Source organism: Coenobita brevimanus, chromosome 45 (assembly GCF_032717465.1).
Source record: "Coenobita brevimanus isolate Jiangsu-jjx chromosome 45, ASM3271746v2, whole genome shotgun sequence".
Classification (NCBI taxonomy): domain Eukaryota; kingdom Metazoa; phylum Arthropoda; class Malacostraca; order Decapoda; family Coenobitidae; genus Coenobita; species Coenobita brevimanus.
The window spans coordinates 34,491,642-34,563,730 of record NC_136998.1 but is presented as its reverse complement, the minus strand read 5'-3'; positions in this window follow the sequence as shown (position 1 = coordinate 34,563,730).

Sequence of the window (72,089 nt, the reverse complement as noted above, 5' to 3'; positions counted from 1 at the left end):
AAAAATCCAGCAAGAGTCTGTCTTATTTTTTCCAGGTGCTTTAATTACACAGATGGAGGAATGTTACCACTTAATAAAATTGCCCGTTTTTTCGAGCTTTAACAATTTCATTCCGACATGGGACCTCCTCAGTAAAAGCTCCAATATCCTCACAAGAAGAACAGTATGTATATGTCTGTGGGGGAGAAGTTTTAAGAATATATGAGGAAGATGTATAATTTTCAAATGGATGATGACCGAGACACCCTGTGAAATGAGGCGGAAGAGTCTTGTGTGTGTGTGTGTGTGTGTGTGTGTGAGAGAGAGAGAGAGAGAGAGAGAGAGAGAGAGAGAGAGTATGAAAATGAAAGAAAGCAGAATGAGAGAGAGTATGAAAATGAAAGAAAGCAGCGTGAGAGAAAGTAAGAGTAATGAAAGAAAGAAAAAGCAGAGTGAGAGAAAGTAAGCGGGTACCGTATGAAAATAAGAGAAATGCGAGAAAGCAGAATGAGAGAAAGTAAAACAGGAAAGAAAACTAGAAGGTAAAGCTCTTAATTTTAACGTGGAAAATAGCCAGAATGCCATGTGAAAAGGGAGGTATGTATGTGTAAGTGGGCATAGGATTGAACATGAATAAAAAGTAGGGACAGAAACAGATGACAGAAGGTATATTTTGTGCACACGCTTACCCCGTTCGTACGATGGCGCGTGTTTATATTGTTTTTACTACTGCAAGACGATTTTTCTCAGCTGATGGGGGGACCTTTCGTTATAGATATGACCGAAATTACGTTCTGTGTGTACACCGAATCATGTAGATGACGAAAGGACAGGTAGATCTGAGTGGTGTCAAAATCGTATGGCCATACTAAATAAAATCGCCTAACCGTATCAGATCAGAAAAATAGTCTGTCGGTAGTGCGAATAGAGGGGCCACGTCGTCATAATGCTGAAGGGGTTAATGGAATAATATAGTTTAATGAAATAGTAGATGAAATTGAATCCGTACCAAGTGACACTCTAAAAATTGATAGTCACTCGCTGTTGTGTTAGACGTCATCGTGCTGAAGGGAGTGGGAGTGTGGAGGGGAAGGGGAAGGGGAAGGGGAAGGGGAAGGGGTAGGTTGTGTGGGGGAGGGGGAGAGTTGGGGATGAGTTTGTGGAGGGGTGGAGGGTTTTGACAATATTATGGAGAAAGGAGGGATGGTGAGAGGGGGCTAGGGTGTGGAGTGAGAGTGGGGAGCAGGGGAAGGATGAGGGTGTGGAGGGGGAAGGGGAAGTGGGTGGGGGTGTGGAGGGGCATGGACAGAGGACGGTAGGAGAGGGGGTGGGGAAAGGATATGGAGGGTGAGGTGGTGAAGGTGGAGGGTGAGGTAGTAAAGATGTAGAGGGGGTGTGGAGGGGTCGGGGGAGGGGGAGAGTGAGGGGAAGAGAGAGGGAAGGGGTGTGGGGTGTTGGGAAAGCGGAAAGCCTGGTCATAAACAGAGATAAGGTAAGCCATATTATGTCATGCAGGCTTTGTCAGGGGACGAGGGGGTGGGGGTGGGGGAGGAGTGGGAGAGAGAGTGAAGGGGAAGTAGGAAGAAGGGAGATAGGGAGAAGGTGGAGGGGGAAGGGGAGAGGGGAAGAGGTAGAGGAAGGGAGAATGAGGAAGGGGAAGATGAGAGGAAGAATGGGGTGGAGAGGAAAGAGAGAGAGAGAGACAAGGGGAATGGGAAGGAGAAATGGAAGGAGAGAAAGAGAAATGGATGCGGGAGAGAGGTAGGGGAGGAGGAGAGGGGGAAAGGGGAAGGGAAAGGGAGAGGAGAAGAGGGAAGTTACAGGAAGGCTGGTGGGGAAAAGAAGCGAAGGGGGATTGGGGAGGGTGAAGAAAGGGATTAGAAGGCTTGGTGATTCACAGATGTTATTGTATCCCCTTAAGTCATTTGGGATTAGATTGTATAAACGGGTCTCACTTGATATGACTGGAATGTGTTGTGTGGCTGTAGTTTTTCATGATTTTAAGATAAATTTGGTGGCTTACTTCCATGTTGCAGAGGCGTTAACGTTTTAGCATACACCCCATAAACTCATTCATAATCAGAGTTTTCCCCGAGTGTGAAGTAATTTATATTTAATCACCCACAGATATTAATAAAGCATCTCTCTCCTCATACACTGTCTCTCGCATATACTTCACCCTTATGTATCTCTCCCTCCTTCCTCTCTCTAGTCATTATTTTTTCCCTGTATCCTTTCCCTTTCCCTCCGCCATTTCAGGATCTTCAGTGCCTCTAAGTTTTGTTCTTGAATATTGATAAAGCAGCTCTGTCCATTGATAATCCTCTTGCCATCTCCCGCTACCCTTCCACCTTCTCGCCCTTCTTTTCCTTCCTCTTTTCTCCCTTTCCCTTCGTTCCTCATCCCTCCCCATCCTTTCCCTGTCCGTCCTTCCACCCATCGTGTCTCCCTTCAGCGTGGGGGTGGGTGTTTCTGGCTCTGATGGCACAAAGGTACGTCATTCACAGGAGGGCCGCTTAAGATTATTCTGTCTGCTGGGCTGTATGATCTCTGCCTCTGTCTGCTTAGTCGAGTTATGTGATATATATTGCAATGTGTGTTTCTGGCAGGCTGTTGCTCTCTCTCTCTATCTGCTGTGCTGTGTAAGGTCATTTTCTGTCTGTTTAATACGGCTAATGTGGAGTTTACTCATATTTTTATTGTAGTTTGTCCAGTAGTGCTCTGTAAGGTGATCCGATCTGTTTGGTGTGTGCAGGGGTGACAGGTTTCATCCTTTTTTTCTAGAGAATATGTGATGTATATTGGGCTATCCTTTGCTGCATATTTTTATATAATTTTTCTCCCATTTGTACGACTAATGTCTTTGGTATTGTCCATTGTCTGTGTGCAGGGTTTTGTTTGTAAAAGTGTGTGTGTGTGTGTGTGTGTGTGTGTGTGTGTGTGTGTGTGTGTGTGTGTGTGTGTGTGTGTGTGTCCGTCCGCTTGGTTCTGGAAGGAAGGAAAGAAGGAAGGAAGAAAGTATTAAAGAAGCAGTATAATGAGTAGGTTGGTTCATCTGACCCTTATCTTGCATCCAAGCTTCTGAAGCCAAAGAGGTGTGTTAGTCTTAAGGTGAGGTAGCCCCGCCCTGCTACTGCTGTCTGCTGGGGGCTACTGTGTGTGTGTGTGTGTGTGTGTGTGTGTGTTTCCCGAATTACACACACACACACACACACACACACACACACACACACACACACACACACACACACACACACACACACACACACACACACACACACACACACACACCATCAACCCGTTCCTCGGTGAGTTAAATTGTACTCCACAGTTTCTCAATTTCCCATGTTATTTTTTCCTAGTTCTGGCCCCAATTTCCCCCTTAAATTTTTCCCCATTTTCTTCAGTGTATTATCAGTGTCAAAACATCCAGTAATTTCTTGTGTTTCCTCCATTTCTTTATCCTCTCTACAATATCTCTTTTTTTATATATTTTCTTGCTGTCACCAGACGATCTGATTCAGCTTCGAGGATGTGTTACGAACTGGAGGAATTATATAGATTTCCTTCAGTAGTTCCTTATGGCGTTTGAAGGCTAAAGGAAGAGACTGGTAGTAGCAGGAATAAGCTGCGTTAATTATATAGGGGTCATTGTACTGAAGAGGCCAACCACTTAATAAGGCAGTTGAGCCATCCTAACCCACCAATCAGACTAGTTCATTGTCATCCATCCCATCGAACTTGACCAGGCCATTATGTAAGCCAAGAACTGCCTGCTTCGTAGTCAGGCAATGATTTATACTGGTACTCCCTGCACTTCAGTTTGGCCTCGAAGTGTCCTCTCTCCCGTCTTAAATGCCAGGCTGTAGAAATAGATAGCTGTCGATTATGATGCCAGAATAGATTTGTGTTACGAAGTCCCTGTGTTATAGAATGGGTTTATGGAAGCTCTGTCTAACCTCTCCAGTATGAAAAGTATCTCAGAGCTGATTAATATCGTCGCGTGGTAGTAGGAATTAAGCAGAATAGATGCCTTTGACCCAAAAGTGTTCATAAACATGTAATTGCTGCAGCCAAGTGTTGTAATATTCACTTGCATCAGCCAAGTGTCCAGCATCACTCAGTCAAATCCCCTAAAATCAGCCAGTTTTCGTCACCTATTTACTTAGCTTGTTATTTTATCAGTCAGTCCCCACAACCGGCAGCTTCCGTGCTCATCTCCAGAAATAGTGATGATGCCAACCAAAAATGTAAGCCAGATATTATGACAACCACGTACCCGAAACGTAGCTAGTTTTATATATATATATATATATATATATATATATATAGAATCATTCGGATAGCCATTAGTTTCCCAGATATTTTGATAACTATACACACCAACCAAATATTACAATATCACTCCCCCTTCCTGCAAAAATGAAAACGAATACTTGAATAAACTTTTACTCATGGAAGTCAACCAAAAATTTCTAGCCTCATTCGCCCAGCCTAATAGCTCCCAATTATTTCAACGACTTTGAATATCGTTGATGTATTTTATTAGCCCTTATCCATTCAGACCAGAAGGGCAGCCAACTATTATATAAACCACGTATTTGTACCGAAATTCCAATCTTATCTAACTAGTCCAGAAAACAAGAAGACAGTTTATTATTTTAAAATTTTGGCCAGGGAATTTCTTAACCCTCATCCAGCCATGTAATTGAGCCACTGTTCAGTTTTATCTTACTAGCCAATAATTTCAGTCTCATGTTGCTCGTGGGAAAAAAATCCTTTATTGTCAAACCAACTAAAGAATAAAATGGTTCGGCAACTGTTTAATGGAATATTTCAGTATCTAAATCCATTAAAAAAAATACAGTCTGACTATTTTATATACCACGTAGTTCAGCAAAAATTCTGGTGTCCTGTTACAAACCAAAAAAAAAAAAAAAAAGCATCATCAAATCTGGCCAAAAAATCAAGTCCACTGTTTTACCTGCCTTGGAACTCAGCCCATTCCTCCTGAGGCGATAGGTTCCTTAAGCATCTCCGGGAAGAGAGAGAGAGAGAGAGAGAGAGAGAGAAACTTGTATTAATCTAACTCTGCCTAAAATCTGTCCTCATGTAGTCACTTATAATTCCCCCCAAAATTTCTAAAAGATGTTAATATTAATCATATATTTTAACAGACCTCATGCGCCCAGCCAGAAAGGTCAGCCATCTCAAATACTCACCTGGTAATTCTGTTAAAAAAAAAAAAAAAAAAACTACTTGAGGGAATAAAAAATAAAAATAAACAAAAATGAAATTAATGAGTGAATGAGTGAATGAATAAGTGAATAAATGAATAAATAAAAAAGTAAAATAAACGAAGCCATTTCCTCGTCACTAAATTTTAACCAAGTACTAAGATAACACTGATCAAACAAAAAAAAAAAGTCAACCCATTCCCTTTATCCGCATTATTACGTTCAACCTGGTAATTCTCTTATCCGTCTTTCTGCCAAACGTTTCATCAGTTTTTAATTTCATCTAATATCTAAGCAACTCTCATCCATTAGCCACAGAAATCAATCCAACATTTAATAAACTCCATATTTACTCAGACGTATTAACATCCCTTATTCAGTCTGACAAAAAAATAGACCAACAAGTATTCAATTTTCCTTGTAGTGGAACCAAAAAGTTTAGCTTACTTGAGGAGGGAAAAAAGGAGGAAAAATATCTGGCTCAGTATTTTACCAGATCCTGAGACCCCCTTCACACGGTTGATTCTTCAGGCGATTCCAGAAAAATTGGTGATGCCAGATACGAGGTAAACAGTCAGTCAGTCGTTTCATTAGCTTTTTAACTAAATCTTTCAATAACCCTCATCGTGATACCCCCAAACTCATCGAATTATATTGTCCATGTCACTTAACCAATAATAATAATAATAATAATGATAATGGTAAGAGTATTAATAATAGTAATAATAATAATAATCTTGTAGTTTAGCCAAAAATTTAATCTAGTTTCGTGTGGGTAGTTGAAAATTCCGGAGCATTACTTTACCGTCTCCCCAAACCCCCACACAGCCGGTAGCTTCCACAAGGCATCCCCAGAAAAAGTGGTGATGCATCTGGGTGTGGCCGTTCCCCTTAAGTGGTCAAGCCTGGCAGCCCCCTTGGCAATGACGCCCCACCACGGCTCCATGGCTTCCGTAAGTGTCCTGCTGCCGTTAAGTAGAGGCGAAGTTAGGAATGTGTGGAATGTTGCTCAAGTGACGACTGAAATTTAGGTAAACGCGACCTAAACATGTTAACTAGAAAAAATTTTAATCTAGCCCCTTCTCTTTGATTCTGATTTTTTTTTTTTTTTACCTGAACAGACCCCCCCCCCCCCGCCTTCATAAGATGTTAGAAAATATCCCTTAATTCCATCACAATGATAATTTGTGTATAATCTTGCCACCAACAGACTATTGTATCCAGCTTAAGACAGACTCCCGCGTTGTTAAGATGTTAAATATGATGTTAATTCAAAAAAAATTTCTTTTCAGGTTACACTATGATAGTCTCTATTCTCCTTTCACACTTTCCTGTAAAATGTCCACGCCAGTTTTTCTATACGGCGTGGTGTTCTTTCTGATTTTTTCCTGCCGGCCTCGGCTGGAGGGTTTGGAGGGCGGGGGAGAGCCTTCTTCTTTGCTATCCTTATCTCATTCTAGTAGTTCAGTTACTCTTCTAGGAGCTGCCTAGCATGGGCCAACCGGCCTACTGCAGTTATCCTCTCTTCTTATGTTCTTATGTTCTTATGTTAAAAGTGTTAGACTAAAACACCTTTATTAATTGATAGGTAAAGTGGATTTAGAGTTATTGTCGGGGTCCCATAATATACAAGATAGGGCGATGGGGTGACTCAGAAAATGTGTAAGTAGAGAACAGGTGTACGGAGAGCCAGGTGAGGACAAGGAGGGATACAGGGCAAGGGATGGGTACACGGGAACAGGTATGGGCAAGGGGACAAGGGAGGAAGCAAGGTATACGCGTTGGCAGATGTGAACAAGGAGTAGGTGTAGTGAAGGGATCAACTGTTTGGTGGGTTTGCTTTGAAGACTGCATAAAACTAACAAAATAACCAAAACTTTAATTGGACTAATGCATGTCTCAGATTATTCGATTTTTCCACCTGACATTTACCAAACTCTAGGGAAATGATAGTAAAGTGTCCCAGCTGTGCACGTAAATAGGTTTTTGTTAGGAATAAGTAACTGATAACAGATTTGGAGACGATGTTTTATGTGAGTGTGAAATGATGTACGAGAATGAACATAGTGTGCATAGACGGGAATAAAGCAGGGAGAGAATTACAGAATTACAGAGCGGCAGGTGTGCGTAAAGGATTGGCATAGACACCCAAAGAAAAAAAAAAAAGTATCAATAACCTTACTTTCGAGGTTACTGGACTTGGGCGATACTTTTTTTTATACGTGTGTGTGTGTGTGTGTGTGTGTGTGTGTGTGTGTGTGTGTGTGTGTGTGTGTGTGTGTGTGTGTGTGAATTCTTTTGATTTTAGAATTCAAGCTGATGATATATTAATTTACCGTAATGGCTGATACACTAGAAAACACGACACAGTTATGGAAATAGGACATATAGTCTAGTATTTGAAATACTTTCGTCCGGCGCTTCAGAATGGAAGGCACAGCTGTAGTCTCGACATATTTTTTTTTTTTTGGCTGCACCCTAGGGCAAACGTAGAGGAGACTAGTGTGGCAGGTGTGTGGAAGAGGACAAGACTAGAAGCGAGCAAGAGGTAGATGCACAAAGACAGGTGTGGGCAAGAGGTATAATGGAGTACAAAGGATGACAAAGGAAAGCAAATAGCAACAGACCTGTTTAGTCCTTTCGTGACTATTTGGTATAGGGAGGTTGTAACAAAACTATTCGACCAGTTAAGGACAATGATAAAAAAAGCAAGTAGATGCACAAAAGCAGGTGTGGGTAAGAGGGAGATGCACAAAGGCATTTGTGGGCAAGAGTTAGATGCAGAAAGGCAGGTGTGGGCAAGAGGTAGGTGCACAAAGGCAGGTGTGGACAAGCGACAGGGACACAAAAGGAGATGGGCAAGAAACAGATAAACAGAAAGTGTGGTTTAAGATGTAGGTGCACAGAAGTAGATGTGGGCAGGAGGAAACTGAAGCATAGAAAGTTTGGGTGAGAGGATGGTCACAAAAGTAGCTTAAAAATGCAACAAGTGCACAAAAGAAGATACGGGGAAGAGGTACGTGAATAAATGAAAGATTCGATTAAGAGGTAATTGTGGGTAAAAGATAAATGAACAAATAGTAGATGCGGGCAAGGAGGGAGGCCGACAGGTGTGTTGGGTAAGAAGGAAGTGAACAGGAGCAAGTGTAGGCAAGGAGGGTGGCCAGTGGTATAGTGGGTAAGGAGGAGGTAGGTGAGGCCAGCAGGTGTGGTGGATAAGTTGCAGCACATTCACAGAAGCAGGTCTGGGGAAAGTGGAAAGTACGTGATCATTTATGTATCTCAAAAGAACCTCCACTGTAAATTAACTCATCATGGGCATGCAGGAAATACCCGGATGAGTGCTGGATAGAAAATAAAAAAATAATGAGCGAAATTTCCCAGCTCATTCCTCGTCCTCCCTCGCCCAGACGACCTCTTAAAGGATGCGAAGGTTGAACTTGAACCACACCAGCAACACCACCTAGTTCCTTATTTACAAACTTTCTGGAGCTAAAATTGCACTTATATTGCCTGTTTATAATTTTTCCTCCCATTTATATATTTTCTGTAGCCAATTTTTTTGTATATATTGCTTGTATATATATTTATCTCTAAGTATGCAAGATTTTGGAGTAATTATTGTATCCATATTATGTGTTTTAATTTTTGTGTATCATATACGAATTTCAAAAGCTAGAATAGTTTAAATATTTCTAGTTTGTATTTTCTTCCGTGTTGCAAATTGTCTGGAGCTATAAATGTGTATATGCTGCTTGCTTATAATATTTTCTTCATTTAGTCTGCCACAAACCCAATTAAGTAAGGTGCAAAATCAAATAAAAATTGCGAAAAAAAATCCGATTACACTTAACTACTGTGGAGATTTTTCCTTGTAATCAATGCAAAATGGGCTAAGAAGCTTTATAAATGCAACACCTGTCCTCTGGCAAGCTCCTGTTCTCTCATCTCCCTCAGTCTCCTCCTTGCATCCTGTAGCATTTGTTCTTCGCCTCCTGTTTTGTTCTTGTTCTCTCTCTCTCTCAGTCCGTCTCCTGCTGTGTATCCTGAAGCACTTGTTCTTCACCTCCTGTTCTTTTCTGCTTCATCCTTTAATGTTAGTCCTTCAGGTGGTCAGTTTTTAGGGGCTTAAATATCCTATATCTCCTGGTTTGACCTCTCTCTCTCTCTCTCTCTCTCTCTCTCTCTCTCTCTCTCTCTCTCTCTTTGTTATGTTCATTTTTCCTGCGTTTGTACTTTGACACCGTTGCTGAAAAATTCTTAACACCTGTCTTTCAGCTGTTGTCGTGGCGTTATGCTTTCATTTTCGTGTATGACATTTGGCCTTCAGGGATTCACTTTAGCTAGTTCTTGCAATGTCTGACTCTCAACATCTGTCTTCTAGCTGACCTTTTGTAGTGCTCTCTCTCTCTCTCTCTCTCTCTCTCTCTCTCTCCTTTAATATCTGTTCTTCAGCTGATGTCTCTGTGGTGTTTTTTATATCAATCTTGTTAACCCTTTCACTGATGTTGCTTTACTAGACGATTTTATTCAGGAGAGAGAAACCCTAGCAGTCAGAGGATTAATTTACCATCTCGATTAACCGTCTCAGTGCCATATACTCAGGCATCTATTAAACCTCATAGCAGACGATTTAATTTGGCTTAGAGAAATCCCGATAACACGGAAGGTAGAACAGGCAGCCCTTCAGCCACCACTTTTTAATTTCTTCAGTCCTTTCAATTCTTTCATTTTCCATACCTTCAGTCGATTTTATTCAGCTTTGGAGACTTCTGGGGGGATTAGATCTAGCATTCCCTGATCCCTTCACTACAAAAGGTCTCCCCGAAGCTGAAAGAAATCGTCTGGAGGGAGAATACACGAAGACTTGCTCATCCTTTAACTTGGCAACATAGGGGACATTCCAGCCAAGGGTGTCTGTCCGTTCGTCTGTCGGGCCGGTGGAGAGGGAGTAGGGAAGATCCACACGCAGCTGTAGCCACAAAAAAAAAAAAAAAAAAAAAAAAAAAGTAGGAGAAGCTGCCACTGTCCTCATCTCTGGTTTTGGTTCAGGTAAAAAGTAGTCCAGGAGCCACCATCATCTTCTAACCCCCTCCCCTCCTCCCTCCCGCTGCTTCCCTCCCTCCCTCTTCCCCCCCTCCCTTTCATCTCTACCCCTATCCTCCTCTTCTCTACCCCTATGCCTCTCTTCTCTCCCTTCCATACCTTGTCCTCTCTCTCTCTCTCTCTCTCTCTCTCTCTCTTTCTTCCTGCTTCATACTCCTTACTTTTCCACCTCGTCTCTCTCTCTCTCTCTCTCTCTCTCTCTCTCTCTCTCTCTCTTTCTTCCTGCTTCATACTCCTTACTTTTTCACCTTCCCGAGGCCCTTCTTTCTCCCCCTTCTTCTCCCTCCACCCTTCCCTTATCCCTGTTCTGTGTCCCCCATCCTCCCCTTCTCTTGTCCCTCTTCCTGTTTACCCCGTATCTGTATCTCCTCTTCACCCCCGTCTCCTCCCCTTCCCTTTGTCCCTCTCCCCACTTTCTTTTCCTCTCCCCTGTCTCTTCCTCTCTCCCAGTCTCTCTTCCCCCATTTCTTTTTATTCCCCAAGTCTCTCTTACTCATTCATTTACCTCTTCCTCTCCCCCGTGTCTTATATCTCGCTCTCACCTTTCCCCCTCTCCCCACCCCCTTTTCCCCTTGTCTTTAGGTGTATATAGAGTGGTTGGTGTGTGTAGAGCGGTGCAGTGGGTCCATTCTGCCTCTCCTATCCTTCTTCCTTTTTTTCTCCTCTTCCTCTCTTCTCTCCTCATTCCCGTCCTTCTCCCTGTCTCTTCTTCCATCTCCCTATCTTCTCCTTTCTGTCTTACTTCCTCCTCCTTTCTCCCTACCTCCCATCTCTGTTTCCTCCTGTTTCTACTCCCTTCTCCCCGACTGCCTTGCCTCCCTATCCTCAAGGTGTGTGGACCGATGGGTTTGTGTTTAGCGTATGAGTGGCCTATTCTTATCTATTTCTCGTCCATTTTTCTCTTTTCTGTCCCTTCCTCCTCTCCATCTTTCCGAATTTCCCATCCTTCTTTCTATCCCTCCATCTGCCCCCAAACCTCTTCTGCTTCCATACCCCCCCCCCTCCTTTCCCACTCCCTCATCCTAATGTCTCAGAGTGTGTGGACCGGTCGGTGTGTGAGAGTATAGCGTGGTCCAGTTGTCCCAGTCCTTCTTTCTCTCCCTCATTCCCCTCCCATCTCTTCTCCCATCCCTCCCTCTCCTTCCTTCCTCCATCACCCCCTCTCCTTCCTTCCTCCATCACCCCCTCTTCCCCTCCCCCTCCCCACCCCTGTCTCCCTTATGTCCCAGTGTCCCGAGGTGTGGACCGGTCGGTGTGTGTAGCGTGGCTCAGGTGGCCACGCCCTCAGTAACTATCCTTCCCCTCGGGCGCCTAGCGAGCGACGGTGAGAGGGGGCGAGGGTAAAGGGGGTGTGTGGGGAGGGAGGGGATGGTGTGTGTGTGTGTGTGTGTGTGTGTGTGTGTGTGTGTGTGTGAGAGAGAGAGAGAGAGAGAGAGAGAGAGAGAGAGTAAATTAGAGTCAGTGAGCAGGGGAACATCTTGAGGTAGGAGACAGCGGATGTTTACGACTGGGAGTTAATGTTTATCTGTACCAAATGAGAAAGAGGAAAAAATTCATTTAAACCTTACATTCTGTCCTTTAAATAATGATCTCTCCAACTCCCATTTTCTGTGTTCGTCTTGTTCCATTTCCTAACGTTTCAAGTCCCCAAGTGTACATTAGAGAAAGTGAGAAAATTGAGCGAAAATTAATGATTGTGGAGAAGGAGTCGTATAATTTTTGTTTTTCTCGAAGGCATCCCCAGTTCCCGTCTTCTTTCGTCTCGTTTCGTTTTGTGTCATGTGAAGCCTGTTCCTTAGTCCCTTAAGTGTCGGACCTTAAAGAAAGTGAGTAAATTAGAGAAAATCTGCGATCTGTGTTATTCTCCATAGCATCCCTTGTTCCATTTTACCACGTCGAGCTTTTTCTGTAGTCTTGTGTACGTTGAGGCCAATGAAGAAAGTCAGAAAAGTGGCGAATAGAAAGTAAGAAAATAAAGAAAATCCATACTCCAAGAAGTCCAGTGAGAAAAATATTAGGGAAGATTAAGATGAATTTAGCAACATTATTTACGAAGGCAGTCTCAGCTGTCTCTCATTCCAGTTTCTGTCAAATGAAGAAAGTGAGAAAATAGAGGAAAGTGAGAGAATGGACAAAAATTCGTGCTTAGAGAGCAGTTAGGTAGAGAAAGTGAGAAAATTGACAAAAATTCTTACTTAGAGGACAATAAGATAGTAAAGATAGAGAAAATTGACAAAGATTCTTACTTAGAGGGCAATAAGATAGTAAAGAAAGTGAGAAAATTGACAAAGATTCTTACTTAGAGGGCAATAAGATAGTAAAGAAAGTGAGAAAATTGACAAAAATTCTTACTTAGAGGACAGTAAGATAGTAAAGAAAGTGAGAATATAGAAAGAAAATCCATAGCTTAGGGGGGAGTAAGATAAATTTAGCCACGTTGTTTCTTAAGGCGATCCCAGCAGTCACTCATTCCATTTTCTATCATGTGAAGCCTATTCCTCAATCCCCCAATAAAGGGTACGTCTGTTCTCATTTTTTTTTTTTTTTTTTTACCCAGGAAAGGAGGATGGTGGAGGGAGGGTCTAGGAGTGAATGCTTATAAGGAATGGGGAGAAAGGGAGCCTGGTATTCGATTACCTTTTTATACGGGAAGGACGAGAGAGGGGTGAAGCTAATTGTTGGGAAGTGGAGAGAGAGAGAGAGAGAGAGAGAGAGAGAGAGAGAGAGAGATTGATTGTGTTGGTGTGGTGGTGATTGCCGATGATAATAATGGTGATGAAAACAATAACGAGGAGGAGGAAAGAAATAAGGGCACAGATGAAGGAAAGTTTAGGAAGCAGGTGTAGGGGAGTGTAAGGAAGGGTGTGGTGATAAGTGGCCCATTGAGGACGGGTTAGGGGACCACTTTTTATACAGAGGGAAGGAAGAAGGGCTAGGGAAAAAAAAAAAAGGAAAAAAATAAAAGATCTGAAAGAGGAGGAAAGTCAGGAGTTGTGGTTGGGTGGGGCAAGTGAGCAGTTCTTCCCAGTAACCCTAATCGTTCCTTGGTAACCCTATGGCCATAACACCTTTTCCAAAACGATTTATTTTGTTTATTACACTATACTGCCATACTCTGCATAAATAACGTACAAAAGGTTATTAACTACCCATATCCAAATATAAATCGCCAAGGAAAAGGTTTTCGAGATCTTTTTACACTTTACTTTCCTCTTTTGTGTTACATAAATCCTTCCAGTATCGCCATACTCTGCACAAATAACGTACATAAAGAAATTAGCTACCTATATGCAAAAATAAATCACTAAAGAAGAGGTTTATGGAGCTTCCGTGACCGACAAGAATACGAGCCTATGACTGCTTAAGAAAATCGTCTTGTTACGGTACCTACGTGAGCAGTTGTTCCTCTTCTTGCCTACTGAACAAAATCGCCTAGTGATACCCAGAATACAAGTACAGTAATGAAGTTTGCTAGTAACCCTATGACAGTTGAGCAAAATTGTCTTGTGAGTCCCCCCCAAAAAAAAATAAATAAATAAATAAGTACCCAAGTGAAATGAAAAATTCTTCCTAGTTCTTCTCAAATCTGTCGTCATCTTAAAAAAAGTAAAAAAAAAAATCGTGTGATGTTATAAGGAATTCAAGTAGGGGTACCAAATGAACAGTTCTTCTCAGTAACTTGAATAGTGTCATGGTAACCTTATTGAACAAAACCGTTTAGTGCTAATTCAAGCCAACGGTAAAAAAATGAGCTTGTTGCTGATGATTTTTTTTTTCTAACCATTTTACTGCTAGGTTTTCCGTTAGCTTTACAAAATAATCATGATGTGTTGGGTTCCCTTTATGACTTATTTATTTATTTATTATTTTATATCTTAATATATGTTCTTGCGTGCGTGCGTGCGTACATGCCCGAGACGACAGAACACGGCACAGAAATGAAGAGACGACACTTGCGAACACAGAGCAAGGAGAAATGGACAAAGCAGAACAATGGTAAACACTGAAATCCACACCTAAGCATACAGCCACAGCCATTGAGGAATCTGAAGCCATGTTTTTGTTCAGCATTTTCTCTTTTCCTTTTATATTCACATGATCATTATGAAGGAATGTAGACCTTTTTATTTTTTTTTCTCCTGATCACCGTTGAAGAGTTTTGACTGAGTTTCTTTTTTCTTTTTACATTGTCAGTTATTGAGGAACCTATGTATTTACACCAATTTATTTTCCCTTTATTTTCCATGTATATTGCGTTTGACCTTCGTAGAGAAAACAAGATTCTTTTATTTTTATTTTTCTCGTTTATTCTGACCATCATATATATATTTTTTTTTTGACATTCGAAGTTTATTTTTCATTCCACTAAGAAACCTTTTTTCTCTTTTTCCCTTCTTATATTTTCCTGACCATCACTGAAGAACCTTGGCTTTTTTTCCCTTTTTTTTTTTTCTCCGCGAGGACAATTTTAAGGAATAATAAGCAATTTTTGTCATCACCATCCTTTTTTTTTTTCTCCCACCTATTGTAGAGGAATCTAGAGTCTTTAATTTTTTCTCTTATTATTTTTCTTTTATACTCGTTTGGCCTTCACCGAGGGTTGAAGAGGAGGGGAGGGGAGGGGAGTTGAGGGGAGGGGAGGGGTAGGGGTAGGGGAGGAAGATGGCTACCACGCCCTTGAGAGACTGTGATAAAAACTTAGGGTAATGGTGAGGATGAGTCTGGCCATTTAAGGGACGGAGGAGCTTTGGGGTTGAGGTGAGAGCGAGCGAGCGAGCGAGAGAGAGAGAGAGAGAGAGAGTTACATAATACACTAATGGAAAATACTATACCGTTGTCAGAAAAAGTGTGTGTGTGTGTGTGTGTGTGTGTGTGTGTGTGTGTGTGAGAGAGAGAGAGAGAGAGAGAGAGAGAGAGAGAGAGAGAGAGAGAGAGAGCAAGTTCGGTTATCTGAGGGAAGATGAATATCCAGACCAGACAGGGAGGGCTGAATAAAGGCAGAAGAAAAAAAATTAATATAAAAAATAGTTAGGCTGGATTATTATCTCTCTCACAACCACCACCACGCCCTTCCTACCTTGACTCCGCATTTTCTTTTTTTATTTTCCATGCCTAATGCCCCACCCTCTTCTCACACGTAACATCTTTGCATGATCTGTTTGTGCCGAGAATCAATGTTCTTTCCAGCACGTCTTTCATATTTCGTGTCGCATCTCTCTCTCTCTCTCTCTCTCTCTCTCTCTCTCTCTCTCTCTCTCTCTCTCTCACACACACACACACACACACACACACACACACACACACACACACACACACACACACATTTCTCACATTTTCCTCGCCTCAACATTTTCGATCATATATTTCTCACACATCGTCTTTTCAGTGTATGTCGTCCAGATTTCGTCTCGCATTGTCACTTCTTTTTCACTCAATCTCATTTTTTTTCTCTTAACTCCATATCAGGCACATAATCCCTTTTCTTATTCCAGTATACATCGCCCACGCCCTTTTCCGTTCAGATAGATCGTCCTGATTTTTTCCCTCACATTCATTCTTTTCACTCGATCTCTTGTTGACTGTGTGCCCCTCCACAAACTTTTCGATCACATGTCCTTTCGTACACATCGTTCACGCCCAATTTAATCTGTGCCCTCTTTATTTCGTTTCGCAGTGCCACCTCAGTTTCATTTGATCTCGTCCCACCTGTCAGATTCACCCATTTTCCTGCGTAACTCATTTCAGTCACAAGCCTTCTCAGACATCCAGCATCCTTTTCTGTGCCACTTTTTTTTTTTTTTTCAGATGTCAGAGAAGGGTCACGAGTATATAATCTTTTTCTTTTTTTTAATCATTTATCACTTGTCTCATATTCAGACAAGGTACAAACTTTCTTACACAGTTTCTCACATTTTTCAAAGTACAGTGCAGAATTACCTGTCTTCCTTCAAGTATTCTCTCTTAAACACCCCTTCATCCACAAACTCTTTAGTATATCTAGCATCACTCTTTTCATTCACATACCCTCTATATATCCTCTTTTCACTCACGTTGTCTCATATTCCCATCATCACACACTTTCCATGCGCATACCCTCTCGTGCACCCCCTTATCAATCACAAACCTTCTCATATACCCAGCATTAAACTCATTTTCATTCACATACCCTCTCACGCTCTTTCCGGCCCTTGTCTTCCTGATTCCTTCGCACATCCCACGTCTACTTCATCCTCTCAGACACCCATGCCCATTCTCGCCGTCTTGGTTTCGCCCCTCACCCTGCACACCCCCCGCTTTCTTTTCTCACCAGCACCTCCTTTTCACCTGTGTCTCCTCTTTCTCGTGCACTCCCCTTCCCTTTTCCCGGTCGTGGGTTCATAGGCTTTATTATTCTATGGTGCCCACGATCTTGCCCCCCTCATAGGCCTCTGTCCGTCTCCCTGTTCATCAACGAGCCCTTCTTAGCTGTCTCCTTCATCACGTATAGGTTACACCCACACTCACTCCTAGATTCATTGGTTCAGCTGTTCTGTGGTACCATCTCTCTCGCCTCTCACTCCCTACCCCTGCCTTTCCACCCCCTTTTAGCCTCCCTCCTCAGTAACGACCCTTTCTCACCCGTCTCCTCAGTCTTGCATACGTCCACACTCATGTCTTTGGGTTCAGAGGTTCGTCTGTTCTATGTCATCCTTGGTCTCGCCCCTCATCTGCCAAATTTGAGACAGCTGCCTTATTGCAGTCGTTTATGTGTGTGTGTGTGTGTGTGTGTGTGTGTGTGTGTGTGTGTGTGTGTGTGTGTGTGTGTGTGTGTGTGTGTGTGTGTGTGTGTGCGCGCGCGCGCGCTTATATAATGCACACACTGCTTAACAAATCACCTTTCCTCATAATTAATTTATACGTGTTTCTCTGTGACTACTGTACAGTACATAACCTTAATTTGGAGTTAGAGGTCCATTACTTACTATTGCGCGCTGAAAGAAAACGTAGTAAGACGTCTGTTTAAATGATGTTTTCGTAATAATTAGCTGCTACTTCAGTCACAGTCGTTACCCAACCAGCTGCCTACCTTGCTGACCATCCACTTCCTTACAGTGCGCCCTAACAGCTTCATAACTCATCCATGACCTCACCACCCACAAGTGCATCACAACTCACCACATTCACCTTATCCACAATGTCATAACCCACCCATAGCAATCTATCCCATCCACCTTCTCATAAACACTCCATTCTTTATCCCACTCAAAATCCAACTAACTCACAACCCACACCATCCACCTCCTCACAACCCACCACCTACCTCACAAACCACCCCATCCACTACCTCACAACCCCCAGTCCAGCTTCACTTGGAACCCACCACGTAACTCGTAATCCATCCCGGCCACCTTATTACAACCCACCTCCTACCTCACAACCCACAGTTACCGTACCTCACAACCCCGTTAACCCCTAGTCCACTTCCTGACAGCCCTCCCACGCCCACACAACCACCACCTACCCCACAACTCACAAATACCGTACCTCACAACCCCCAGTCCACTTCCTAACAACCCGCCCACACCCACACAGCCCCCACCTCCACCCCACACCTGTCTCCTTCAGTTGAGGTCCCCGCCCACAAGCACCTCCTCCCTGCATACCACCACTCGTCAAGGTGAAGGACAGAAACGCTTGCTGGAGTTCTTTTTATTTTCTTTCTTTTTTCTCTTCTGGTGCCGCGGCCTTGTGAGTGACATTAGGAAGACTCTGCTAGTTCGAACCCCGCAACAAATGGCCCATAATTAAAAGTTCACCATATGTGTAGATGTAAGATAGTGAGTGAGTGGGACGTGGTTGACTGGAGCATAAGAACACGACCCAGAAATGTGAGATCAAATGTTACTTGTTTCTCAGGTGTCTGTACGTCCAGCTTTCTGTCTCAGTGTTTTTATTTATTTATCTATATTTCATTTATTTATCTTTCTATGTCTAATCATTGTGTGTATTTATCTGTCTGTACAATCTACCAGTATATCTATCTGTGCCTTTGTCGATCAACCTACATCAGATAAAAGATCTGAACACAGTACCCTCAAAACAATCCATACTTCGCAGCAGTCCTCCCACGATACACATCCCTCCTTTAAACAGAAGACTAGCATAAAAAATAACCTTACAGTGTCAGAATCCAATTACACACTATATGCAAGTGTTTCAGAAGGCTAGTTGAGTATACTAATAATTCTCTTGTGGCCGATCCAGCGTGACAAGGGACAAATATGGGTGGCAGGGAGACAGGATAGTGTTTGAAATCGTTAGTTTCTCAAAGTTGTCGTTTTTTTTTTTTTTTTTTTTGACTTTAAGGAAAATAATGAATTCAAGCTCTATCCTCTTCCCCCCACCCCCCACCCAACTTAAACGCAGGACTCTTCATCAGGAATATACTCTCGATTGAACCCAAATGAACCCAGGCATCCTAAAGGTCATTACTGAAAGGTCGAGTAGCCAAGGTTTCGTCATGTAAAGGTGTTTGAGAACGGAGGAACGCTTGCTGGATTCCCCTGTTTTGAAGATGGAGGGGCGTGTGTTCGATCCACCTGTTTCGTATTTCACTTATGCCACCTCCTGAGCTGTCATGTCGTGTCTGCATGAAATTCGATGAGCTTTAAGTATGAGTTAGGAATGAGTCTCCTTGGTTACTAGTTAAATCGACCCCCTAATCTGACTACACCTGACTAAAAAGGGTTAAGGATGGTTGTGATATTAGAATAAACCTGTTATAGTAGGACAGAAACAGTCTACACTAATCCCATTACTACGAGAGCTCCGTAATGGATAAAGTTATGTAATGGTAGGAAGAACAGAATTGATCTTATTTTTAAAGACAGTATTAGTGCATGGCTGTAAGTCTCCCATACTTGCAATAAAGATAATTTTGGTCTGTGTGTGTAATTCTTCCGTTACTTGTCATTAATAAGACTCGGACGAACCCCACGATCTCTTAGATAGGTAGACACATAAACAGACACAGCCATACAGGTAAACAGATAGACAAGCCATTCAGTCCAGTTGGAATGAGAATAATGGCCTTTAAACCGAAAGCCCTTATCATAGTTGTCTCAGAAACTCCTATTTCGTACTCACTGCTCTGCTAAAACGGTCAAGGTCGTCCGGTTAGTAGGATCTGGCTTGGTAACTGGGCAGCGATATTTTCCGCAAGGCTCTGAACTCTGCTGACAGGACGTGGAAGGTTGCATGAGGCAGGGTGGCTTGGATTGGTTTGGAGTGAGTGGAGATTACAATGTGGTTAGTCTAACATGGTGCTGGAGAGGGACGCCTTCTCGCGGTGGCACTGATGTAACCGATTGGCTCTGTTGCCCTCCCCATCCCCTGAAGGAAGATGGTGGTAAGCTCGGTTAATGGCCAAGTGTAGTCGAATTGAAGGATGGATTTGACTATATAGTAACTAAGGACACTTAAGTTCCTTGTAGGTGACGCTCGACGAATTAGGCGTGCAGTGATAGATACTGAAAATGGGAAGAGGTGAGAGAGGCCGGTAACTAAAGGAAAAACGGCAGAGGCTGAAGAGGAGGATGACTGAGACCTTGAGAGAGAGAACCGGAAGAAGAAAATGGAAACATAATGGACGGGGATTATTATTATTATTATTATTATTTTTTTTTTTTGAGAGGAGTGAGAGAGAGGCGAGATAGAAGTCGAAGGAAGAGAACATAAGAACTGGGAGGTATATGAATGCAGAACACAAGTAAAAAGGCAGTAAAAATAACAGTAGTAGAGGAGTTGAGAATGGGCTACAAGAGATATTGGATGTCGGAAAATAACTTTGATATAAGAGATTGATTGAACGTAAGAAAACAAGAACTTAAAAAGAGAGAATAACTGCAGTTGACCCACAGTAGGCAGCTAGAATAAGACATTGATAACAAATAAGGCGAAAGAAGAGTGTCCCCAGCCCACCAAAGCTTCCAGCCGAAACAGGGCAGGAAAAGGTGAGAAGAAACACCATTGAGTACAGATAAACAGGGAATGTAAATTTGACAGGAAAAGACGAATAGGAAACAAATACGGCGTCATGGAAACTGGAATGAAAGAAGAAGAAGAATGCTGTACTGAGTGTTATAGTGAATGGGGTAATTATTACACAAAAGCCCAATAAAGATAACGGAGACTTACATTTATAGAGACATTAACGTCCAAGGCTAAGTAGAAAAAAATAATTAATAGACCAAGAGAGGCAGCAGGAAGTATGAAATTTATATGTGACAGGAACAAAGTGGAGGAGGGATAATTACTTAGGTTGATGGCTTGAAGAAAGAAGGAAAGACTAAGTTGAAAATATTAGAAAAGGGAAGAGAAATTAAAAAAAAAAAAAATGGTGAATGGACGGATCAGTGTAAAAGAGGAAAGTTAAATATGAACAGATGGAAAAGGACGATGGATGGCTGGATGGATGGTGAATGGATGAAGTGGAAGGTTCGATGGTGAGAAAGATCCAAGAAGATAGGAGTAGAGGGATAGAAAAGGATCGTAAGGTGTGTGAAGAAAGGATAGAGGAAGAGAGAACAGAAGTGAGGATGCAAGAAAGTATACCCTAAGAGAGAGAGAGGGGGGGGGAGAGAGAGAGAGAGAGAGAGAGAGAGAGAGAGAGACAGAAGTGGAAGTAAGTGGACAGCGATGATGAATGGAAAGAACAAACAGGAATAGAACTCAAGAAGGATAGAAAGAGAAATAAAAGCATAGAAGATGGGTGACAAGACAAAGATCCAAGAATATAACTGCGGACGGAAGGAAGAGGATAGAGAGGAGGGTCGGGTGGAGGGCTTGAGGGAGGGATGGAGGAAGGGAGAGGAGGGATGGAGGAAGGGAGGAGGAGGGATGGAGGGAAGGAGGAAGGCGTTGGCTGGGTGCGTGTTGGTGTTCCCAGGCGGGGTTGAGGAGGTGCGGCAGGGTGTGGGTGGTAGGGGCGAGAGAGAGAGAGAGAGAGAGAGAGAGAGAGAGAGAGAGAGAGAGAATCCGGACAAAAGGGTGAAAAAATATTCATATAGATAAGAAGAAAAAGTTATCTACACAGTACAGCTGTTATTATTATTGCTATTATTATTATTATTATTATTATTATTATTATTATTATTATAAATCTTCACAGCGCCTTTTTATTAATCAGACCTCTTCCCTCTTGCTAACTGCCATCAAGATAAATGAATAAAAATGAAAAGGAGTGTGGTAAGGATGAGATGGAGGGTTGAGAAGGATCTAAAAGGAGGAAAGACGACAGGGTGAAGTGGAAAGTACAGAGAGAGAGAGAGAGAGAGAGAGAGAGAGAGAGAGAGAGAGATAATAGGGGAGGTAGAAAGGGAGGGATGAGCTAGGAGAGGGAGGGAGGAGGAAGCCACACCTCAAGGACAGTGAGTGTCATCACTCCCGCCCGTCACACCCACACCCACACTACACCCCCCTCACCCACACCCACTCCCACTACATCCCCCACCCACGCCCACTCTGCACCCCCAACCCACAAACATACTCACAGTTCTCCATCACCCTCACACCCACACCCCACTCACACCCACACCCAACCCCTTCCGCCCAACCCACACCCACAATAAACCCTTCCACCCACACCCACGCCTACATTAAACCTTTCCGCCCACACCTGCACCCTCACAGTCCCACCCTCCCCATGTCACACTCACACATTCACTACACCGTCACCCTGATACCCACACCCACACTGAATCATTCCATCCACACTCACTTCCTTACATTCCCACCCTCACCATGCCGCACACATATTCAGTAAACCCACGCTCTCAGCCTCACTCACATTGCACCCTTACACCGCCTCTCACTTACAAATTTACTACACCCACTCTCTTTCACCCTCTCACTACACCCTCACACTACACCCTCACACTATACCCTCACCCTGTCACCCTCACACTACACCCACACCCACCCTACTCATCGTGGGGTGTACTCTGGAGCCAGGGATACGAACCGTGACCCTGCAAGAGTGAGGGTGATAAGGGACTGTGTGGCGGAGCTGTTAAAACCCACCTCGATCACACATTACATACGTGAGGGGAGGTGACGAGGGGAAGAATGGATGGGTGTAGAAGGGGAGAATGGGTGGGTGTAGAGGGGGAGAATGGGTGGGTGTAGAAAGGAAGAATGGCTGGGTGTAGAGGGGGAGAATGGGTGGGTGTAGAACATAAGAACATAAGAAGAGAGGATAACTGCAGTAGGCCGGTTGGCCCATGCTAGGCAGCTCCTAGAAGAGCAACTGAACTACTAGAATGAGATAAGGGGAGAATGGGTGGATGAGGTGGGTGTAGAAGGGGAGAATGGGTGGGTGTAGAGGGGGAGAATGGGTGAGTGACAAGGGAGAATAGGTGGACGAAGAGGAGAGAATTATTGGGAGAAATAAATAAATCAGAAAAGGAATCCAGGTTAACGAAGAGGTGGAAGAGTAAGGAGGAACAAGACTAGTGCAAATGAACACGAAATCCTAAAAATGGAAAGCTTCTCCACTTCAGACATGCCGAGAGATGTGGAAAGTAGAGTGGAGTGATGAAAATTGAAGGGGAGTGAGTGAAACAAGTAGGTGGAGGTGTTAGAGCCAGTGATAAAAGTGGGGAGCAAGAGGAGATTGGAAGATTGGAATGCAAGAGCCGTGAGAGAGAGAGAGAGAGAGAGAGAGAGAGAGAGAGAGAGAGAGAGAGAATACCAGCAAAAAAAGAAAGCTAAATAAACAAAAGAAATCCACCCAAAACAGGAAAACAACAATAGAAGAGGAAAGAAATTGATGAGGAAAATGGAATAAATGCAACCAGCCTGCAATGGAGGTATCGCGTGCAGTGCCAGTTGATTTTGCAATTTGATATGCAATGCGAGGATCTCCTGGGAAAGAAGCCGGTCGGGCGTTGGATGGAGATGGATGTGTTGGATGAGGTGTGGGTGGATGAGTGTGGATGGAAAGTGTTTGATATATATGTGGGTGAAGGTGCATGAGTGGATGAGATGGATGAGTGAAGGTGAGTGAGTGGATGAGATGGATGAGTGAAGGTGGATGAGATGGATGAGTGGGTAAGGTGGATGGATAGTGGATGAAGTGTGGGTGGATGAAAGTGTTAGATGGATATATGGTTGAGAGTGGATAAGTGGGTGAGAGGGTTAGGTGGATGAGTGTATTGGGAGGATGGGTAGTGGATGAGGTGGGCGGATGAGAGTGGATGCAAAGATGTGTAGGTGAGTTATAGTGGATGAGTGGGTGATAGGGCTAGTTGGATGAATGGGTAATGTGGATGGATAGTGGATGAGATTTGAATGTTTGGATTGATGGGTGTGGGTGGTTGAGGTGTGGATGGAAGAGTAACTGGATGTTGAGGTTAGATGAATGGATGGGCAAGGATGAGAGTGGATGCTGTAGAAGTGTATGTCGGTGAGTAGATGGGTGATGTGAAAGAATGGACGTGGATGGAGAGTTAAAAATTGATATGGTGGAGTAAATACTTGCTGTGGATGTTCCTGGGGTCTGTGGGATGGTAGAGGAGTGTGAGAATGGATGTCTGTAGTGATAAATGAAGTCATAGTTGTTATAATAGTGAAGAAAATGGAGATAGAAGCTTAGGTAGTTGAAAGTTGATTGATTGATTGATTGAACACTCAAAAAAGATCGTGGCAACGTAGCAACAGAAGTCATTACCGTGGTTAAAGGTTGAAAGGTTTTGCGGATGTATTGGGATAAAGAAGTTGGTGGATGTGGTAACGAAAGAAGGTATATTTTGATGAATGAGTAGGAAATGTGGAGGAAAGGGTGAGATTAGAAGACTAGATGGAAAATCTATAAGCACAGAATTGGTGGTGAATGTTTTTGCGAGGTGAATGATAGGGTGATTAAGAACATAAGAACATAAGAAGAGAGGATAACTGCAGTAGGCCGGTTGGCCCATGCTAGGCAGCTCCTAGAAGAGTAACTGAACTACTAGAATGAGATAAGGATAGCAAAGAAGAAGGCTCTCCCCCGCCCTCCAAACCCTCCAGCCGAAGCCGGCAGGAAAAAGTCAGAAAGAACACCACGCCGTATAGAAAAACTGGCGTGGACATTTTACAGGAAAGTGTGAAAGGAGAATAGAGACTATCATAGTGTAACCTGAAAAGAAAATTTATTTTTGAATTAGTATTGGTTATAATATTTTCTTTATTCTATATCCACCCCTTATTTGTCATATACTTATCTAGCCTATGCTTGAAACTCTCAATGGAAGAGGCAGCAACTACTTTACTAGGTAGCTTATTCCATTCGTCTACTACTCTATTACCAAACCAATTTCTACCGATTTCCTTTCTGAAACGGAATTTTTCTAGTTTGAAACCATTATTTCTAGTTCTATCCTGTATGCTCACTTTAAGTACCTTGCTAATATCTCCCTTATTTATACCATTTATCCACTTAAAAACCTCAATTAAGTCTCCCCTTACTCTACGCCTCTCTAGCGAATGCAGACTTAGTCTTTTCAGTCTGTCTTCATATGACAGGTTCCGGACGTCATGTATCATTTTAGTCATTCTTCTCTGTACATTTTCTAACGAATTAATATCCATTCTATAGTAAGGACACCAAAATTGTACTGCGTAGTCTAAATGTGGCCTTACTAATGCTAGATAAAGTTTCAGTATTACTTTAGATGATCTATTGCTCACGCTTCTCGAAATAAATCCTAGGACCCTATTTGCTTTATTTCTCGCATTAATGCGAATAATGAGAATAGAAGATTAGACCATAACTACTCTATACGAATGACTAGATAAAAGTGAGAAAAAGAAGACAAGGTTAAAAGTACTCTCGGTGAATGGTGTTTGAGGTGAATGATATGGTGAATGTGGTGGTGAATGGGGGTGAGAATGGGTGCCAGTGAGAGTTGTGAAGTGGATTGCAAGAGATCTGAATAGAGCTTTTGTGTGGTGCTCAGATCTTATCATCTCCCTCCACCATTGCTTTTATCACCTTCTTCCTCCTTCACTCGCTTCGTCATATTCGGTTACTTTATCTTATTTAGTCCTTTAGTCTCTTTGGTTTTCTGTCTGTTCATATATTCTGTCTTTGTCAGTCTTTCGTCTCCTTTTCAGTTCTTGCCAGAAATATTTATCACTTCTTCATCCATGATTCACAATATTGTCTTCATGCTGATTTTATTTTACTCCTTTTTGTTGTGTTTCCATTACTGCCCTTATCTTGCGTCACTTTCTTGGTCCATAACTTTACCTTGCTGTCTGCTACACTCGTCCGTTGACTTAATGTTTCATCCATTATTTTTTTTATTTACCTTATCGCCATCAGTTCCCAAGTCTAAATTATTTATACATGTATTATGAACAAGGGACCCAGGATTGAACCCAGAGCATCTCCGCTATGCTCGCTCCAGTCTGACAAACAGTAATACCACAGGAATAACCACTTGCATCCTTCCCGGCTTCCTCTAACCACTTTTCCCCACCCCACTCATCACACTCCTCCACTCCACCCCATACCATTGTTTCCCATCCCATCCTACCCCACCCCACCCCATGCGGTCGTATCTCATCCCATCTCTCTCATCCCTTCATCCTTCCTCCCCTCTCCTCGTACTCCACTACATTCCACTCCACACCATCCCCATCCCATCCTGCCCTCCCCCACCCCACCCAACTTCCCAACTCATCTCTCACACTTCGCCTTATTTCATTGCATCCCATCCCTCCACTTCCATCCCGTCGTATCTTGTTCCATCTCGACTCACCCCCTTACTTCTCCATACTTACCCCACTCTTCTAATTGTACCACATTCCAACCTCACCCCCTTCCATCCCATCCTCCCAGCCTCACCTCCTTCCATCCCATCCCATGCCATCCCATCCCCAGCCGAGTTTGTCACAGAGATTCAGTCACAACTCTAATAGCAAGGTTCCTGGTCATTGCGGCCGTGTAATTGCTGCCTGGGGGCCTGAATTGGGTAGTTAGAGGGGCGGGTTGTTTGGCGGGGAGGTCGGAGAGGCTTGTTTGGTCACGGGTAGTTGAATCTGCTGCCTTGTCATATTCACTGTCTGGTTGGTCGGGGGATAAGTGAAAGTTTTCCCGTATGGTTTGGGTTTGAGATAAAGTGCTTGTCTGTTTGCCTTTATATATGTCTGTTTATATTTCTGTCTACCTGGCTACCGATATCTGTATATCTGTTTCTGCATATGTGTTTGTATTCATCGTCAGTCTGTCTGTCTGTCAATCCACCTGTTCATCTACCTCTCTCCATCTGTTTACGTGCCCCTCTATCTGTCTGTCTGTATATCTTTGGCTTGTTTGGTTAAGGGTAGCTGAATCTGCGAGCTTTGTCACTGGCTGATTGATGTTGGATTAGTGAAAGTTTCTCCCTGATGGTTGGAGTTATCCCCTGTCTGTAATGCGTCTGTCTGTCTGTCTGTCTGTCTGTCTGTCTGTCTCTCTCTCTCTCTCTCTCTCTCTCTCTCTCTCTCAGGAACAAAATATAAATGGGTATGAACCGAAGAAAATATGCAAAAAAGGTATAAATCATGGGTTGAGAAAATCAGGAAGAGATCGTGGGAATATGTAGGAAAACAGCTGGGATACTTGTAGGAAGGATTAGCCTCTCCCAAGACACCATCCCACCCAACCTACCGCAGCCTCACCCTTCAAAGACACACCGACCCCACTTAATCTTCGTGTCTTAAAACTTTCCCTCCCTCTCTCACCTCGCCTTTTCTCCCCCTCCTCCTCCTTTCCCTCACTTTTCCTTCCTCCACTCTGTGCTTTCCCCTCCTTTACTTTCTTCATCTTTTGTTCTTTATTTTTTCATGCTTTTCTCTCAAAGCTACTGCCACGTTTTCACTTAATGTAGCTTTTTTTTAATATTATTATATATTGTTGTGTTGTTCCCTGCCGCTCTCGGACGTCTCATATTTATCCCTTCCTCCTGCACATTGGTTAAGTCTATAATGAAATTACTTTTACATCAACAGATTACCTATCCTGTGTACCCAAGTATCAGCTCTTCATCCCTTTCTCTCGTCCCCTCACCATACTTCTTCCTGTATCTCTACATGCTACCCACCCATCATCCAGTTTCTTCTCTCACTCCTGCTCCCCTCCTCCTCTCTCGACCACTACCCCTCCCCTTTCAACCACTGCTCCTCGCTCTCTTTCCCCCAGTCTCCCCTTCATCCTCTTCCTATTTTTCACACCTACTCTCCTCTTTCCTTCCCCCATCTGAGTCATTTACAATCCCTCCCCTTTCTCCCACCAGGCCTAATCTCCTCCCCTAACCATTATTCTGTTGGAAATGGGGGAATTGTATTCGTACTCTTCATTCCCAAAATTCTCTCCCATCTCCCTGGGGACAGACTGCATCAATTTGCCCTTCAAATCTGCGTCCATCTGCACCATCAGCCCGTCCTTTAAGTGTGTGTGTGTGTGTGTGTGTGTGTGTGTGTGTGTGTGTGTGTGTGTGTGTGTGTGTGTGTGTGAAAGGGGGACGGGGGATTAAGGGGTACGCTGACCACTCAACCCTTTGAAACCGCCTCTCTTTCATGACCTCGCCTTCATGTATACCCTTTCGCCTTCACCAGTGTCCCCTATTCCTCTCTCATTAACCACTGCACTACGAGGGATCTCTCCAAAGCCGAGGTAAATCTTAGGAAGTGAATATAACTGCAGTAGGTCGGGTCCTTACACTAGACAACTGACGAAGGGTATGGGTAGACGAAAGTGTGATAAGGAGAGATAGAAAAAAAAAAAAAAAAAAAAAAAGAAGGGACGCCCACCAGGGGAAAAAAAAAAAAAAGCAATGTATTAGTTATTCGTTTGTTTGTTAATGCAGTTAGTGGAGATTATATAAAAGCTCTTTTCTGCACGTGGTATCCCCGAAAATTAATATAGTGCCTGATAGTAAGGTATAATAAAAATATTGCACTCAGGAATTAAATTTAAATGTCATGGTACAGAAGGATTAAGAGCTGCCACTCACCCTCCCTCCCACCTCTGACCTCTCCTGCATCTTATTCGACCTTCCTTGACCTGCCCTAACCCACCTTTTCTTACCTGGGTCGACCCTCATTGGTCACTAAATCTCGGGCGGCAAAGTAGCTTGGTAGATTTGGAACATATGGCCTGAAGAATGTAGGATTAACGAGGATGAGAGAGAGAGAGAGAGAGAGAGAGAGAGAGAGATGGGGGGGAAGGTGTTAAATTTTATGATGAGCTGTCTCGAGCACCTTCTTTCATATTTAGATTTTTCCAAGCACTTTTATAATCTGTGTAATAAGATTTCCTGCAGAACCCTGAACATGGTATAAGACGTATATTCATGCATATTTCTTGCTAAGCCATTAAAATTCCCGTTGTCTTTGCATAATCTAGACAGCATACCAGTACTATTTTCATTATTCCTTTAAAAATGATCACCCAAGCAACCCCTTAGCATTATCTGATAGGACAGATTAAAGGTTTAGATATATGTAAAAGAATAATTAAGATGTTTGAGTCTCACTGAGGGCAGAACACTGTACCGTGTTAGACCTGCATCCTTACCTTCTTTCAGTAAGCAAATACTTGTCATCATCATCATCATCATCAGCAGTAGCAGCAGCATCACCGTCGTCGTTATACAGTAGTCGTCTTCGCCAGCTTAATACATTCGACTGTAAGATTAAGGCCTCTCCCATCCTTCTCCCCTCTGCTTTATTGGTTGTTAGCCTCCTCTCTACAAACACTAGGGAAAATTGACTTCATTTATGACTCACGTGCAGGCGATAGGTACAAATCTAAACTTTATATATTTTCAGCAACTGCCATAGATTAAGGGAATATAGTTTTTCCTATCGTTACCATTTTTTTTTTCTGGTCACCATCCGGCCACCGATGACCTTGCCCCACCTCCTCCTGACCTTCTCCTGCCCACATTGTCCCTATTGACCTCGCCCTCCCTCTGTCCCTCCCTCCCTCCTGCTGGGCCTTCTGACCTGACCCTGCCCCTCTTTGACCTCACCCTTCTACCCTTCCACCTCTAATGACCAGCCACCACCCACCTCCTCCCCTGGGACACCACCGCCGGTATTAAGGGATGACTGGGATTTTGGGAAGCGATTTGGAACGAGGAGGAAAGGACTGGGATCACAGAGCGTGTCGGGAAGGGTACGGGTCTTAGCACTGGGCAGACCACGTGATTTTCAGTGATTTCAGGCAGTGTTCTTTATTGATTTCAGGCGGTGTTCTTTATTGGTTTCAGGCAGTGTTCTTTATTGGTTTCAGGCAGTGTTCTTTATTGGTTTCAGGCAGTGTTCTTTATTGATTTCAGGCAGTGTTCTTTATTGATGTCAGGCAGTGTTCTTTATTGGTTTCAGGCAGTGTTCTTTATTGATTTCAGGCAGTGTTCCTTATTGATTTCAGGCAGTGTTCTTTATTGCCTTCATGCAGTATTACATTTCAGGCAGTGTTCTTTAGTGATGGAATTTAGTAGTTGAAAGGAGAACAAGTCATTGATAGAACGTCCATAGAATTTCGCCCGACTGAAAAATTTATGTATTGTCAGTGGTATCTCGTAGTAGAAAATTTTAGAAAACTGAAATTGGCAACTATTAAAGATTCTCATGGCAGGAACGGCAAAAGCAGGAACTTAAGACATTGAATTGCCCTTTGTATTGCCGCTAAGAATTTTTAAAAGTTTCCTAAATGCTTGATATAAGTCTTGGAAGAATATTCGTGACTAGAAACCTCAACAGTACAAGAATATTAATATGTTTTCTCTCCTGTTCTTCCTCTAAATGTTCAGCATATGCCAAACATGAAAGATCATTACAATTTCTTCCTGTCCTCCGTCTTAATGCTAAACAAATACCAACCACGAAAGAAAAAAAGATGTATTAGCTCGCAGATAATCAACAGCAACAAAATCCACTTCAGGAATGTCACAAGAGATTAGTGAGCGGCGGGAAAAGCAAATCAGCAACACAGGCTTCCCAAATATAAGCATGCTCATTTATTTTCATGCTAACAATTCCAAATGGGAGGGTCCGAGTGTCCTAAATTGGCCAGGAGGAGGGAGGGAAGAAGAGAAGGAAGGAGGTAATGGAGGGAGGCAGGTGAGGAGGAATGTGGGTAGAAAGGAGATGAGGAGGAGGGCGTTGAGGTGGAAATGGTTCGGGAGAAAGACGAAGGTGTACAAAGGAGTGTAGAGGAAAGCAGACAACAGCCGACTTAATGGTGCTTTCGAGGCTGCTAAGGAAAAGACTGATTATGGTTATTGTCATTCTTATTCTTTAAGTTGAAGTTAAGGATAGCAAAGCAAGAAGGTGGGGAGAGAGAGAGAGAGAGAGAGAGAGGATAAAGTAGGTGGTGGGAAAAGGCGAGAGTGGGTAGGGACGCTGGGAAGCATGTATATATGATGAGCGAAGAGAGTGAAGTATAGTAAGGTGTTGGGATGAACCGAGTGAGAAGAAAGATAATAAACACCATCAGTGTTTGGGTACAGGCAGTCTTCATAAATCTCAGCCTTTCCCTTATAACTATACTCTTTTCACCTTAACTTGGCCCTGAATTTCGTCCTTTTGCAGCTGATTTCGCGTCGCTTAGTACTTGAGTTACAGTCCTGCAGCTCAACATCCATTCCATAGCACTTCTTCGTGATTAGCGTCGTATTCAAATGTTAATCTATTGTTACAACGCAACATTCAAGATGGACGGATGGCAGTTTTAGGCCACGTTAAAATAAGGATAGAATGGGTAAGGGGTATTTGGCATATTAGCTTTGTCGATGTTAGAGAATTTTTGTGAAATTTTCTCTGCAATTATTGGAGAAGGAGATAAAGAAATGACGTAAAGGACTCTGTGTAATCATCATCATCATCGTCATCATTATCATTCATCGCCATTTTCTTCATCATCATCATCATTATCCCCATCATCATCATCATCACCATCATCATCATCATCATCATCATTCATCGCCATCATCATCATCCAGACCTCTCCTCCCACCTAAGGATGAGGTGTGAGATGTCTGTATAATAAGGAAAATAATCAAGGTACAGACGAAAAAGTGCAGGACAGGAGAGGGTACAAATACATGGTCCACTGTATTCCCTGGACCTTGGGGTGGGTGAGATGGGGACTGAAAATAGACAGATGGTGAGTTGGATGGGAGGGGAGAACATTAGGGATAGAAAAAAGGAAGATGGAGACAACTAAAAGAAGTAAAAGGCAAGAAAAGGAAGTTGGGGAGAGATGGTCGGAATGAAGAGTGGGAATATAGTTAGAGAGAGATGAGTGGGTAGGGAGAAAATAAGGAGGGAGGGATGGGTGGATAGGGAGAAAATAAGAAAAGAGGGATGGGTGAGTAGGGAGAAAATGAGGGAAGGATGGGTGGATAGGGAGAAAATGAGGAGAGAGGGATGGGTGGGTAGGGTGAAAATAAAGGAGGGGAGAGGTGGGTGGCTGGGGAGGATATGAGGAGAGGGGGATGGGTGGGTAGGGAGAAAATAAAGGAGGGGAGAGGTGGGTGGCTGGGGAGAATATGAGGAGAGAGGGATGGGTGGGTAGGGAGAAAATAAGGGAGGGGAGACGGTGGGAGTGGCAAGGGTGGGAAGGATGGAGGGATAGGAGCGAGAGAGACGTGCCTGGGAGAAGAGGTAGTGATTGAAGAGGGAGGGACACGTCTAAGCAAGGAGAAGGGAGGGTGAGTGGAGGGGAGGGAGGGTAAGGAAGGGAGGGTGAGTGGAGGGGAGGGAGGGTAAGGTAGGGAGGGTTAATGGAGGGGAGGGAGGGTAAGGTAGGGAGGGTGAGTGGAGGGGATGGAGGGTAAGGTAGGGAGGGTGGGTGGAGGGGAGGGAGGGTAAGGTGATGCGTGTGTGTCCTCGATGGGAAGGAACAAACAGCTGCCTTGCCCTCGGGTCCACACAGCCAAAGTGGTCAGTGAAGAGGAGGGGCCATGTTGGGACGAGGAGATGAAAGGTGAGGTGCTTGCCAGGGAGGGAGGGAGGGAGGGAAGGGGAGTGGAGGGGAGGAGGAAGATGGAGGGAGGGGAAGAAGGAGAATGAGCCATGGTACGAAATCTGAAGGAACACGGAAGGAAAAGATAATTGGAAACTAAGAACTGGAATAACAATAGAGGAAGGTGAGGTGCTGTGGAGGGATGAGGAGAGAGAGAGAGAGAGAGAGACGGGGGCAGTGATAGGGCAAGATCACAGTAAGAGAAGGAACGAGTGAGGGGGGCGTGGCTACCGTGCATTTATGTTTGTCCGTGATATTTTTCGTACGTGACTGAGCATAATCCGCCAGACCCCCCCCCACACACACACACACACACACATTCTCTCTCTCTCTACTGACACTGACATGAGAGCTAGGTAGGGTGAGTGAGCGATTGTTTGAGAGTGGAGATTGAGTGTGACTTGTGTTTGAGAGTGGAGATTGAGTGTAACCTGTGTTTGAGTGTGAAGAGGAGTGTTGTTAAAGGGGTAGAGTGCATAGTTGCGTTTGATAATGGTGATAGAGTGTTAGGTGTGTTTGAGTGTGTGTTTGGCCTGAGAGTAAGCGTGCGTGGTTGTCTTGGAGATTTGATTGTCGTGGAGAGTGAAGATTGAGTGTTTGATAAGAGAAGGAAATTGGGAGAATATGTGCGTTGTTGAGAGTGGAAAGTGAGCATTGATTGGACTTACTAATGAAAATCAGATGACATTGACACGAGAGACGCAGAATAAGTGGGTGTGTTTGAGAGTGGAGAGTGAGTGGTAGTCGTGTTTGTGAGTGGAGATTAAGTGGCTGATGCGAAAAAGGTGGAGTGAGTGATAGTGTGGATTTAGAGAGTGGAGAGTGTGTGTTAATTGAGTGATGATTGACACGGAAGAAGGTAGAGAAAAACTGTATTTGAGAAAGGAGTATTTGTTGTCTGTAAATTGAGATTGAGTGGGGATTGAGTAATAGTCATTTATTATTTTCACACACACACACACACACACACACACACACACACACACACACACACACACACACACACACACACACACACACACACACACACACACACACACACACACACACACACACACACACACACACACACACACACACACACACACACACACACACAAAACGACCCACGAGGAGGATATTTGGACCTGAGTTGAGCCGAGAATAAACCTGGGTCAAATAAAAGGTACCTGAACCCTTGAAACCAGCCCACCACTTTCCCACCCACGGTCCTCATTATCCCAGCCCCTTCAGCCCTCACACTGACTCCAGCCCCCTCACCCTGCCCCCCCTCTCCTGCCCTGACCCTGTTTCTCAGCCTCCCCCCCACACACTAAGTCTTAGCTCTGTTCCTCTCTGGCCTCTTCCCTCGCTTTCTCTCTCCCCTCATCCTTTTTTCTCCTTTCAGTTAGCATCCATCCCCTCTCACCTCCTTTCCCACACACAGTCACCATATTTCTCTTTCTCCCTTACGCAGCTCGCAATACACCCTTCCCTCTTTCTCCCACACCCAATCTGTCTTCATCTCTTCCCTCTCACCTCTGTTTTACCGCACCTTCTCTTCTCTTACCCATCTTTCATCTCTTTTACCTCGTCTGCTACCCATTTCTCACTCTCCCTTTCTTTATCCCTCACCCAGAGTACTCTTATTCTCACTCTCACCCCTCTCACCTTTTTGTACCTCACCTCTTTCTCCTCACCAACTTTTTATTCCGTCACCGAATCTAAACTTCAGTTAAGCATGTTCACTAAATAATGTATATCTGGATTATGATTCTTACATTTAGCATCATGGAAGTCATAACTGCAGAACTAACCCCCAGTTAAGCATGTTCACTTCTAAATAATGCATTTCTTACTATTGTTGTCTTACAGTACAAGTCACGCAAGCAGTAGCTGTACAACAAAACAATATTTTCCATGTGTTGACCAGATGTTTCTTTTGCAGGTTACGAGTATTGTAGTGAAGAACATGATTTTCTTTCGTCCTTTCTTGTGAAATTTCCGTGATAGCTTTTGTACGTCGCATGGTATTCCTCACTATTTCCTGTCGGCTCCGGCTGGAAAGTTTGGTCGGTGGGGGATAGCCTTCCTGCTTTCCTGTCAAAGTCTTTGGCCTACAGAGTAGTTACGATAGTTATGGCCTGTCTTATAACAGGTATCCTTGAAAGGACCAATAGTTCTGTTGTTGTTTACTCTCCTTTGCACTTCGTTGGACCTCTCCTCTCATCACCCTTACTCTCTTACCATCTTACCCACACTTACGTTTCACCTCTGAAGCTTCTCAATCCACCCATACCTTACTTAACTCACCCTTACCCTCCTCATCTCACCCTCATCTTTCTCATTCCATCCATTTTACACTCTTTACGTACCTTTACCCTCCCCTACCTTCCTCATGTCATCCTTACCTTCCTGCTTTCTTATCCGTCTTTGACCCAATGAGTAGTTGCGTTAGTTATAAACTATCTGAAAACAAACTGCCTCGAAAGAACCAGTAGGTCTGTTGCTGTTTGCTTGCCATTGTACGAGTACTTCTTTGTACCAGCCCTTACCCTCCACATCCCTTCCTTACCATTCTCATAAAAACACAAGAAGAGAGGATAACTGCAGTAGGCCAGTTGCCCATGCTAGGCAGTTCCTAAAAGAGTAACTGAACTGCTAGAATGAGATAAGAATAACAAAGAAGAAGGCTCTCCCCCTCCCTCCAAACCCTCCAGCCGAAGCCGGCAGGAAAGTCAGAAGGACTCAGAAGGAACACCACACAGTATCGAACTGGTGTGGACATTTTATAGGAAAGTGTGAAAGGAGAAAAAGACTATCTTAATGTAACCTGAAAAGGAAAAAGAATGAATTAGTACTGGTTATATGATTTTTTTTATTTATACCCACCCTTTATTTGCCACATGCTTGTTTAGCCTGTGCTTGAAACTCTAAATGAAAGGGGTAGCAACTGCAACACTAGGCAGCTTATTCCATTCGTGTACTACTCTATCGTCAAGCCAATTTCTACGTATTTCCTTACTAAAACGGAATTTATATAGTTTGAAGCCATTGTTTCTAGTTCTGCCCTGTATCCTCACTGTACCTGGCTAATATCTCCCTTCTTTATTCCTTTCATGCACTTAAACATCTCAGTTGAGTCTCCCCTTACTCTACGCCCTTGCCTTACCCATTCTCACTTTTCTCACTCTATTCATTCCCTCCTCTCCTTACCTCATCCTTACCTCCTCACACAGCTCTTGCCTACCCGACCCTCATCCTGCTTGCCCAGCCCTTGCCCAATCTAGATCTGCGGGACACTACCTTGCCCTCACTCACTCACTCGCCAGCCACTCTGTCTTCATCACCATGCCTCATCCATCTCTCGGAGTATTCGCCTATTCAGACATCCAATTCAGTTCATGGTTCCTCTCCACACACCCATGCCCCTCGCTCTCACCGCTTGTTGCACCCCCCATCCCTCCCTGTTGCACCCTTACCCCTGTCGCACCCTCACCTCTGTCGTACCCACACCCCTGTCGCACCCTCATTTCTGTCACACCATCACCCCTGTCGCACTCTTCTCTGCCTGTCGCACTATCACCCCTCTCCAACCTTCATTTCACCCTGTCCCACCCTCACTCTGTCGCACCCTCATCCCAGCATGTTGCACTCTCATCCCTGTCGCACCCTAACCCTTATACCACTTGTCGCATCCTCCTCCCTGTCGCACCATCACCCCTGTCAAACCCTCACCCCTGCCATACCCTCACCCCAGTTGCAACATCACCCCTGGCTTTTCTTTTATCCTGTGTCACCGTTATCTCTGCCTCTCTCTCACTTCTGTCTCCCACTCACTCCTGTCATTTCCTCTCTCCTCTCCCCTTCGCCCTTATCTCCCCCACTCCTCTTTCCCTTTCGCCTTTATCTCTCCCTCACCCAAGTCTCCTTCTCACTCCCCTCTCTTACCTCTCTCACGCTGTCTATCCCTCATTCTTCCCCCCTAGCTTACCTCCCTTTCTCAAGCCTCACTCACCTCTATTCTTTCTGTATACCCTCATTTCCCTTTCTCAGATCCGCAAGCCGCATGTCAACCTCTCATACTTCCATCCCCATCTTTCATCCCACCCCTGCCTCTAGTTGCCACTCAACCTCTCACCCCCAACTCCTCTCTGCCTTACTGTCATCCCTCCTTGTCTCTCTGATCTCTTTCCCTCTCCCGTATGTGTCTCTGCCTTTCTTGTGACTTTTCCCTCAGGCATTTCTGTACTGCTGCGATTAGGGTACAAGATTGGACCACTTTGTAAGGACTGCCAGGTTTGTGTAGTCTGAATAACTTACGATTCGTATATTTAGCTACCCTGTCTTTTATTCCGACTCATTAACTAGATGCACAAGTATGCACTCCTTTGTAGCCAAGTACCTCGAAGGGACCAATATGTCTGTTGCAGTTTGCTCGCCTTTGTACTCCATTTGTACTCCTTTGTACCCCCTCAACTCACTTTCGTAACCTCCCTCCTACCTCAGACTCTTCGTACCTCTTTCTTCTCTTCTCTCACAAGCCCCCTTACCCATCCGTTTCTCTCTCTCTCTCTCTCTCTCTCTTTCTCTTCCTGCAACCCTCCTTCTATCCCTCCTACCCCTCATCCTCTTCTCTCTCCTTCCTGCCCTTCTCTTTCTCTCCCGCCACCCCTCCTGTTTATATCTTTCATATCGTATCCTCCTCCTTCCCCTCCAATTCTTCTCTCTTTCTCCAATCCATATCTATCCATCCAAGCCCTTTCCTCTATCCCTCCTCCTCTCTGACCCTGCCATAACAAGACCCTCTCCCCCTACCCCTCCCAGCACGGTTTAGGTGTTAGTGGGTAAGGGTGTGGCGACCCTGCCTTTTCCATTCTCCCTTAATCATTTATTTAGTACCTTTTTTATCATCTTATTTTCCTTCGTATTTTTTGCCTCTTCTTTCTGTTATATGGCTTATTGTTCGGAACCTCTTTTCTTTTTGTTTATCAAGGATTTCTTAATGCTTTATTCTCATCATATTTCCCTGTAATTATTGTTTGGTGGACATTTGATCAGTTTCTTCTTCCTTTTTTTTTTTTTTACCTCGTTTCTTCATTTTCCATTTTTTTTTTATTGCCAGTCATCCTCATTTATCCTCTCCAGTGTTATTTTCTGTTATGATTTTTTTTTAAATTTTACTTTGGGCGAAGTAAAGTTGTTATTACCTTTATATTAAAATGTGATTGCCCAGCAGTGTCAGATCTTGAATAAAGCAGCTAAATAGTCATAATCAAATACGTACTTGATAATCAGGAAATGCACACTGAGTAACCTAATCGCTCCTGACGCCGATCACTAAGCACATAAGAGTATGTACCCGTAGTCACACACACACACACACACACACACACACACACACACACACACACACACACACACACACACACACACACACACACACACACACACACACACACACACACACACAGCACCCCACGTTCTATCCTCTCACGTTGTCGTAAGCACCTTCAGATGTTTTTCCTCTGCTCACCTCATGTTGCTTGTTAGAGGCAGGATGGGTGCGGCGAGGAGTGTGTGTGTGTGTGTGTGTGTGTGTGTGTGTGTGTGTGTGTGTGTGTGTGTGTGTGTGTGTGTGTGTGTGTGGTGTCAGGTGTGTGGCGTGAGAATGAAGAGGAACTGGAGTAGGTGGAGAGGAAGGGTGGGGGAAAAAGTTGGGAGACAGAAAGTTTTAAGCTTTGGTGGGTGTCATGTGTGGTGAATGACGTGAGAGTGGAGAGGAACTGGAGTGGGTGGGGAGGATGGATGGGTGGGCGTGAGTAGGTAGGAAGGAGTGAGTGGTCGAAAAAAGAAGGGTGGGTAGTTGCGAGGTGAGGTTAAGCGATGGTGTGGTGTGATGTGGTGTGGTGTGGTGTGATGTGATGTGATGTGATGTGATGTGTGGTATGGTGAGGAAGGATGAGTAGGCTTGGGTGGTAAGGCTTGAGAGAGGTAAGAAGGAAGATGTGGGTGGTGGTGTGTAAGTGGGTGTGGTTTTAGATGGGTGGCGTGGGAATGGACGGGGACTAGAATGGGTGGAAAGGAAAAATAAAGTGGGCGTGGTTGGGAAGGAAGGGTGGATGATTGAGAAGAGGGCGTAGGTGGTGGTGTGTCGGTGGATGTAGTTTTAGATGGGTGGCGTGAGGGTGGAGGATATTTGGAGCAGATGGGGATCAAGGGTGGTTGGGTGAACGTGGGTAGGGAGTGTGTGTGGACGGGTGTATTGGATGGGAAGGATTGATGTTTCTAGGTGTCTGTGAAGGAAGGTGTAGGCTGGAGTGTTTGTCTTGTTAGGTGGGAAGGGTAGATAGGCGAGGGAGTAAAAGTTTAGGGGTGGAGGTGAAAGAGGGTGTACATTGGGGGGGGGGGGAGTTGCAAGAAAGTGTATGAGAGGATGTGGTGTTCTGTGGGTGGGGAGGAAGACATGAGGGACGTGGGTGGGGAGGGAGTGTGTGTGTGTGTGTGTGTGTGTGTGTGTGTGTGTGTGTGTGTGTGGGCGGCAAGGGAAGGGTCGGGTGGTTGCGAGGGAGGGTGTGGGTGTAGGTGTGGTGGTGAGTCAGGTGTTGCGTGTGTGTGAGTGTGAGTCAGGTGTGAGACGTGCAAGTGGGGGAGCCTGTGTGGGTGGGAGTGAGGGAGGGAAGGGTGTGTGTGTGTGTGTGTGTGTGTGTGTGTGTGTGTGTGTGTGTGTGTGTGTGTGTGTGGAGAGAGAGAGAGAGAGAGAGAGAGAGAGAGGAGTGTTTTGGGGGAATGGCTGAGAGGGGGCGAGAGGATTGAGAGGATAGTATGTCCAAGTGTGTATATGAGAGCGAAAGAGGAGAAAGGTACCCTGTGTAAGTAGATGAGAAGAGAGGGAGGAAGAAAAAAGGAGATGAAGACATGAGAGAAAAGTGATGAAGAAGGGGAGGGGAAATGAGAAGAAAAATTAAAGAAAAGGAGGGAGGGAAGGAAGAAAAGAAGAGTGAGAAGAGGAGATGGATGAGGAAGGGAGAAGAATGAGTGGAGAGGATGACGAAGGGGAAGGGGTGAGGAGAAGAGGAGGGGGATTGGGAAGGGGGAGGGGAAGTTGGGTGTGTCTGCGTGTGTGTGTGTGAGGGTAAGGCCAAGGTGAAGGTATGCTTTGGAGAATACATGAAAGGAGTGGTGTGGGGTGTTGCATCATAAGAGCCGATGTTAGATCACTGATAAGGTGCATGGAAAAAATGGAGAGAGAGAGAGAGAGAGAGAGAGAGAGAGAGAGAGAGAGAGAGAAGGGGGTAAAAGTTAAATATAGTAATGACGGAATGAAAAAAAGTGTGGTGGGAGAGGGAAAGAGTGAACTGGGAAGGGGTGGTGGGGATGAGCGATAGTCATGGTGAGAGTGGGAGAGAGAGGAAGTGTTAAGAAGGAGGGAGTGGTAAGCGTGGGAGAGGGAGGGAGCAGTGAGTTTGAGAGGAGAGGGTGTGGTAGGGGTGTTGTACTGACGGTTTCACGCCGCGACGCAGGTGGGCGGTCAAAAAACCCTGACATGTAGTTGCTTTATTCGTACACCCTAGCCAGTCGTTAACCCTTTCATCAGAGAGAGAGAGAGAGAGAGAGAGAGAGAGAGAGAGAGAGAGAGAACCTAATCACAAATGTCCTCCCCATAAGATTACCAACAATATTTTTCTCCATATAAAGAATACTCATGTTTGTATGTATCATCCAGTGCCATGTCTTATGCTTGGTAAGTGGTGGACGGGGAAATCATGAATAAAAAGGCTATTATTTTGTACGTATATTGTTTTGTATTCTTTGAGGAAGGGACTGGGGTGCTTCCAAGGATGACGGTGTAGTAGCTGGTAGTTCGTACTAGAAGTGGTAGTAGTAGTAGTTGTTGTTGGTGGTGGTGGTGGTTGTGGTGATGATGGTGGTGGTGCTAGGAGGATGAGGATGAGGTGGAGCTGTTGTTATTGTGTTAGATGTGATTTTGCGTTAGTGTGTGTGTGTGTGTGTGTGTGTGTGTGTGTGTGTGTGTGTGTGTGTGTGTGTGACTTGTTTGCATGTAAGAGTTCCGTTTTGTTGAAAGATTCCGTGTGAAGTGGTGGCGGAGTTTGGCAGGGGTGTGGGTGGAGAGGGTGGAGCTGTGGAGGGGTGTAATTGTGGAGGTGGTGGTGGTAGGTGTGGTTGTAGATGGTGTAGTGGTCGTGATGATGGTTGTGGGTGGAGGGGGGAGGAGATCAGAGCAGCAGTGGTGGTGGTAGGTGTGGTTGTAGACGTAGTAGTAATGATGATGGATTGAGGGGAGGGTGGTGGTAGTGGATGTGGTTGTATTTGTTGTAGAATACTAGACCGTATTCTAGATGGCATAAGAGGCATCGTAGCGCTTTTTCCTTAGCGATTTATTTTGTATACTTCTCTTTAATATTCTCATTCGAAGCAAACTATGTCAGTATGAAAAGGACAGCTGAGAGTGCCAGTACACAGTGCAATATCAGGTTTAATACGCAGAACAAATAGCAAACGAAGAGGTGTTAGGAAATATGGAAAAGCTACTTACACTACGATACAATGATGGTTTGTGGGTGGTGGTTATGGTAGGTGGGCAGAAAGATTGTGGTAGTGGTGGTGGTGGTAAGTGTGGTTGTAAATGACGTAGTGATGATGGTGTAGTGAGGGGGGGAGGAGAGACGAGGTGGTGATAGGTGTACTTGTAAGTGGTATAGAGGAGTGGTAGTTGACGGGGTTGGAGTAGGCACGAGGTAGTGGTAGTGGTGATAGGTGTGGTGATAGACAAAGTAGAGAGGTGATGGTTGAGGGGATAGTGAAAATTTTGGTTGTAGTTTTGGTTGGAGGATTGAAATGAGGTGATAGAGACGTGATAGAGATGGTGGTGTAGTTGTGGTCGTAGAGTGGTGGTAGTTGTGGTTATAGTTGGTGCAGAATAGTAGTGGTGGCTGGAGGAATGGACAGGGAAGGTAGGTGTGGCCGTAGGTGATGTAAGGTAGTGGTGGATGGTGGTTGGAGGAGAAGAGGACAAGGGTTCGTGTTGGTGGTGGTGGTGGTGGTGGTATTTCGTAGGTGTGGTTGTAGGTGGTGTGGAATAGTTGTGGTTAAGGGGTAGATAAGAGCTAGTGTACGGGGATAGGTGATAGAGGTGGTAGGTAGGTAGGTGGTGCTGGTAGAAGTTGAATAGTGAGACAAGTAAATAAGGTAATATTGGTAGTTGTAGTAGGGAGGACATGTGAATAAGTTTCGGGTAGGATAATAGTAAATGAACTGTAATGGTGATATGAGTGGTATTTGTTGGGATGATGGTAGGAAAGGGTGATGGTGCTAGGTAGTGGTGATAGAAGTGGTAGGTTTAGCAGTTGAAGGGGTGATAGTGGGAATGGTAGGCAGTGCTATGTGAATGGTAGTGGTGATAGAAGTGTAGGGGTGATGATAGGAAGGAGAGATGGTGCTAGGTAGTGGTGATAGAAGGGGTAGGTGTATGGATGATAATAATGGTAGGTGGACCTAAGTGAATGGTAGTGGTGATAGAAGTGGTAGGTGTGGAAGTTGTAGTTGCAAGGAGATGGTGGGAGTGGTAGACAGTGCTAAGTGAATGGTAATGGTGATAGAAGTGGTAGCTGTTGTAGGTGTAGGGGTGGCAGGCGATGCTGAATGAATGGTAGTGGTGACAGAAGTGGTTGGTGTAGGGGTGATGGTGGGAGTGGTAGACGGTGTTAAGTGAATGGTAGTGGTGATAGAGGTGGTAGGTGTATGGCTGATGATTGGATAGATGTCAGATAATGTTACCTGAGTGAAAGGGGTGAAAGTCACGTCTGAGTAATGTGGAAAACCTGTCTTGATTAATTTTCTTCGCCTCATTTATATAGATAGATGAGGATGGAAGGGGGAGGGAAGATGAGCATGAAGGGTAGTCGAGATGAGGTTAAAGAGAGGGAGGGAGGGAAGATGCAACTAGGAGAGAGGGAAGGAGGGAGGGAAGATGCAACTAGAAGGAGAGAGGGAGGGAAGATGCAAGTAGAAGGAGAGAGGGAGGGTAGATATAGTAGGAGGTAGGGAGGGAAGATGAGACTGTAGGGAGGGATGAAGAGAAAGATGAGATTAGAGGGAACATAAGAACATAAAGATAAGATTAGAGGGAAGATAAGAACATAAGAGAGAACAACTGCAGTAGGTCGGTTGGCCCATGGTAGGCAGCCCCTAGAAGAGTAACTGAACTACTAGAATGAGATAAGGATAGCAAAGAAGAAGGCTCTCCTCCTCCCTCCCAGCCCTCCAGCCGAAGCCAGCAGGAAAAAGTCAGAAAGAACACCACGCTGTATAGAAATAGCAATGAAGAGGAGAGAGGAAGAGAAGTTGAGACTAGAGAGAGGAAGAGAGAGATGGAAGATGAAAGTAGAAGGAGGGAAATGTGGTGGGAGGGAAGGTTTGGCTAGAGAGAGGGAGGGAAGATCAAGCTAGAGGGAGGGAGAGGTGGAGGAGGGAAGATGAAACTAGAGGGAGGGAGGAGGGGTGGAGGGAGGTGTGGGAGGCAAGGTGAGGTGACGGCGTCCTTGGATCCTCAGCCTCAGGCGACTCCACCCAGCCCGACCCACCACCGCCTTCCTGGCCACTCCCTCCTTCCATCCCTCCCACCCCTCCACTCCCCTTCTTCCCAGCCTCTTGGCTTCTTCCTCCCTCGTTCCCTCCTTCCCTCCCTCACTGTCTCCCTCTTCTCTCCCTCCCACTTCTCTCCCTCTTTTCTCCCTCCCAGTCTCTCTCTCTTCTCTTTTTCCTCTCTCTCTCGTAACTCCTTCTTCCTCTCTCCTCATAACTAATTTTCTCCCTCTTTCTCTGCCTCTAACTCCATTTCTCAATCCTTCTCTCCCTTTAACCCCTCTTCCTCCCACCTCTCCATTTTATTCCCCTTCTCCCTGTCTCCTTCACTATCCTCGTCATTTTCTCGTCGTCAACTCAAACAGTGTGACAGGAGTGTGGGTCAGATGGCTTTTATCCTCTGTTTTCTTTCCCCCTCTATCCTTTCTCTTTTTCCTCCCAGCTCTCCCTCACCTTTCCTTTTCTCTACATTCCCTTCCTCACCCCTACACTAACTTCAGGACTACGCACAGTCCCCCTCCCTATCCTCTCCTCACCATCCATACTTTCTCTTTTTTGCCCTCTCTGCCACTTGATTTTTTTTTTCTGTCTTAATCTTTACTTCTTGCTTTTTCTGCTTCTTTCTTTGCTCTCTCTACCTCAGTCTTCCATCTCAGTTTTCTCTCCATAGTCGTAAATTATTCAGTTTTCCTACGACTGTCTCTCTTCATCTCCCTTTTATATTGTCTTTCCCTGTTTCACTCAGTTCTTTAAGTTTCTTTCTCAAACCCTTTACGAGTATTTTGCTTTCCTCATCTCCCCTTTTCTCTCTATCTCTTAACCCATTTTTTTTTTCTATTTCATATCTGTCTCTATTTCTCTTCTTGTATCATTTCTTCCCATTCCCTCGTATTCTTCCCCGTTTCATTTATTCCTTACTCACCTGACTCCTCCCCACTTTCTCCTCTAGGAACCGACCCTCTCCGTCCACATGTCTTTATCTTACCATCTGCGGCTCATCTCTATCTCCGTATCTTTCTGCCCCCACCCTTTCTTTATCTCAGCCTATCATCTCATCCCTCGTTCTTCACAGTACAACCCCATAGTTCCTCTCCTTACCCCCCGGCATGACGCTATCTATCTGTCTACCTACCTGCCTCTGTTGATGATCTGTCTGTCTATCTACCTACTTCTGCCCGTCTCTCTGTATCTGCCTTCCTATCTATCAGTCTGTCACTACAGTATCTATGTCCATCTGTCAGTCTACTTGTCTGTTTATCTGCCTACCTGTCTATCTGCCTACCTACTTACCACCTAGCCAGCCTATCTACCTGACTGTCAGCCGTCTTACATATTCATTTTACCTACCTACTACTCACCCTGCATATCTATTTCTCTGCCTACCCCATTACCTACCCCTCTAACTCTCCACCAACCCCCAGCCTGTCTACCTACCTACCTACCTACCTACTTACCTACCTACCTGCCTACCTACCTACCTACCTACCTACCTACTTACCTACCTACCTACCTACCTATCTCACCAGGCTATCAGTTCCCCATCTGACCCTACCCTAAGGCTTCTTGTCTTGCCCTTGTACGTTTTATGAACCCTTGTCTGTGAGTCGTAGTCTTCTTGGCACAGGAGACTCCGTAGCATCTGCTCTGAAGCGATTTATTCCTGCGTATGACCCGTTGATATTTTGGTGTATTAACGTGGATGTGACTGAAACTGCTAAAAGAACACTCCGAGTTGGTTTGGTCATGTTGAGGGAATGGAGGTTGAAAGACTGGCTAGGGGAGTGAGAGTGTGTGAGTTGGAAGGGGAGAAGAGGAGGGGGAGACCTAAGGTGAGATCGGAGGATGGGGTGATGTATGAGAGAGGGAGATGCGAATTGGAGAGAGGGTAGACTGATGGCGGAGGACAGGGTGATAGACTGATGGGCTCTTCAAATTATATCTTAACTCTCCTGGCTCCTCTGACTGAATGTTAGCTGAATAAATTAGTGTGGTTTTAACTGGAATAGAATAATAGAGTTGCCCTGACCGTGGGGAAGTTATTATTATCCTGTATATTATTTGCATATTAATATCGACGTAGTTTGCATTAGTGATATACGGGAGTCTATTAAACTCTAATGTGGCACGTGAATCCCCAAGGAAAAATAGTTGAGAAAAAAATATATGATGCGACTGTGTATTTAGACCTTTTTTTTTATTTTTTCTTGGTTTTCATATTCTGTTGGTCTGATTTTCGTTGCACAGTTCAATTATTAACTCATATAACATTTTCATCGTTTTATTTTTGTAGTAAAATTTTTATTCGCTTCAAAAATTCCTATAAAATATTAATTTCCTTAGTCTGTAGCTCACACTTTTAGGAATAGGTCTACTTAAAAATTAGCTGTATGATTTTTTTGTAAATTTAATTTCTCGTAGTATGTAGCTCTGATTTTCTTTAAACTCCTTGAATATATAAAGATCTTTTTCTCTGAATTTTCAAGGTAAAAGATGGGTAAAATATAGGCAATTACCAATTTTTTATATTATTTTTTTTTTCTCTTCAATTCTGCCTGCTCACGACACGCCTATCCTCCCTCCTCCCTCTCTCACGACCCTCCCTTCCCTCCCTGCATCCCTCTCTGTATCCCTCCCTTCCTCTCACGACCCTCCCATTTTCCCTCCCTCTCACGACTCTCCATCCCTTCGCTCCCTCCCTCTCTCAGTACCATCCAGTCCCTCCCTCCTCACCACCTTCCCATCCCTCCTTCCCGTCCTTCCTTACTCTTACGAATGCCCTTCATCTCTCCCTCTCGTCCCTCTTCCATACAGCATTCCCATCCCTTCTACCCTTCCTATCCTTCGCCCCATCCTTTCGCTTTGCCCATTCTGTTGCATATCATCTCTTCAGTCTTTCCTTTCGCCTCTCTTTTCGTTCTCATTCCCTTTCTTCTCCTCCACGCCAGTTTTTCTATACGGCGTGGTGTTCTTTCTGACTTTTTCCTGCCGGCTTCGGCTGGAGGGTTTGGAGGGCGGGGGAGAGCCTTCTTCTTTGCTGTCCTTATCTCATTCTAGTAGTTCAGTTACTCTTCTAGGAGCTGCCTAGCATGGGCCAACCGGCCTACTGCAGTTATCCTGTCTTCTTATGTTCTTATGTTCTTATGTTCCATTCTCCCTCTGTCGCTTCCTTCCCTACCACCACACTCCTCTTCGTAACTCATTGGCATTTCTCTCTCTCTCTCTCTCTCTCTCTCTCTCTCTCTCTCTCTCTCTCTCTCTCTTTCTCGTTCCTAGATACAATTTGCATATGCCATTACCTTCTATCCCTCTTCTTATCACTGTTATCCTCTCTCATTTTCTTTTACTCCATCTTTCTTCACTGCACGATTTTCATTCTCTCCTGCTCCCCCTCTGTACTTCACCCATTCTTCTCTGTCCCTGGAGGTACAACTCTCCACGTATGTCTTTCAATTTTTTTGTCATATTAATACGTTTCCTTGCTTGTCCTCCCCCATTCTCTCTCTCTCTCTCTCTCTCTCTCTCTGTATCTTCTACTTTTCTTGCCTCATACTTCAGACTTCTTCTATCATTCTTTCATCCTTTCCCACGGTGTCACCATTCCTTAGCCGGCCCCCCTCCCCCCTGCCTGCTCATCCTCTCTTCTATCATGCTTTCATCTTTTCTTTTTTTTTCCAATTTACTGTCAGTTCCGTTTTTAGTTTGTCTTAACTTTTTTTTTTTTTTTAGTATATTAGCATCACCTACCCGTGTCCATCATTTTTTTTTCTCGTTTCTGTTATTTTTTCCGATTTTTCTTTCCATTATGTTTCAGTTTCTCCATTTCACTTTTTTATATATTTTCTACTTTTTTTTTTTTTGTCAAATTTCCAACTTTTTTGTTTTGTCATCCTTTATTCCTATTTTATCCAATTCCTTTCATTTTCGTTATTTCGTTTTTCTAATATCAGTTCCACATATTCTTTGTCTTTTTTCCCCTCGTTTATTCTTCTTCCGTATCTTCAAATTTTCTTTTCTTTTAATTCTGGCTTTTTCTGTCATTCTTTCCTCCTTTCCCACGGTGCCTCTCCATTGCTCAGCCTGCCTGCTCATCTTCTCCCTCTCTTCCACTTTCCTCTCAACCTTCCACCTCACCCAAAACCCGTAATACACCTCTGCTTTCACCTCCCATCCCATCACACTCCACCTCCACCTCTTCCACTTTTGTCTTCTTCCTCCACGTGCCTGCTCTCTCTCTCTCTCTCTCTCTCTCTCTCTCTCTCTCTTTAAATGTGTGCATGTGTATCTATCTTTATATATACAGTATATATATATATATATATATATATATATATATATATATATATATATATATATATATATATATATATATATATATTCTGCTATACCCCCAGATACCTTTCACTCTGTTCTTTAATTTTGCCATGCTTTCTTCTATCTTTCAACCTCTTCTCGATTTCATTTTCCCTCATATCTTCCTTTATCTCTCTCACTACCTGTGCTCTCATGCAGATTCACTTCCCTCGTCCTTCCACTCTTCCTTTATCTCTCTTACTACCCGTGCTATGAGATGCACTTCCCTCGTCCTTCCACTCTCTTGTTCCAGTCCTCCTTTATTCCTTTATGCATTGACACGTCCACTTTCACCTTCCATTCCATCAGGTTCCTCTTCACCTCCATTTTTGTCTTCCACTTAGCTCACGTCTCTATCACTCACCTGCCTTCTTCACTTGCTTCCTTCTTCCACTCTGACCTCTGTTTCATTCTCTCACTCTCTCCTTGGTGCTGAAGAGGGACCCCTTCATGCGGTGGCACTGACATAGCTGGCTGGTTGAAGTGGAGGAGAAGGGTGGGGGACATCGTCAGCTAGCAGTCACCTATGTTCACATTCATATGAACCTGGGATTACTCTTAGTACTGCTACTCTCTCCCTTGTCCCATGTTTCGCTCTTTTTCTTCTTCTACTCTTGTTTATGTTTTAATTTATTCACTCTCCCTTTCTCCCTGCTTCACTCTGTTCCCTCGTCTACTATCCCCTCTGGTTCATTCTTTCATTCTCTTCTTCAGTTCCTCTCCTGCATTCTCTCATTTCTCTTCCTCTTTTAGCCTAGTTCATCGCTTTCATCCCCCCCCCCCTCCCACTTTCCTCATATCGTTTTCATAACTAATCGTTGTTCATCATCTCTCTCTTCCCACTCTGCTCTGTATTTTATTTTTCCTTGCTTTTGTACATCAAGTCAATCTCATATTTTTCATTCTTTTTCTCTCTTCTCTCCATCACAATTTCTCCCTATGTCAACCTGTCCCATCTTTTGTCTTTACGCCCCCCCCCCTTCCTCTCTTGCTCCCTTCCATTCCCACAGGTATGGCTCTCTCTCACCTTCACATTTACCTGTCTCATCCTCTTCCCTTTTCTCTCTCTCACACATTTATGTCCCCCCCCCTCTCCCACACTCTCCTTTCACCTCCCTCTACTCTTCTCTCTCTTTCCCTCCCTCTCTCCTTCACCTCTCCCCTATTTCCTCTCCTCCCTGTCTTTCATACACATTCCTGTCTCTCACCTTCACCTCTCCCTTTCTTGATCTCTCCCTCACTTCTTCTCTTTTTCCCTCCCATATTTTTCGCATCTATCCCTCCTCCCTTCCTTCTCTCCTTCACCTCTCCCCTGGTTTCCTCCCCCCTTCCTTTCCCTCCTCTTTCCTCCGTCTCTCCCACCAACATGCCTCTCTCTCACCTTCACCTCTCCCTCTCTCACCCTTTCCTTGACCCTTTGCCTCAACTTACTCTTCTGCCTCATCCTTTTTCACCCTCCTCCAGTGTTATTTCTTTATTTCCCCTCCCTTTTTTTCCCTCTTTGTTTGTCGCTTCCCCTCTTTGTTTATAGTTACTTATTTAACAATCAATCAGTCTAGCTGTCTATTTATCTGTTTATCTGTCAATTTATCCATTTATTTATTTATATTGTTTTTTTCACTGACATGTGCATTTGCTTAATTTTGTTGTCCTTTTTTTGTTTTATTTTGTCTGGTCGTTTATATTCATCTTTCTTTATTTAACTGTTATTTATCATATATCTTTTACTAACTTATCTGTATTTACTTGTTTGTTTACTTATCTCTTACAGGAAATGTATCTTCCTTTACTTATTTATTTAATTTTTGCCTTTTTGTCTGCTTATATTTTATCTTTTGCACTTACTTTCTATTGGCAAGTGTCCGATGCTAATTCTCATGTCTGATACTGTTTATTTTTTTCATTCCTTTATTACTTTATGTATTTACCATCTCATCACTTCCATGATTCTCTCTCTCTCTCTCTCTCTCTCTCTCTCTCTCTCTCTCTCTCTCATTTAGTTTATTTTCCTGCCCACTTTTCTCGACTTCTTATCAGTGTCTGTCTCATTTACTGGGATGTTTATGTCTGTATTTTTGTTTTCACGTTAGATTCTACCATTAACTTTTAGTCTCATCTCCCTCTCCAGTTGGCTTGTTCATTTTTATTTTTATTTTTTTGTCTCATCGATATTTCCATTTTGCCTCTTCACGTTTTACACAATTGTTCTTCATTTAACCAGTTCTCTTGTCACAATCTTGTTTTTTCCTCCTTAAGTTCATTATTTTTTTTTTTTCGTTTGCTGATAGAATTGCCTACATTTTATCAGTATTTGACCGTTTTTTTTTTTTTTCTGCACTAACTTCTCTCGCATTCCTCCCATTCTTTATATCGTGGTTATCCTTCTTTTACTGTTCTTTTCATTTTATTTCTCCCCTTCTGATTTCTACACTTTTCTTTGTCGTTACTTACACAACCTTCGTAGCTACAAATTTTTTCATCTTCTTTAGTTACCAGGTATTCTATTTTTTCTCATCACGTACTTGTTCCATAGTCATCTCTCTGTACTTGCTTTGTCCTATCAGTTTTTTTCTTGGTATTTTTATTCTTATTTTTATTTTTGTTTACATTCTCATCTTTACTAATCTTTACAACGATGACTGTTTTCTTTTAACTTTAAACAATTTTGTTACTTTTGGAAAACTTCTCGCAGTAGAGGGATTAGAAACGATCTCCTTCAATATCCTCCCTCAGTGAAAGCTAAATAAAGGTGTCCGATTATTGCAGGAATTAAAATGAACTTCACCCGGTTGTAGGGATTAGCCTTCACTTACTTCACGCTGCCATAACGCCCTTCTTCTCCTCATTCTTCTCCCCCTCCATCCTTTCCTCCCACATCCCTCTTCAATTTACTTTCCCTCACTCGAGTTTCTCTGTTCCGTCATTCTCCTGCCTCACCTTTCAAGTCCTACGTCACCTTGTTCTTCTCCTCGTCCCTGCTCCCCACTCCCCTCTCCTCCCCCCTCATCCCTGCTCCCCACTTCCCCCTCCTCCCCATCATCCCCCTTCCCCTCTTCTCCTCCCCCCAGCAGTCTCACTCATCAGCTCACCTCTTCTCTGATCCCTCCTCACCCCAACACTCACCTCTAACCTCACCCCTTATATTTGCCCCATTTCCCCCCCCCCCTCTCTACCTACCTACCTACATCTATTCCTTCCTTCCTCTTATTCTGCCTCTCGTTTTTCACCTGATTATTTACTTTTTTTTTTTTTTTTTTGGCCCCTGACCCACTCCTGACTTAATCCTCTACTGCATTCTACTTCTTCATTCCTCTTCCTTCATTTTTACGGGATCATTACTTTCATTTCCATTTTTCTGTCACTCTATATCCCACCAACCAACTTTTCCATTATTTAATTGCGTGTTCTTACTAATCTTCTTGTTTTGATTTTTCTTCTTCCAACTTTTTCACTTTTGTCGTATCATTTGCTTGGGTTCCATTTCTTCTCGCCCAATATTTTTCTCATATACAGTAATTTTCCAGTTTCGTCAGAGCGTCTTCTCTTATCTCTTTTCTCCCTTTGCTTTTTCCTCATTTCTGTAATTCTCTTCTCGCAATGTATATAAAGTCGCTCCCTCGTCAAGTACCGTTAAAGTCGATGCAGTATTTTTCTTGATGTTTTGCTTTTCTAAGTTACATACAATTATTCCCGTAGGAGCTAATTAGTATGAACCAACCTCTTTACTGTTTTATCATCCCCCTCTTCTTGTCCACTACTCACCCAATATGGTCTTGGCATTTCTACGCTGGATGGTGGACCGTCTCACTTTTTCGTGCTGGGTTCGGCTGGAGGGATGAGTGGGTGGGAGAGCTTTCTTGCTTTGCTGCCCTTATAATTCATGGAAAAGATAACCCCATAACACATCCTTCCTCCCTTTCCTGTCACTCATTATTACCATTCTTAATTCTCTTAATACTTTTTATACAACTTCAACCTTTTCTACGTCTGTTTCTTATCGCTCGTCTTTTCTGCATTCTTAGCTTCATTTTTATTTTTCATCAGTTCTTGTTTTTCTGCTTCTTGTCATTTCTGCTCATCACACTCCTTCCTTTTCGACTTTACTCCTTTCACTCATCACCCCTTCTCTTTCTCTTTCCTCACCCCTCACCTCCATACCTTTCCTATTACTCAGCAACTTTTCATATTATATTTTTCGTTTCTTCTTATTGCCCCTCCCCTCTCTCTCTCTGTGTCCATGAACTCTCCATCTCTCCTTCCTTCTCCTTATTACCCCTTTCCATTTCACTTTTATGGCATTCTTCTTTCACCCTTTTTTCATGTATTTCCTTCCGTCCCTTTTGTCATATCCTCCCTTCCTGGGTGCACTTTTCTCTCCCTCTTTTCATTTGTCGTGTATCTCCCTTCCCCATTATCATGTCCTTCCCTCCTCACTTTATTTTATCGCACTCTTTCTCCCCTTTTCAACCTCCCCTCCGTCTCCATGCACTCAATCTCTCATCCTTCTCTTCCTCGTCCTTCCCACATCATCCCTACCGCTCTCTCTCCGTTCATCCCTTCTTTCCCTCCCATTTCTCTCCTTTGTCTCCCTATTTATATATGTGCTTCCTTTCTAGTTTTTAACCAAGCTTCTTTGTCCCTTTCCGTCATTTCTTTCACTTTCCTTCTCCCTACATCTCTTTTCTCCCTCCTTTCCATTCCCATCCCTAACTAGCGTCTCCCCTCCCTTTCATCCATTCCTCTTCCTTTCCCCCACCCCTCTCCTTTACTCCTATCTTTTACCTCCCTCCAGTCACCCATCGCCATCCCCATCACCACCCCCACATTCCCCCACCCTCACGTCTCCCCCATAAACCGTGGTAACTACAGTTGACTACATAGGACACATCAGCACGCACTAAGGGTTTCCTCTCTCTCTCTCTCTCTCTCTCTCTCTCCCGTACCTCCCCTCTCACCTCCCCTTTCTTCCCCCCCCACCCCTCACGTCTCCCCCATAACCCGGGGTGGCTACAAGGGACTACAAAGGATACAACAGCACGCACTAAGGGTTTCCTCTCTCACTCACTCGGGGTAATTCTCCTCTTCCTCTGATTCTCCATGTTATGCAAGTTTTACATCCTTTAAGCTATTTTTATTTCATTTTATTTAGCTAGTGTTTATTTTTGTGTGCATGTGTTTTATTTGCGTTAGTAATTTACTCTTTTTATTGGTTTACAGTTTTATGTTTATTTGTGTATGTCTTCTTTATTTCATTTAAGGGTCTCTTGTGCTTATTTACGTTTTATGTGTGTGTAGTTTTTATATTTGCTTGTGTACTGTACTGTATTTTTATATTTTTATGTTCTTGTTGTACCGTGTTGAATGTTACTCAGTTTAGCTTGAATTTTCCTACTTTATTTTGGCTTTATTTGCGTCTCTTTTTTTTTCACGTTTATTTTGTCTTTTTTTATGAGAATTTTTTTTGCCTCGGGTTTATTTTCTTTATTCCTCTTTGTTATATGCTTTTTTTTTTCTTTTATATATTTGTCATTCTCCTCCTCTCCCCTCTCTCTGTCCCCCTCTCCGTTTCGTCCCACCTTTCTCTCCCTCACACATCCCTTCCTCTGTCCCTTCCCTCCCTCTTTTCTTCCCTCCCTGTCACCTTTCCTCCCTCAGGCGTGATGGTCCGCCCCTCCCTCCCGGCCACGGCACTTTCCCTCCCTCCCTTCCTCCTTCCTTACATCCTTCTCTCTTTCTACCTCCATCCTTTTCTTCTTACATCCTTCTCATCCTTCATCCTTTTCTTCTTACATCCTTCTCATCCTTCATCCTTTTCTTCTTACATCCTTCTCATCCTTCATCCTTTTCTTCTTACATCCTTCTCATCCTTCATCCTTTTCTTCTTACATCCTTCTCATCCTTCATCCTTTTCTTCTTACATCCTTCTCATCCTTCATCCTTTTCTTCTTACATCCTTCTCATCCTTCATCCTTTTCTTCTTACATCCTTCTCATCCTTCATCCTTTTCTTCTTACATCCTTCTCATCCTTCATCCTTTTCTTCTTACATCCTTCTCTCGCCCTCTCTCCACCCTTCTCACCTTACATCCTCTCTCTCTCTCTCTCTCTCTCTCTCTCTCTCTCTCTCTCTCTCTCTCTCTCTCTCTCTCTCTCTCTCTCTCTCTCTCTCTCTCAAATAATTAATTAATCATAAAAATACACTACTATTCCTTTTCTCTCCTGATATTCTTTTCCCCCCATGCAACTTTCTTCCCCATCTCTCATCTCCCTCCTTCCATTCTGCTTCATCCATCTTCATTATGTTCATCTTTTCTGTCCATCATTTTCCCTCTTCCCCTCTTATTCGTGCATCTCACTAATCTTCAGTTCATCTCCATATCTTTCGTATCTTTCCTCCACATCTCTCCATCCTTCTAAGCCCCACATTGTCTCTCTCATTTAAGCCCTTGACGAAGCTTGAAGGCCTTAAACCTGCTGATTTTGCCAGCATGATTCTCCTTGGCTGTGATTTTCTTTTTTTCTTCGGCATCGACTCTGTAGCAATTTCTTTCTTTCCGTCGTATTTTCAGTATTTTGTATGAAGTATAATTCTCTAATATTTAAATTTTATCGGTATTATACTCGTATCTCGTTAATTATTTGTTTACAGGTACTGCTAACCCATTCACTCCTTTTTTTTTTTAATTACGTTTGGGTCAGTTATATATATATATATATATATATATATATATATATATATATATATATATATATATATATATATATATATATATGAAAGCAATATCGCAAGAGTACGTGATGACAATATGTTGTGTAAACACGGTGTTTTTTTTTTTTTTTTCCTGCGAGTTTACACAGTAATATATATATATATATATATATATATATATATATATATATATATATATATATATATATATATATATATATATATAATTTCTAATCACCTATCACCTAATGCTTCCTTTAAGCTGTTATCACAACAGAATTTCTTTTCTCTGACTGCGTTTACTTCCATCCCTCCTTCCCGCACTATGTCTTATTCTCCCTTACCTTCTGCCACACGTTTTCACCCCTCCCTTCCCCACCCCTCGTAGACAGATGCAAGCACCTCTTTCCAGGAAACCCCTCCCTTGCCTCACTCTCTCCCTCCTATCCTTTCCACCCTCACGTTTCTCTCTTTCTCCATCCAGTCCCTCTCTCCTTCCCTTTCTCATATCTCTCCGTCTCTCTTTCTCTCTCCCATTTCTTCCTCCCATCTCTCTGTCTCTCTCTTCACTTTCTTCCAGTTTTCCTCCAGTTCCTTCCCTGCTTTCCTTTGCTCCAATTTCTGCCTTTCTCTGCCCTCTCCTTCCCCTCTCTTCATTTTCTCTCTCCCTCCCTCCAACCATCCATTCCTCACTTTTGTACCTCTTCCCCTCCCTTCCTTCCCTCTGCCTCTCCATCTCTTCCTTCCTCTTTTCTCCCTTAAAGAATATCCACGTCTTTCCCGCCACTCCCCTTCTCTCCACCCCTCTCTCTTCCTCCCTCTCTCTCTCCCTTCCTCCTTCCCTCTACCCCTCCCTCCCTTCCTCACGTCTCTCCAGCCACTCCCTCCTTTCTTTCATCCATCTTTATAATTCTCTCGTTTTTTTCCTTAACCTTGAAGGACATTGTCACATTTCTCTTAATTTTATTTCTTATCTTTTTTTGTGTAATTAGTTTTTCTCCTTTTTTTATTTATTTATTTTTTTTTTTACTTTCTATGTTTCTTTTACGCTACAAGTGTTTTAACTCATTCACCACTTTTATTTATTTATTTACTGTAATCAATTTTCTCCAGCCTTTGTTAGTTTTTTATGTTTCATTTCAAGCTATAGATGTTTTTAGCCCATTCACAATGGGGAAAAATTATCTAGTGGTAGCAGGATTAAAAGGAAATGTGCATCATTGTGTCGCAGGTAATGAAGAATGTTGCAAACCTTTCACCAGTGTTTTTGGCTCGACTGGTTAATATCCTTTTGTACGTTATTTATCCAGAGTATGACCATATTAGAATGATTGTGTAACACTGAGGAGGACAGTAAGGTGTAATAAACAAAATAATTCGCTTAAGAAAGGGTGTTAGGGAGAATACGAGCCCAGGTCTTTCCTCAAATCGTGTGGTGAACCGAAATATTAAAGGCGTCATCGTGAATAACCCCTTAAATTCGAGGACTTATTTCTTATTATATTTCTCCTAATTTCAGTCGATTTTTATTAGGAGAGGGACATAATAGAGGAGAAATTAATGAAGGCAGTGTCAAAAACCCCTCCATTTTGAAAAGTCTATCCTGGGCTGAATAAAATCGTCTGAGTTGAGTAAGAATAAAATCAGGCTCCCAAACACCTTTTCCTAAGCGATTTGTTTTGTTTAATACACCATACTGCCCTACTCTGTGTTATATAAATCCTTCAAGCATCGCCATCCTATGCATGAATAACGTACAAAAGAATACTGACCACCCGTATCCAAAAATAAATTGCTAAGGAAGAGGTATTAGGGAGCTTCCATGACCAACGAGAATACGAGCCTAAGAATTTATCAACTTCTCTGCGTGATCCTAAGGTAAAGAAAATCGTCTGTTGGAGGAAGGAAAAAAAAATCAGCGGTCATTATATAAGAAGAAAATCGTCTGTTGGAGGATGAAAAAAAATAAAAAAATAAAAATCAGGTGTCAGTATAAAAGCAAATCGTCTGTTAGAGGGAAGAAAAAAATCAGGTGTCATTTTATAAGGTGAAGAAAATCGTCTGTTGGAGGGAAGAAAAATGCCAAGAATCGTCTGTCGTTTACCGCAGAAAGATATCGTAATGGAGATCTAGTCAAAACGCTTGGTGGTGGTGGAAGGAATAAAGTACAGCAGAACGTCATGTTGGTCAAGGGGTTAATTGTGGTTTTGTCCCTCGTCAAGGACGTGGGGAAAACTGGTCGTCCCGTAATATCTTGAGGGCCACTCCACCTCCTGACATCATACACTCCACTTACCCTTGTCCACTCTTCCACCTTTTTGCTTCCACCTTCTTCATTTCTCTTTTCACGCCTCCCTTCCATTCCTTTTATATCTCACCCCTCCTCTGCTCCTTCCTTCTTTAAATTTCCTTTGTCCACTCCCTTCCACACTTCTTTTTCCACTCCTCTCTTGCACCTCCCCATGTTCATTCTTCCACCTTTCTCTTCTACCCTTGTTTTTCACTCCTCTTTTCTACTGTCTCTCCACTTTTTCATTCCCATCTCTCTCATCTCACTCCTCTCTCCCATTTCTTCTCTTGTTCTGCTCCTGTGTTCCATTTCTTATCTGTTATTTCTCTACCTCACCTTTAATGTTCTTGTTTTTTTGTACTTCTCCTTCATCCATCTTTTCTTGCCTACTCATCCTGTCTTCCACTTTAAATTTTTACCTCTCCTTCGCCATTCCTCTTCCCACTTATCTCTCCACTCATCTTCCCTCCCTTCTCATCCCTCCATTTCTCCGATCCACCTCTCCATCTTTCATTCCAGCCTCCCCCTCTCCCTCCCCCCACTCCTCTCAACTTTCTACTACATCTCTCCATCCTTTCCCCCCTCCTCCACCACTCCATTAACCCCCCATACGCCCTCCTCTCCCCCTCCCCCTCCTCTCTTCATCCCTCCACTCCTCCTTCCCTCACCTTTTTCCACTCTTCCCCATCCCATCCTCCATCTCCCTTCCTTCCCCTTTCCCTTCCTCCACTATACACCTTTCCCACCCCCCATCCATCCCTCCCTCCTTCCTTCCCTCCCTCCATCCACCCCTCCCTCCTTACCCCCCTGCCCTCCTCCACCCTGTCGTAATGGCGTGGCTCCACCCTTGTTTCTGGGTGGAGGAGGGAGTATTCGTGGAGATGATGTGCGTCCGTCCACCACCCACCCACCCTTCCACCTTCCCACTCACTTGATCATTAACTCACCCACCTTTCCACCCACTAAGTTGCTGATCCCCCTGTCTTCTCTTAGCCACATACTTACCTTTCCACGTATTTGTTCAAGACCTATCCAGCCACCCATTCACCTACCTACCAATCTTCCTTCCTGTACACCCACCCACCTTCCCACACACTTGATCATTCACTCACCATCTCAGTTATTCACTCAGGTATCCATCTGTCTTCTTGTTTTCCCACTTACCTCCCTTGCCATTTATTCATTCACTCATCTTCCAAACATTTCTTTATCCATCTATCTATTTGTTTATTCGTCTACCTACCATCTATCCGATCTTTCCATTTTTTCGTTGTCCATCTACTTTGCCCACCATCTTCCTACCCATCCACACAAGATATATTCTCATTTACCTTTCTCTTTTCCACCTACCCGTCTGCTGTTGCACCTGCCCACATCCATACCCCTCTCCTCTGCCCAAAGTCCTTTACTGCTCTCACCTTCCCTGACGCCACCCACCTGCTCTTAACTGTTTTTGTCCTTTCCAACAGTCATGCTGTTTTTCTTACATTTTCCTGCCGGCTAGGGCGCCCGAGGGAGAGGTGGAAGAGAGCAAGGAGGGGGAAGGGATATTTTTTTCTGTTCCTTTCTCTCACATGCAGTTTAGAGTTTTAGTTTAGTTAGTTGGCATCAGTAGATATCGGCGTATTAAGATAAATCTGCAGTTATGTGTTCTCTCTCATTTTCAAAGTAAGTCTCCTGATGTGTTTTTCTTCTCTTCTCATAAATAAATCTCCAGTTGTAAGTATTTTCATGTGTGTTTATCATGAAAATATATCTCGATTTACTTGTCTTTTCTATTCGTATCATAGTGCAGTTTTCTCAGTACAGTTTATAAAGACGTATATCTTTATTATTTGCCCACACCACTCGCACCTCCATGTTCATACCCCTCTGTCCTCTTGCGTTTCTTATCCACGCTTTTCTCTCACTCTTTTTATACTCTTAAACTCCTCGTCTCGACCTATTCCTTCTGCTGTGTGCTAACTCTCTTAATTTTTAGTAATCTCATTTATTCTGCCTTTATACTGTACACCTTCCTCACCTTTTATTTATTATTATTATTTTCTTCTTTTACCCTTTGCTGTTTCCTTTCATCCTCTCTCTCTCTCTCTCTCTCTCTCTCTCTCTCTCTCTCTCTCTCGTTAACCAGTTCTCCTTCCCCCAAACTCTATCGTCAACCTATTTTTCTCCTTCTCCCACCCTTTTTTTCCTCTGTCTTCTTCCCTTGTTTACTTCTCTTTCTTTCGTGTGGTCTTTTTTTCCCTCATCTATTTCCTTTCTTTCTCTTTTCTGTCTGCTTTTCGTCTTCCCACATCGTATTTCCTTTCTTGTTTACAGTCTTTGCCGTTTCAACATTTTTTTTGCGCAATTCCCTCTGACCTTTCGTTCTTTTCCTTTCACTATTTCTCCCCTCTTCCCTTGCCACTCCCAGCACCCCTCCCAGTTCAACTCCCACTTCCACTCCCACTTCATTTCTCCTCCTCCTTCCACGCGCTCTGTCATTCCCACTCATATTCCCATTCCTATTCGCACTCCATCCCCATTCCCAATCTCCCCGTTTTTCCCCATCCCACTCGCTCATCCCACTCCCTCTACCTCCCACGGTCTTTCCTCTCTTCTTATTATTTTATATTTTTATCACTCCTTCGGCCAGGTCTCCATCTTCTGCTCAATCCGACTCATTCCTCCAACCCCTCCTCTCTTCCATTTTATCCTCTTCCCTTCCTCCGTCCCCACGCTTCCTCTCCTCCCGTCCACTCATTCCTCGTATTCCTCTCCCACTATTTCTCTCCCTCCCTCCTTCCCTCCTTCCCACTCTTCCTCTCTTGCTCACTATTTTTAGCCACACTACCACCATCATCATTTTGTGGGAAACTTATTATTCTCTAGTGAAGATGACTTGCCAAAGCTCCTTCTCTTCGTCCTTCGCTTTTTCTCCTTGCTCCCCTTCCCTCCACATTTTTTCTCTTTCCTTGCCTCCTCCCCCTCTTTTTTTCCTCTCTCCTTGTCTCCTCCCCTTCTTCTCCTCTTCTTCATCATAGTTCTGTCGTTCTTTATGTGCCTCCTTCTCATTTCCTTTCTTCCTGTTTATTCCTTGTGTCTTTGTTTTGTACCTTCTCTTCGTAATTCACCTTTGTTCAGTGCCCCTTCTTTATAGTTTTTTCCTCTCCTCTTTGTCTCATCCTCCTGCCTCTCTCCTTTCCTTGAAAATGTCCTTCCCTTCTCCTCGTCCTCCTTTCCTCGTGTCTGTATCCGTGTATGACAATGTTAGAAGTATTTACACAAAACAGGACAGTAATATTCAATAACCAAAATAAATCGTTTGGGAAAAGGTTATAGGGAACTTCCTTAACGGATCATCTTTCGGATCATCTTTCCTTCTTCTTTCCTGTGTCCTTGCCCTTAACCTTGTCCCTCTTTGATTCCTCTCTTTATCTCTTTATTTTTTTATTTTCATGTCCTTGCTGTCTTCCTCCGTCACGTACCTTCTTCCTCTTAGTCTTCACACCTTCCTGCATTCTCCATTTTTCTTCCTCCCTACTCCATCCCTCTTACCACCCTTCCTCCCTCCCTCCTTCATTCTGTCTGCCTCTCTTCTCATTCCTCTGTAGCCCGTCTCACTCCTCCTTGCACCTCCTTTTTCTCCATTCCTTAATTTCCTTTTCCATCTCATTTTCATCTCGTCTTCTCTTTGTCTACTCTTGTTTACTTTTATCATTTCCTTGTGCAATGTTCCTTCAGTATTCCCACCTCTTTTCCTCTCATCTTATCTCCATTCTCGTTTATTCACTTCCCCCGTTCCCCTTCCTTATTGATTTATCGGCCTGTAAAATCATGCATTGCTTTTGTCTATTCTCACATATTTATTTTCCGTGTTTCCCTCCTATATTCGTTCGCTATCATTCTGTCGATTCATGCAGTGGACTCATCCATCACTCAAGTTCCCACACACCTAGGCTCGTATATTCGTCCGTTAAGGAAGTTCCCTATAACCTTTTCCCAAACGATTTATTTTGGTTATTGAATATTACTGTCCTGTTTTGTGTAAATACTTCTAACATTGTCATACTCTACAGAACGTACAAAAGTATATTAATCGGCCATATCCAAAAATAAATCGCTAAGGAAAAAGTGCTAGGGAACCTCCTCACTCGACGAGAATACCAGCCCAACTCTCTCATCTCGTTGCTCCCTCATCCATGCATCTGCCACCAATTCACCCACACCAGCAGTCAGGCAACTCATCCACCATATCATCATCCATTTACCCTTCCGTACGAGAGGACATTCCTAAGTTGAAACCATGTATAGTAAAAGTTAAAATGTCAGCAGTCTTCCACTTGATTGTTAAAATACCACCTCTCATTCACTTATTCCCGTTATCACCACTCATCTACTTCGTTACCACCACTTAACATTCATCCACTTCTGACCACTTGCTAACCACTTCTCAATCACTCTTCCGTCATACAGTCCTAGTCGGCCATTTTACCTCTTTAAGTACAACGACATCCAAGTTAATTTTAAGTTTCTTTTTGGAACTCGTTTCCCGAGATTAGTTCCCCCCCCAAAAAAAAAAAAAAAAAAAATCGACCTATAAACTTCAGGTCCACCTGTTACGGATTTTTTAAAATGAATGGATGAAACCTGTAATCTGGTATATGATTTTTTTAAATTGTTTTTCTTATCTCTGTTCATCACCTGTAAAAAAAAAATAAATCTTGCTGTATCCAGGTAATTTTAATCAGCTCAGGTAACCTTTTAGAGCAAGAGGGGTTAGATAGAGCCTTCTGTAACCGTCTGTATTACTGGAGACTCTTTGTAATTTAAGTATAATCGTCTAGAAGTAGGAATGTTAGAAAGGGTTCATCTTAGTGGAGGAATTAATCACCTCTCACTGACTATTCCATTATTACTCATACTTGGCCTAAAATTGTCATCTCTCCATCTTGAGTGCCGAGTTGTAGCTAGAGATTACCACTAGAATATGATGCTGGTCACGAAGAAGTGCTATGGAAATGATGTAGAGTCGCAGTATTGTCTTATTCTGCCACTGAGCATCGTGAGCTAAGCTACTAAAGGACGAAAATCTGGGCCAGGTTAGTGTGAAAGGCCTATAAATATTGTGAAAGTCCAGTAATTACTACCAAACCATCAGCAGTTCAACTATCTAATTACCCCCTTGACTAATTACCTGTTGGTTCTCAGTCATCCAATTACCAACCAGTCACCATTTCGTCCAGTCGTCACTCGTCCTCCAATTATCCTCCAGTTATCTTCCAATTAACCAGCCACTAACCACATCAGTCCCTATTAACTACTTGAAATGGCTGCTGCTTCCCTCCCCCCCTTGCCCCCCCAACAAGCCCCACCCCGGAACTCATCCAAGCTCTCAACTTCAGCTCTCGCTCTAACTTCATTTGCCGTCATTCTCGCAGACCTTGATTCTCGCCTCCCTTTCTGAGTCGTGGGCCAGATTGTTAGACGGGCTGCTGGGAGAACATCAGCCGGCGTGTGGTTGGCTGTATCGTTGCCCACAGCCGATGACGTATTAGACTATTCTTGCCACCACCAGAGGATTATATTAAGCCCAGATAGAAAAGTGGATGAAGAAATCTCCACGAACTCCCCAACTACGAGACATCTTCCTGTAAGTCGGATTAAATTGCTTAGGGTTGGCGATAATGAAACACAAGACGTCATCGCAGTAGAATTAACCTTTTCTTTTTCAGTGTCAACACGTCATTATTCTTCCCTTATAGAATACAACAAATATCATGATAATTTTCTGACAGTGTTATGTATGAAACTATGTGGTATTTTTGGTTCTTTTATGTTTAAGCCTTAATGGGGCATACAGTTGTTTTTAAGGACGTTATTTATTTATTTATTTTTTTTTTACTATGTGCCATAAATATGACACTTATTTTTCATTTACAGGTGTGTTGCCGTGTCGCTGTTGGTTGGTTGTGCTTTTGCTTTCGCGTAAGTGTTTGTCTATATTTCTGAACTTTTCTCCTCAACCATCTCATTGTTTTTCCCGAGCTACTGTCTCGTAACTTCCTTTATGGACTCTGTTTCCTCCGTTTTCCAAGGCTGATTTTTCACCATTTTCACCATCAGTCTTTCAGTGTATAAAATATCATTGCCTGTTCCCTTTTCTTTTCCCAACTTCTCCTTTCCCCATTTTTCCTTCCCTTTCCCCATTTTTCCTTCCCTTTCCTCATTTTCCCTTCCCTTTCCCCATTTTCCCTTCCCTTTCCCCATTTTCCCTTCCCTTTCCCCATTTTCCCTTCCCTTTCCTCGTTTTTCCCTCCCTTTCCCCATTTGTTCTTTTCTTTCCCCATTTTTCCTTCCCTTTCTCCTTCTTATCGCTCCCTTTTGTTCATTTCTTTTGTTGTCCATGCCAATGATTTACGTATGATCAGATGGAAATGCCTTGCTTACTTGAACAGGCCTACTAAAGTTAGTCTCCTTTCTTTACTTTCCCTACCTTACATTCCCTCCTTTACCCTCCTCTTTTATTTCTCATTTGCTTTTTCTTCCTAGCATTTTTTTCGTAGGCTCCCCCTGTCATCTTCGTCTTCCACCCTGCTGTTTCTCTCATCCCATTTTTAATTGTCGATTTTGTCTTTCATTTATTTCCCATCTTTCTCCTTTACTGTTGTGTGACTTATTCGTAGTTTTCTTTCCCGTATTTCATCTCCATGCTTCACCCTGATCCTTCTTCCTCATCTTCTTTCTCATTTCGATTTCTCTACACCTAATTTAGCATGGTGCGATAGTGCCTCAGAAAATCTACACACACACACACACACACACACACACACACACACACACACACACACACACACACACACACACACACACCACCTGTTGCTCCTCCCCTGCACCCACCAGCCAAGGGGAACTGACCGTGATGGTGTGGGAGATCCTTCAGTGGGGCGTCTCCATGGGGATGGGTTGAGGGGGGGTGTTGGGAGACGTGGGATAGGTAGGAAAGAGAGGTAGGGAAGAAAATGTAAGGTTAGAGAGAGAGAGAGAGAGAGAGAGAGAGAGAGAGAGAGAGAGAGAGAAGTGGGAAAGTGTTAATCTTTATAGGGAGAAAAAAAAATTGTCTTGAAGTATCCGGAATTAATGATTAAAATATTTTCTACTGAGGGGAACTTCATAGTGCAGAGGGAGTTTTTCTAACATTTACGAAGGGATTATTTTTTAGAAATTATTTTGAAGAGGAAAACCAGACAAAAGGAAATGGAATTACCTGAGGGAGAACTGAGGTAAGAAAGACTTGGAAAGAATAATTAAAGACAGTTAAGGGAAGGAAGAAATGCTAGTAAGAATAACAGAAGAAAACTGCAAGTAGAAAGTGGAAAGAGGAAGGAAAATGTAGGTTCTTGAAATAGAGTTGGAGACAGAACGTACAGAGAAAAGGTGATATGAGAGGGAAAAAATGGAAGACAGTCGGGGATGGAAATGGAGAGGGTGTATGGTAGTAAGGAAGGGTTTGAGCGAGAGAAAGAGAAAATGAAGGATGGGATGATTGGTAAATGACGCTGTTGAGAGAGAGAGAGTTTCTGGGAGTTGCATACACGGACATACACACACTTACACGTACGTATACAGAGACTTACACACACTGACACGTACATTTAAACATACACACATTTACACGTCCATATTCACACACACACACACACACACACACACACACACACACACACACACACACACACACACACACACACACACACACACACACACACACACACACACACACACACACACACACACATGTACATGTACACAGACATAACACACTTACACGTACATATACACCGACACATGCACCCACTGGCACGCACGCATATATATACATGGAAATGCAAACACACGCACAGACCAGCATTCGTACGCTGAGAGAGAGAGGGGGGGGGGAGAGAGAGAGAAACTTGCGGTTTCTTGCGGTCTGATCTGAAGTGCAAAAACCTGATTAAGTCTCCATAAAGGAGACGCACTTTTCCTTCCTTCTCTCTGCCGCGGAATACTTAATGTCCTCAAGATACAGAACGATAAAAGAGAAATCAGTGCTTAATCGGTAATATACATATAGAATATTTTATGCACTCAAAGCCACAATACTTGATGCACCCAAAAGTAGTTTATTGTACGCACTCATAGCTAGAATATTTTACGCACTCAAAGCTATAGTATTTTACGCTCAAAAATAGAGTATATTATGCACCTAAAACTAGAATTTTTTATGCAACCAAATTTAGATTATTTAATGCCCGTAAGCAAACTAGAATATTTAATACTTTTTGTGAACCATAAATTTTCAGTGAAATGAAAACGAGAATATTCAGTTTATTTGAAGAATTATAATGTTTAACTGCTTTATAAAACTATACTCTGTTTTCATTAACTAGGCCGAAAATTGCCATCTCTCCTTGTTAATTACTAAACTTTATCCAGAGTAACAGTAAAATAGGATGCTAGTCACGAAGAAGTACCTCTGTGGAAAGGATGTTGAGTCGTAGTATTGTGTTATTCTGCCATTGACCTACAAAAAATATACAGCAATAGAAAAAAAAAATCCGTCCAGCTAAAATAAATGAACAAAAAATACATAAACTTAACTCACCAAAACAAGGATATTTTTTGGCCACTAAGACAAGCAAGAAGATGAAATATGCTGTTAAAACTGTAATTTTTATTTCACTTAAAGATCAGAATATTTAATCCACTTTCCACCTCCTCAGTCATCCTTGGGGGACTCAGGTAAAACAATTGAGCTCTCTTATTCATACGTAATTAACCTGCCCCTCCCACAACGACGAAGAGAATGTGGGGGAAGGATGGATCTGGCAAGGTGGATGGCTGTGGACATGGGAAAGGCGTGTGATGGATGATGAGTGATAAGGAGGAACAGGAAGTGGATAGCCGAGGAATGAGAATAGGGGACGTTTGGAGCGTGAAGGGGACGAGGTAGGGGGTCATTCAACGAAATCGGAAAACAAGCACAAGAGAAGGAGAAGGAGGAATAGGAGAAGTAGGATGTGGATGGTTGTGGGATGAGAACGGAAGTCGTTTGGAGGGTGGGGAAGAGGTAAGGGACATATGAAGAAAAAAGGAAAGTTGGTTCGAGAGACGGAGAATGAGGAACAGGACAAGTGGATGGTTGTGGAATTAGAATGGGATTTTTTATTTATGGGGAGAGGTAAGGGACAACGGAACAGAAAGGGAAGACTAATACGAAAAAAGGAGAATGTGGAATAGGAGAAGGAAGTAGATGTGAGGAGTGAGAATACGAGATGTTTGGAGCGTAGGGAGGAGTGGTAAGGGACATAACAACAGGCGAATAGACTGCCCAGGGAAAAACTAGAACAAAAGTAAGAGAAAGAGGAATAGCAGAATGAGGAAGTGAGTTGCTGTTGAATAAGAGTAAGGGGACTTCTGAAGAACTTGAAGAAATTTTGGATGTAGGAAGAGACGGGAAATTAGTTCGAGAAAATCTAGAGGGAGAGAGCGTGGATGAGTGATGGATTTCCCTTGGCGAATGACTCTAGAATGGAGGTAGGAAACGTTTGAATCAGGAGAAGGAAAAGAAGAGAACATAATTACAGAAAGTGCAAGGACAACGAGGAAGAGCAGAGCAGGAAGTGGATGACAGAAGAATAAGAGTAAATGGACTTTTGAAGAATGGTATTGACAAGAGGATGAGAAGGATGATACAAGGCATGAGATTTGGTAGTTTTCGCAGTATACTTCTAAAGGTAGAGATGAAGGAGAAGAAAAATGGGAGGGAGAGAATGTGAATGAAACGTATAAAGAGCTCAGTCCTTCACCCGTACATGAATGAAAGTACAAAGTAGGAGAACGAAGAAGACGAATAAGGGATAGAAATAACGCGAGTGGTGGAACGAAAGACAAACAGTAAGTGAAAGATAAGTCAGAGGAAGAGGAAGAGTTTGGGACTTATATAGGGAACTTAATATTCCAGTCGTACAGAAGAGATACTGCGATTACCTGGGAAACGTGAAGTATATGAAGAAAGAAGACAAAGAAACGAGAGATAATACGAAGGTAGAACGAAAAAAAGGGTAATAAATTAAAGGTAAACGAGGTCGAAGAAGTATGAGGACGTTTGAAGCTCACAGTACTCCACCCAGACAGGAGTACTAAACATACCAAAAAGACGATGATTAGGATACGATTAAAAAAAAAAAAAAAAAGATAGGAGAGTGGTACTGTAGAATAAGAGACGAGAGAGAGAGAGAGAGAGAGAGAGAGAAGGAAAAAAAGTATGGGACGTGTATGGAGCTCACAGTACTCCACCCAAACAGAGGAGCCCATTACTGCTACGACGCGGGGCCTCCATCACAGCCACTTGTGCTAATTCCACCCCTCATGTCGTCCTCATTAGTGGGCTGGGTAATGTGAGGGGCGAGTGTATGGGAGCGGCCCTCTCTCAACCCTCCCCTCCCTACCTGTGTTCTAGTCTGTTACCTCAGCCCTCCAGCTCTCTTTTGGCAAGGCTCTTTCTCTTTGGTAACTAGGTCTCTACATCCCTTTGTAATTAGGACTCCACACCCCTTGGTTATGAACAAGGTGTGTGTGTGTATTTCTCCCTCGGTTACACCCCTTTATACACTAACCATATCTTTATGCCCCTCTGTCAGCGAACTAGGGCTGACTTGTAGTTATAAATTTATGATCGTTTCCCCTTCATGACTAAAATTTTATATTCTCAAGCTTTCATTGACGCTTTTATTAACCCTTTAGAAGCTTCACTAATAAAATTTCTTCTTTATTGTGTTCAGTCGTGAGGATCTATCGGAAGATGAATAAAATAATATGCAGCTAGTAACGAGGCTTTCGAACCTCCTCTTACACTAACCTGGCCTATGATTGTCACTTCACCTTAATTACTGAGGTGTAGCAATAGACTAACACTGGAATGTGGTGCTAGTCACAAAGAAATGCCATGAAAAAAATGCAAAGCCATATAGCACTGTCTTTTTGTGCCACAGAGCTACACGATCTAAGCTACTAAACATAAGAACATAAGAAAAGAAGAGAGGATAACTGCAGTAGGCCGGTTGGCCCATGCTAGGCAGCTCCTAGAAGAGTAACTGAACTACTAGAATGAGATAAGGATAGCAAAGAAGAAGGCTCTCCCCCGCCCTCCAAACCCTCCAGCCGAAGCCGGCAGGAAAAAGTCAGAAAGAACACCACGCCGTATAGAAAAACTGGCGTGGACATTTTACAGGAAAGTGTGAAAGGAGAATAGAGACTATCATAGTGTAACCTGAAAAGGAAAAATTATCAATTAGTATTGGTTATAAGATTTTCTTTTTTTTCTATATCCACCCCTTATTAGTCATATGCTTATCTAGCCTATGCTTGAAACTCTCAGTGGAAGAGGCAGCAACTACTTTACTAGGTAGCTTATTCCATTCGTCTACTACTCTATTACCAAACCAATTTCTACCGATTTCCATACTGAAACGGAATTTTTCTAGTTTGAAACCATTATTTCTAGTTCTATCCTGTATGCTCACTTTAAGTACCTTGCTAATATCTCCCTTATTTATACCCTTCATCCACTTAAACACCTCAATTAAGTCTCCCCTTACTCTACGCCTCTCTAGCGAATGCAGACTTAGTCTTTTCAGTCTATCTTCATATGACAGGTTCCGGACGTCATGTATCATTTTAGTCATTCTTCTCTGTACATTTTCTAACGAATTAATATCCATTCTATAGTAAGGACACCAAAATTGTACTGCGTAGTCTAAATGTGGCGGAAATCTGGGCCAGGTTCGGGTAAAAGTAGAATGCCACCTCTTTCTTACCACTTTATTTCTCCTTATGACAAATTCTATAGTTTATCTAAGCTGTATCGATATAAAGTCATATAAATTACTCAGAGAATACTGGTGGGGTGTAATACGCAAAATAAGTAGTGAAAAGATAAGTTCATTATTACAAAGCCTCTTAAATTCAAGATAATACGACTGGTTGGTGAAGAAGGAAAGGCTGGACTGAAATGAAAGTGAAAAAAAAAGAAAAAAAAGAGGAACTCAGATGTAGAGTATGCTTGAGAAATAGACGGAGGAAACACTAGAGAAGAAGGGAGGCGTGAGAAAGCACAAGAGGAGGAGGGGAAGGGAAAATGCAAGAGAAGGAGAGTGGGAGGAAGGGCAGGAGGAGAAAGCACCAAAATAAGAGAGCTGCGAGATTGTGTGAGTGTGTGTGTGTGTGTGTGTGTGTGTGTGTGTGTGTGTGTGTGTGTGTGTGTGTGTGTGTGTGTGTGTGTGTGTGTGTGTGTGTGTGTGTGTGTGTGTGTGTGCGTGCGTGTGTGTGTGTGTGTGTGTGTGTGTGTGTGTGTGTGTGTGAGAGAGAGAGAGAGAGAGAGAGAGAGAGAGAGAGAGAGAGAGAGGTGGAAGAAAGAAAGCCATTGGGACGCAGGTTGGGGTGCGGAGGGCCAGTGAGCCAAACCACACATCCCATATAGCGACGCCGGTCAGTAATTACGTCATTTTGCACTAAGGACCTCATTAATCAGGGTGCAGGGCAATTTACGTGGCCCGGGAGTAAATTATTCAACCCACAGTACCGCCGCCATCTTTGTTTACATATACAGGCATATACATTCACGTAAGCACACACTTTTATACACAAACATCATTCTTCTCCTTTTGCATTATTTAAACGTACTCATGGTCGGGGCAAGTCTAGTGCTTTATTCAGGTTCTTTATTGCACTAGATGTCCTTTTAGTCACGGTCAGTAATATAGTACTCTAACACTTTGGAGGCTTGAGATTCATGATGCAAGGATCAGACCCATCTAACCCGCTTTTATGTTATTGAGAATAGTCTATTTGTTTTCGCTTAACGGAACTGGGCCAGTCCCACTACTTGTCTAAGTTATGGTTGCATGAATTTGGATTAGCACAATCTTATGAGAATGGATTGAGTCTCCTTGACTACTGTTCAAATCACCTCTCCAATCTAACTACACTTGGCCATCAGCTGAGCAAAAAGGAGTCTGGATCTTGTTAACACTAGCTCTGAGACTGTAAAAGAACTGCTAAACACACTTCTGTGTAGAGCGATCGCCTTCAGATGAGTAAAATAGCCTAAGGCTCACGGTACCATTTCCCCCAGGCAGATTTGTACTAATTCTATCTATCTGTCTATTGCCAAACGCCTCAATCCCGTTTGGGGTGGCCACAAACAAATCGCCACCAAGTCGCCCTGTCCCTCGCCATTTCACTGCCCTGCTCCCAACTCACACCCCCCTCTCTCATATACCTCTCCACCCCATCCCTCCATCTCATCCTCGGCCTCCCCCTCCCTCTTCCCCCCTCCACCTCACTCACATACACTCTCTTCGTCAGTCTTTCACCCTCCATCCTCTGCAATATTGGCTAGTGTAATAAGAGTTACGTTTCAGTTCCGCGGTTTTCATCTTTCCACGACCTCCTAATCTCTCCCTTACTACTGAACTTTGGAAAAAAGTTGAACCTTTATCAGTCATTAAATTTTTGCCTTTTGTCTGCTAAATATTTACCGTGTAGACATTTTTTGGCTCTCGTAATGTGGATCTGTTTCACGTTAACAATTTTTCTCTTTTCCACGACCTCCCATTCTCTCCCCCCAGTCCGTCCTTGCCGCGGAGCCACATCGTTAACCCACCCCTGTTGTGTGACAGTGTTTTATGTTCTGACAGGGTGCTTGCAGACACTGAGGTTTGACGAGCCAGTTGCCTGCCTTAACTGCCATTTAGCGGTCGGGTCGTTACCATAAATACCTGGGGAACCACACCAGAAGTCCCCTTAAAAAGATATTAGCGTTGTTTAAATGAAGGTTCTGCCATTGCCATCCTCTTTGTCATCCTCTTTGTTGAATGTGGCGATGATGCGGGGGACAATTATATTTACAGAAGATGATGATATATGTAGCAGTTATTGTATAAGTAAGTAGTATAAATAAATATTAACCAAGAATGGCTGATTATTAGTGGATTTAAATAAAAGTTCTATAATTGCTATCCCTATAATTATCAAGTTGGTGTTGCAGGTGACAGTTATATTTATCAGTTATTATTAGTACCCCGGATATAATCAGTACGTAAGTATATGAATTATAATGCTGTTTAATTGATGGCTGTGTCCGTGTCCTCTCTGTGATTAATGGTGATGATCCAAAGGAGATGGTTGTTAGTTACTGTAGTACATATCACTTCCGTTAGCTAATAAATTAATGCGTAAATACATATATAATTATTGTGATATTTAACTGAAGGTTGTCATTTTCATCTCTGTGTTTATTGGTGGTGATGCAGGTCAGTTATATTTATTGGTTATTATCAGTGCAGTAAGGCTGTAACCGCAACGTAAATATTGTGTGTGTGTGTGTGTGTGTGTGTGTGTGTGTGTGTGTGTGTGTGTGTGTGTGTGTGTGTAATTCACCGGGTCGGTCAGGATCATCTGATGGTCGTGATCGTCAGCTTTTACCCTCCCGGAAGGGAGCTGAGAGCTCATATAGTCCGATCTAAGGGCAAGGCTGTGACCTTCACACACGCACACACCCGTCCCCTTGCTCAAGGGGGACAGTAACCACCCACTTCGTCAGTGAAACTTTTCGCAACCTGAGCGAGGCGCGAACTTCCGTCTACCAGATGGCAAGCGTGTGTGTGTGTGTGTGTGTGTGTGTGTGTGTGTGTGTGTGTGTGTGTGTACGAACAGTGAGCGACGTGTACAACCAACTTAATTGTGTGTGTGTGTGTGTGTGTGTGTGTGTGTGTGTGTGTGTGTGTGTGTGTGTGTGTGTGTGTGTGTGTGTACGAACAGTGAGCGACGTGTACAGCCAACTTAATTAAGGAACACGTACACACTCCATCGTACATTGGCAGCTGTGTGTAAAGTTAAGTTTACATTTTACGACTGAATAATTAAACGCTTGACACATTATCATAGTTGAGGAAGCAGATAATTCCTGGATATTTCGAAAATGATTGTTACTGAAGGACAAACTTGGCTAAAATTGGTAGGTAGGAAGAGAGAGGAGCTGTAGTTGGAATATTGTTGTAAGTAGGAGGTAGGGTTGTAAGGGAAGATGTGTTGGTAGATAGGTAAGTAGGTAAGTTGGTAGGTAATTAGATACATAGATAGATAGGTAGGTAGGTGGTTGGTCGGTAAGTAGATAGATAGTTAGTTAGGTAGGTAGGAACAGAGAGAATGGAGCCGTAAGTAGGAATTCAAAGAAAGTCGGAGGTAGATTTTTATGTGAAGGTAGGTAGGTAGGCAGGAAAGTTGAAGGAGATAGTGCATGCATAAGTAGGGATATAGTTGTAAGTAGAAAGGCAGAGTGGTAAGTGATCTGGTGATGTTATTGCCAATTTTTTTCAACATAACTAGCTCCAGTAATAGGATGACCTCTTATTATACTTATTCTTAACACCAGCAAATCATTCGTTCTGCTTAAGGGGCTTCATTATTGGTGAAAAGCTATACAATTACATCGTTATCCCCTTCAGCACAATGTCTTCTTAATACTACTTTTCTTGACTTGTATACAACTTATGGTCGGGGATAAGTAGCTATGGGACATTTAAGGTGAATGGTTAGGATGTTTGAGTGTGGGTGTTGGTGTTGTGGGCCTAAGTTCATCAGAAACGTGAACCCAGTGGACTGCAGGCTTAAGTTTCCCTTCCCCTGCAGTCCGATATCACTTCGGGGGTTAGGTAAGTAACTGAGATAAATTGGCATAAGCAGGTAGTCGAGTCGCCTGGTATCAAAGCCACCA